At 49.8% G+C, this 71,377-nt stretch overlaps 1 long non-coding RNA gene across 4 annotated transcripts; it reads right to left on the bottom strand.

Moving 5' to 3' along the window:
- Positions 1 to 40,082: 40,082 nt before the first annotated feature.
- Positions 40,083 to 70,429, bottom strand: LOC149123205 (uncharacterized). 4 transcript variants are annotated; one of them, XR_016217663.1, is made up of 4 exons: positions 69,858 to 70,429; positions 56,677 to 56,824; positions 47,737 to 47,871; positions 40,083 to 40,998 (listed from the first exon to the last, which is right to left on the bottom strand). It is a non-coding gene; the product is annotated as an uncharacterized LOC149123205 (long non-coding RNA). The 4 variants fall into 4 exon arrangements; XR_016217661.1 differs by lacking the exons at positions 40,083 to 40,998; positions 47,737 to 47,871 and adding exons at positions 54,115 to 54,458; positions 54,875 to 55,039 and having other exon boundaries at positions 69,858 to 70,426; XR_016217662.1 differs by lacking the exons at positions 40,083 to 40,998; positions 47,737 to 47,871 and adding exons at positions 54,115 to 54,458; positions 54,990 to 55,039 and having other exon boundaries at positions 69,858 to 70,414.
- Between the last annotated feature and the right edge of the window lie 948 nt (positions 70,430 to 71,377).

Here is a 71,377-nt window from a genome sequence, read left to right as displayed (position 1 = left end):
AGCTGCTGCTGTGAGGTCATTCTCCCCAGAATTAGTGTCTGCTGGTCTCTGGATCCTGGAGCAAAGTGGCTCAGAGAACACGCCTGCCCACCCTGACTCAGTTGCTCAGGGGCTGGCCACTCCGGGGAGCTCCCTACCATGGCTGTCTTTGGATCTGGGTTGGGGTGAGCAGTGGGCCCTGATTGGCCCTGATGTTGGCTAGGGCGTCCGCACCCTGCCCGAGTGCTGTCAGTGGGAGCGTCTTGCTGGGGTTGAGCCGAGCTGAGTGGCGGCTTCCAGCGCCTTCATGCAGGATGCAGGATGGCACGCTTTTCTCGGGTGCTGTGCTACGTCTCCTCTTGGGCTCAGGTCTGCAAGTTCATCTCAGAAACTTGGACCCGATGGTTTCATGCAATGTGAATTCAAAGAACATTCTAGAAGCGAGGCAATGCATGCGTCCCTAAGAGAAGAGGTGTGCTCTCTGCCCAGAAGGACCTCCAAGCTGTGGGCCTGCAGGGAAAGACAGGTGCAAAGGTGGGGAACACTTTTTTCTGCTGACAGCCATTTGGATATTTATGACATCATCTGTAGGCCATTCAAAATCATCGACTCAGCCTGCGGTACATTTGCTGAACTTGGAGTCCTGCCTGCAGTTGCCTTGACGTGGCCAGGGTAGAAGATTTTGCAGCCCTTATACGGCCCATGAGCCAGACGCTCCCCAGCAGTGTAGCGACTACTGTGAGTGCAGCAGGGTGCACTCTGCAGAGCCCGAGAAGGGAGGTTCAAAGAAGAGAGGAGCTTGGCAGGCAGGAAGGGAGGTGTGGGGGACATTTTTCAAGTCAATGAAGCCACAAGAACATCAATTCGTTGGAAAGCCTTGGCAGTCTTCACAGCCTTGGGTGGAACAGAGCGAAATGTGATTCCCTTGGATCATTAAACGGAAGTTCATCTTTGAAAAATATTTATTTATTTGGTAGGCAGGGAGAGAAAGAGACCGAGGGAAAGAGAGAGAGAGAGCGAGCGAGCTTGCTCTCATCTCTGCAATGCACTCGCCACTTGCCCACAATGGCAGAGACTGGGCCAGGCTGAAGCCAGGACCTGGGAGTTCACCCAGGGACTCCCACATGGGCACCAGGGATTCGTCCACTTGAGCCATCACTGCTGCCCCCAAGGGCAGGCATCGGCAGGAAGCTGGAATCCAGGACAGAGCCAGGACTCGAACACAGGCCCCTCTAAGATGGGTTGTGGGTGCCCCAAATGGTGTCTTAAGTGCTAGGCCAAAGCCCTACCCCACAAAAGTTCATCTCTATTCTTAAAAAAATGTAGGCTGATAATTTTTAAAAATGCATCTCTATCCCCCTCCCTGCCTTTCATTTCAGAACTTCTCTGTGAGGCTGGCATCCCAGTTTCCACCAGGAACGGAGCTAAGCGTCGTGTGCACATCACGTGTCCAGTTAGGGTCTCCAGACCTTGACCTTGAGCTAAAATGCTGGACACAGTGGAGACCACTGGGCCATGGGGCTTGATAGGATGCTGTGTTCTTCACATACAGATTCCCAGACTTTCAGCAAGTCACAGAAGCGGAGAATTCTGGGGTGCAAGATAGGGGAAATAACAGCTCCTCTACGAGGGTGGCTTGGAGCTGAGATCAGGGAACGAATTTAAGGGACCTCCCAAGAACTTGGTGCTTGGTGGGCCGCCGAGAGATGGCCTCTACAAAGCCGACCTCTTCGTGAAGACCACCAGAGCACAGCCTTGCTCTCAGGCCAAACAAGCTTCCATCCTCAACTCCTTCTCCTGGGGCTCTGCTTCCTCCTATTTCCAACAACCTGCTTCTCCGGCGCTCAAATTAATTAAGCAACTTTTCTTCCAGGATGCGAAAGCCGATGTGCTTCTGACGGGTTGCTAATCACACTTGATATCTCCCTTAATAATAGGAGATTAAAAAGAACCGGGAGTGGGATTGTTGCATCGTTCAAGGCAACCATGGCGACGACAAGTTGATCTGGGTTGGGTGGGCCAACTTGTTTCCTTAGATTCCTCTCCTTGCTGCGTGTCTCTGTGCAGATTTAAAGAAAGAAGCAGAGAAGCCCCTTCACGTGTGACTGGTGCCAGCTGTCTGCCCTACATGGCACGCAGCTGGTGCGAGTGCACCCACGCTGACAGCCTCGAATCCCCTCCCGGGGTTCACGGCCGCCCATCACAGCCTGGTATGGCCCCTCCCCATCTGCGGGGCTTCCATTCAATTTTGTTTATGATTTTTAAAATTTTTATTAATTAGTTAATTTGAGAGGGAGAAAGAAAGAAAGAAGTAAATACAGGTAGAGAGAGAGAGAGAGAGAGACAGAGAGAGAGAGTGAGCTCCCAACCCCTGGCTCACTCTCCAGTGCCCACAGCACCTGGGGCTGGGTTCACAGTCAGCATTCGGGTTCACAGCCAGGAGTCTGGAGCTCAGTGCGGGTCTCGCACACGGACGGTTACTTGAGCTGTGACTTGCTGCCTCCCAGCATCTGCGTGAGCAGGAAGCTGGAGTCGGGAGCCCGAGCCAGGAAACCATGCCAGGTACTCTGATGTGGGTGTCCCGACCGGCCTCTTAAGCACTGGGACCAACACCCGCTCCATTTGCCTGGTCGCTTTCCTCTTCTTCTCCTGTCTATGCACAGGGAACAGCTACAGCTGACTTGGGCACACTGGGTGATGATAGAGAACTGTTCCCCGCCACCCAGAGCGGGGGGCACTGGACCCCATGTCTGCTTCCCCTGCTCAGTCGTGGAAAGAGCACAGACTGCTCAGGTGGACCTGGCTTCAGATCTTTTAAAAATTGATTGATTGATTGATTTTATTGGGAGGGAGGGAGAGAGAGAGAATCTCCCATCCAGTGGTTTATTTCCCCAGATGCCAGGAGCCCAGATCTCAGGGAAGGTCTCCCATGTGGGTGTCAGGGACCTGACGACTCCAGCCATCGCCTGCTGCCTCCCCGGGTGCGTCCTCTCAGGAAGCTGGAATTTGAAGGGGAGCCAGGGCTCAACCCAGACACTGCAGCCTGGGAGGCAGGTGCCCAGCAGAGTCTCAGCCACCGCCCCAGACACCTGCCTCTGGCTTCTGACATCTGGGAGTGAGCCAGTGGATGGATGATCTCTCTCTCTCTCTCTCTCTCTCTCTGTCTGTCTCTGTCTCTCTCTTTGTCAAATAAATACAAATAGACAAAAATTTATAACAATACATGAGTCTCCTTCATCTCCTGTCTACTTATAGGACTGCTGTGCAGACTAAACAATGAAGTGTGTAAGTGCCTGGTACAGGGCTGCCTATAATACAAGTTAAATAAATAGTTCCCCCTTACGTGGTTGCTACCACAAATTTCAGCCGCTGTGTTCAAGTTGAATGGATTTCCATTTTGGCAGAATGCATTATCAAGGTCCATGTTGGCTGAACCTACGGGGCTTCTACCCAGTACTGTCGTGGAGTCGTTGTAAGTTAATTAAATTCGCTCATCGCAGTCTATCACAGGGCTACCGTGTGCCAGGCTCTCCGGTCATTCTCCACGCCTTCAAAGCCACACGGTGGCTCCTGGGTGGATGGCGACCATCGAGGAAGGCAGCTGGCGTTTCCCTGGGGTGAGGCCATGCAAAGTGCGGGCACAACTAGAAGAAACACCACGAGAGAGCCGGTCAGGACTACGGGCATCCCTGGGAGGACCAGAGAGCAGCCCACCTACAGGTGTCTCGTAGGGCTGAGAAAGCAAGATGGGCAGCTCCAGCGCTGGGAAGTTTAGCTCCTTCAATCCAGCTCCATAGCTGTGATGAGAGCCTCATGCCTGAGGCCGCAGGGCGTGGCAGAGGGAGAGGCACGTGGTGAGGGGCCAGAGATCTCCAGTAGTGCTGGCCCAGGGTCCTCAGACCGCCCCAGAGAGCAGAGATCGACAGGAACCTCACTGAGCTGGGAACTTTTTTTTTTTTGCACCATGCGGTTCTGTGCAAGCTCTATAACCAAAGGGAAGACATCTTTGGGGTCTGAGCCACAAGTCAGGACGGGGGTGCGAAAGGAGCCTGCGTGGTCTCTGCAGGTTGCAGTCCGTTCAACAGGTTACATGGAACCCCAGAAAGGCACTAGCAGGCACAGCACAGCCCACGTGGTGTCCTAGACCGAGGCCAGGGCAGACTCCTTGGCAGCAGTTCCCGGAGCCACTGCGCTAACGGCCATCCCTAAGCAGAGTGTCTATGATCGGCACTGCTAGATCTTACCTGCCCATACCAAGGGGATTTTCAATTAATTCATTAGTTGGTGGAGAGACAGAAGGTTTCCATCTACTGGTTCACTCCTCAAACACCCACAGCAGCTGGGGCTGGACCAGCTGGGAGCTGGGAATGCCATCCAGGTCTCCTGGGTGAGTGGCACCTGTGCCATCACCACGGCCTCCCAGGGTTCACATCATCAGGAAGTGGAATCAGGAGCGGAGCCGGGACTCAAAGCCGGGTGCTCTGGCCTAACAGTGGGCACCCCAAGTGAGGCCAGCCCCCCAAAAGGAAATCACACACTAAGTATTTGGAGTGGCTTTCATTCTTCTTTTCGCTAATTTCCTACCCTCCTAAAGGTCCCTTGGAATTAGAAACTTCCAGGCTTTACTGAACTAGAAATATCCCAAACCAGCTGCCCCTAACCAATCCCTCTCGCCTGGAGGTGAGTCTGCCCCCCCCACCCCCCGACTCCCCAGGCCACGAGACAGGAGGAGCTGGCTGAAGGCGTTTGTCACTGGCGTGACTGGGGTCTGGTAAGCTGAAGCCAAGGCCAGTGCTGAGCACCTTGCCAGGCGCGGGACAGCTTCCAACAATTGTACAGAATCATTCAGGCCAGAAAGCCAACACTGCCGAAGAGGAGAAGCCTTCCCCAGGGCATGCCGGCCCCTATCAGCTGCAGGGTCCAGATGGAGCACACACATCGGGGAGGGGGGAGTCTGTGGCTCATGCTCATTCCCTCTCCCCACCCCAGGCTCCCTTTTGCACCGAGACAAGTCCTGTACCCGGTGTGCTTGTGTAGCTCTGTCTGCAACCCCATAAGCTTGGCAGTGCACAAAGTAGGAGGAACTGCACAGACACTGGATGCAAACTTGGGACTCCTTTGGGCAGGGAATTCTTTTTTTTTTTTCTTTTTTTTGACAGGCAGAGTGGACAGTGAGAGAGAGAGACAGAGAGAAAGGTCTTCCTTTGCCGTTGGTTCACCCTCCAATGGCTGCCGTGGCTGGCACACTGCGCTGATCCAAAGCCAGGAGCCAGGTGCTTCTCCTGGTCTCCCATGGGGTGCAGGGCCCAAGGACGTGGGCCACCCTCCACTGCACTCCCTGGCCACAGCAGAGAGCTGGCCTGGAAGAGGGGCAACCGGGACAGAATCCGGCACCCGGACCGGGACTAGAACCCGGTGTGCCAGCACTGCAGGTAGAGGATTAGCCTATTGAGCTGCGCCGCCGGCCTTGGGCAGGGAATTCTAAGAGCTTGCATGTGCTGGGGTTCTGGGACAAGAACAACAGATTGAAAAGGGGCAGTGTGGAAGGAGCCCCGGCCCACCCTGACGGTTTACCAGTTGTCCTGTTTGCTTTGACTCCCACGCTTCTGAGAATTATTGCAAACCCTCTCCTTCATTTGACTCCACTCTTGTGCCTTGGAAAATGACCTTGTGAAAATCACGCTGGAGAGTGGAGCTGGTGCCCCCCCGCTCCCAGCGTGGGATGTCCAGTGTGGACATGGACTTCCTCCTGATGGCCGGCATGCCGGCCCCCTGCTCCTTCCCCTCTCCCTGTCTTAGGCCAGGCACTCATCATCTCTCCTGCAAGCCATGGCAACAGTGTGCTCCTCGCTCCCTGGACGCCACCCTCCTCCATTCCACTTTGCACACAGACTTCCGGGAAACCCTTCTTGGAACGCCTCCATTCACATCACTCCAAGGTGCAAATGCCGTCAGTACGTCCGCCTTGCCCGCAGGTCACTGCAAACTCCCCACCGTGCTGCCCGGCCCCCGCTCCGGGGTGTCTGCTCCAGTTCCGCTATCCCAGTTGTCACGCGTGACCTTGTGCACGGTCAGCCTATGAGCATTGCCAGGTTTTTCTCCATAGAACAAAAAGTCCTGCTCTGTCTGCGATTTCTCCAACTGTGGCTTAGAAACTGTCCACCTCCGAGGCGTTGGACGTTTGGTCCGTTTCCACCCCAGGGATAATTCCAGGAAAACGGCCAACAGAGGCGAAAATCACCTGTCCAGCGTGGCTTGGGCAGCAGCACCAGGGACACAGGCTGGGGGGGGGGGTTTGCGGTAGACACGGAGATGCCTCGCTCAGCCCCCGCCCCCCACAGGAAGGACCCCCCCACCCCGGGGAGAGGGTGGTCGGGCACAGTCTACACCATCAGCTCCATCCGGCTCTGCCCCTGCTGTAGACTCCCTCTCACACAGATGGTCTTCCCAGCGGGGCTCTCATCCGGGGATGAAGTGAGGTGGGGATGTAGGGGCCTGGCCATTTAACCCCAAACGATGCAGGGGGCACCGTCACCTCCTGCCATCAGCCTGGAGCTGGGTTTCGCATCTCTCCTGTGCCGGCTCCGGGTGGGTTGCTACGAAAGAACAGCCCACAGCACACCCTTCTGTTCACTGTACCCTGCCCTCTGAGACAGGAACATTCACCAAAAAAAAAAAAAAAAATAAATAAAAAAAAAAGAGTTGTCTCTTCTAGCCTTGAAGGGTGAATCCATCAATTCAATGAACCATGAAATCAACTAATTTCGCTCTTTTTTAGTGAGGTCTTAAAGCCTACTTAACAGTTCCTGCTTGGTTCCAACCAAGAAGCAATCTAGGAGCTCCCTGTGTCTTTAAGCAAAATTATCCCAACTTTCTGGAAATAATTTACGAAAAGCTGCCTCCGTCACCCAGCCTCAAGCCTGCCACACGTTCCGAGGGTCCCAGGTCCCAGCGCCGTGCTACTCCTAGTGGAAGCTGCTCACTTCTGCACGCTGGTTTGTATTTCACCCCTGTCCTCAGATGTCCCTTTTCCGTCTTCACGACTCTTCAGAGTGTAAGAGAATGCTCCTCTTTTTTTTTTTTTTTTAAACAGGCAGAGTTAGACAGTGAGAGAGAGAGACAGAAAGAAAGGTCTTCCTTTGCCGTTGGTTCACCCCCCAAATGGCCGCTACGGCCAGCACTGCGCCGATCTGAAGCCAGGAGCCAGGTGCTTCTCCTGGTCTCCCATGGGGTGCAGGGCCCAAGCACTGGGGCCATCCTCCACTGCCTTCTTGGGCCACAGCAGAGAGCTGGACTGGAAGAGGGGCAGACGGGACAGAATCTGGCGCCCCAACCGGGGCTAGAACCCGGGGTGCCGGCGCCTCAGGCGGAGGATTAGCCAAGTGAGCCATGGCGCCGGCCCTCCTCTTTTAAAGACCTAGAAGTTGACAGGGCTTAAGTGACCCTCCAGATGGCAAAGCTAAGAGTTACAGAGCACAGCTCGTCTCCCTGAGGCCAGGGCAGGGAGAGTGGAGGAAGTGGAGAAGTCGTCCTCTGAGTCACCAGCCCGTGAGGCCTGCTGGATGTTCACTCTTGCCCCCGTCCCTAAAGTTATCTGGGGTGGGCACTGGTGCATCAGTGAAGATGCCGGCCCAGGTCAGAGTGCGTAGGTTCCAGTCCCAGCTCCGTTTCAGATTCCAGCTTCCTACTGATGGGCACCCTGGGAGATAGCAGGCGACGGCTCAAGTAGTTGGATCTCTGCCACCCATTTGGGAGATGTAGCTTGAGTCCCTAGCTCCTGGCTTCAGCCTGGCCCAGCTCCAACTGTTGCAGGCATTTGGGGAATGAATCAGAAGGATGGGAGATCTCTCTCTCTCTCTCTACCCCTCCCCATCCTTTGCTCTTTCAAATAAATAAACCTTGGGGAAAAAAAAAGTTATCCCCTCAGCACAGTAAGCCAGAAGAGAAAATTAAATAATGCACCATTTTAGTGGTGTACACACTGACTTGGCATACCTGTTAATTGGTTAAACCTATAAATAAACGAGATGCTGTCAGGGCAGGCACGTGCCAGAATGTGAGAAGTCTCACTCCCACGTGTGCGCTCCTCAGCATTGAAAACACATCGCTTGGCATCTCAAGGCATCATGACTTCTTAGCAGCCTAAAGGAAGTTTGCCTGCAGCCCCACAACACGCTGACCGCTGAGCCAGCCCGGACCCCGCTTGGCACAAGCCCCAGCAGTGCAGAGTGGGGAGAGGGAGGCGCTACGATCCACCCTAATCTACGTCATGTAGTGGGCAGCACACAGCTTGTGCTTCTCCATACTTAGCAATCTGTCCAGCAACTCTGCCACCAGGGTCCCATCATTCCCAAATTACGGAAGCTGAACCTTCAGAGGTGAAGGAGGAAGGTCAAGGTCACTGCTAGGGTTTGGATCAAGTTCATCCCCCCCCGGGGTCCAGGCAGTGGGAACTTATTCCCCAGGGTGGTGGCTTTGGGTGGGGGTGGACTCTTGACGTGGTAAGAAGGTGTGGGAGGGAAGGAGGTATTAGGGGGCTCTTTAGGGCACTGGGGGTGGTCCTCGCAAGGGACTGTGGGGCCCCAGTCTCTCTCTGGCTTCCTGTTTAGCAGCAGGACCTCTCCCTCTCACATGCCCTTCTGCACCAAAGCTCCCACCCTGATCAGAAGTGAAACCAAGGCGTCGAACCTGGGTTTTCAGCCCCCAGAGTCGTGAGCTAAATAAAACCCTTTTCTTTACAAGGCTAAGCCTGCCTCCGGTATTTTGTCACAGGGACGGCTGGCACCCAGGCTGGTACCACCGCTGTCACCAGTTCCTCCACCCTGGGCGCAACATGAGCTCCGGGGCCGGTCAGGCACACACGCGAAGGCCGAGCTCTGCTCACTCGGCACAGCGTGGCCTTTGCAGCCAGGAGGCACACTGTGGCCACTGCCTGGTTCCCCGGTCCTCACACCCGAGTGCTGACTCCTGTGAGCCTCTAAGGGTTCCTGCCTCTTTCAACCCCAGCAGGATGCCCCGTCCTGCTCATTTTCACTTGGCTACGGCTTTCTTATCCTTCAAAGCCCACCGCACACGTGGTCCAGTGGGAGCTGCCTGTCCTGTGGCTGCCGCCCTGGGTGCCACTCAACCTCCCCCCACAGGAAAATGCAGATGCTGCTTCCTCTGGGTCCATGTTTCCACTGTGGCACCGTGTAACCTGTCCAGGGAAAGTTCATGCAAACTCACATTCTGAAAAGCTATGCATGGGTTTTAAACGCGTGCATCAAAAATAAATGTATCAGGGCCGGTGCAGGTTAACGCTTTGGCCTGAAGCACCGGCATCCCATATGGGTACCAGTTCGAGTCCTGGCTGCTCCACTTCCAGTCCAGCTCTCTGCTGTGGCCTGGGAAAGCAGTAGAAGATGGCCCAAGTCCTTGGGCCCCTGCACCCACGTGGGAGACCCGGAAGAAGCTCCTGGCCCCTGGCTTCGGAACGGCACAGCTCCAGCCATTGCAGCCATTTGGGGAATGAACCAGCAAATGGAAGACTCTCTCTCTCTCTCCTCTCTCTGTGTAACTCTGACTTTCAAATAAATAAATATTTTTAAAAAATGTATCTCTTTCTTAGTGCTTATTTATTCTCGTAATAATGAAAGAGTGGCATAGAGAGAGAGAGAGATGTTCCATCTGCTAGGTTTGTCCCCAAATGCCCACACAGTGGGGCTGGGTCAGGATGAATCCAGGGGCCCAGAATTCCATCTGGGTCTCCCACATGGGTGGCAGGAACCCTGGGACTGAGGCCATAATCCCAGGTACATTAGCAGGAAGCTGCATCAGAAGCAGAGTAGCTGGGACTCATACCAGGACCCAAACTTCCATGTGGGATGTGGGTATCCCAATCGGTGGCTTACCCAGGTGCACCAAAACATTGTTCCAAAAATAAATGTATCTTTTATGTCATTTTCCCACGATCTTTCTGAAATAATTTCATTAAGTCCTGCCAAGAGTACCCCTTAGCTTGCTTTCTCTACCAAGCACCACAGTTTTAGTCTTATTTTTTTAAAGAAAGATTTATTTATTAATTTATTTATTGAAAGTCTGAGTTACAGAGAAACACGGAGAGATGGGAGGGAGATCTTCCATCCCCTGGTTCAGTTCCCAAACGGCCTCAACATCCAAGGCTGGGCCAGGCCGAAGCCCGGAGCCAGGATCTTCCTCTGCGTCTCCCACACGGGTAGCAGGGGCCCAAGGACTTGGGCCATCTTCTGCTGCTCTCCCAAGCTATCAGCAGGGAGCTGGAGCAGAACTGGAGCAGTTGGGACACAAACCGGTGCCCTTAGGGGATGCTGGCGCAGCAGGCAGTGGCTTTACCTGCTACGCCACAGCGCCGGCCCCCATCATTTTTATTCTAAGTGCGTATCCAGGCAAGGCAAACTTCTACGACATCATTTGAAGCGCCTTTAAAACTAGAACTCTACGAAGATGACAAAATGTTTGCGTGTTCTGCAAAAACAGACGTATGAATGTAAGAAATGAAGCAGAGGAGGCAGCTGCTGGAGGCAGTGTGGCGGGGCGTGCACCACAGTGCAGTGCAGCTACTCCCGCGCGTTACACACAGACATCCAAGCCCTGCGTGACCTAGAGCCTGGCGGGAGCTCAGAGCCAGCTGGGCCAGGGGAGCCCCAGGGCCGGGCCAGACCGCGGCTCTTGTGAGCCCTGCAGTGTTCTCTCCGCTCCCGCACTCTCGTCTGCTGATTCTCTCACACTCCTGATTCTGACCCTAAAGCTCTTGCACTCAAGTCCGAGTCTGTATCCTGCTTTGCTCCAAGTTCATTCGACCCCTCCGTCTTTCTTTATAAATCAGCACGTGTTCCCTATCACCCGATGACTGGGTGCGGCTGTGGCCCTCGGGCCCAGTACCCTGCTGGGCCAGTGAGAGGGGTTTTCAAGCATCTTTGCAGGAAATCAATTTCTTTCTCAAGGCCAGCGCTCACCGTGATCCACAAGCTACTCACGCAGCATCGGGAAACGCCCTAGAGAACAGAGTGGGCTGAACCCTGGGGACCATCATTTCCTGCCCACCACCTCTGGGTTTGCCACAGGAGTCACTGTGTATATTTCAGTCTGTCTACTCAGACGTCTGTCCCCTTAGATGACTTTGTTTTTAAAGATTTATTTTATTTATTTGAAAGACAGAGTTACAGAGAGAGGTAGAGACAGAGAGAGAGAGGTCTCCCATCCGCTGGTTCACTCCCCAGATGGCCACAATGGCCGGAACTGGCCGATCCGAAGCCAGGAGCCAGGAGCTTCTTCCGGGTCTCCCATGCAGGTGCAGGGGTCCAAGGACTTGGGCCATCTTCTACTGCTCTCCCAGGCCATAGCAGAGAGCCGGGACTAGATCCGGAGCCCATATGGGGTGCCGGTGCTTCAGGCCAGGGTGTTAACCCACTGAGCCACAGCGCCAGCCCCAAGATGGCTCTCTCTGTGTTCTCAGCACCAGCACGGAGGCTGAAGCAGAGAGATCCTGATCATTTCGGGAGGGAGGAAGACGATCTGTGTCCAACCCATTCCCAAGGCACTCATCCATGGGTCTCACTCTCTAGCCCAGCGCCTGCCCAGGTAGACCAGAAGGTACAAACTCAGATGCCTGCTGGGACCAGGAAGGTGGCCTCAGGGAATGAAGGCATCTGAGAGTGGCAGTTTGCAGAGAACAGAAGGCGGCCTGGCCTGTCTCAGGAGAAGAGCTGCTCAGGTTTGCTGATGGCTGGCGTGGAAGAATGAGAGTGCAGGCCCGTGCTGGCTCGATTGTCCGATTTATCCCGAGAGCGCTGAAAAGCTGTGATTCACCTCCTCTGACGTTTCCCATACAGGTCGACAAGACTCAGCTACAGCCCAAACCCCGCCTACAGCCCTGTCTGTGCAATGCTCCCCATACAGGCCCAGCCTCTTGCAAGCGGCTAAAGAACAGGTGCCTGGATTAATCCCTTACTGCAGCAGAGTACAACGTGGCCCTGGGAACCCACCCCGCACCAGCACCAGGCACTCCTCCTCCACTGGCTGCCTGCCTTCCCTGTGTTAGTGCAGGTTTCAGAAGCAGGCATTCTGGGAAGGTCTCCCATGCCCGCTTCTCGCTCTCAAGGGCAGTGAATGGTTCCAAGTCACTAATCTAGAGGCTCTGAGATGTCCAAGTCCCGCTGCCTATAGATAGGATTCACTACTGCATTGCAAAGGAGTGAGCTGCGTGGCACGGCTGGTTCCCTGAGTTAAGTGCGTGTGATGTTAGAACCGTTAAATTAGAACACACGTCTCCCTGCTCAGTCGGTGGAGCTTTTGACCCCAGGAACAGCCTTTTGTTCTATCAGCCAATGGCCGGGGTTTTGTGGGAGGCAAGGAAGATGTGCACTCCTGGTGGGTGATGGGATGCCTCCACACCCGCGGTGCTGTGAGACAGGAAGCCTCTCCCCTGTTCAAGCCCGGAGCAGACTTCTTGGGCTCCAGTGTAGTCCCAAGGCATCCCAAGCCATCCGTGTGTGTCAGGACTTTCAATTGTTTTGCTAATGCGCATTAAATCGCACTTATCCGCATAAAGTTCATTAGCCAGCGCACTACCTAATTGTTTGCAGAGATTTGAGAATCCAGGGAGCTTTGTCTAAGCCACGCCCCTGTCTTCACGCCAGCCCTGTTCGGCCGTGGAGTTTCAGGCCCGTGGGAGACTGGATGGGAGACCGCAGCTAAAATAGTGACAGAGATTAAAAACAGAGCAAGCCACTCATGAAGGGAAGGAGGGGAGGAGGAGGAGGGGGAAGACAGAATGATGCTGAGTGCTGTAAGCGCCATGGCGATCACAGTGGGGGTAGCGACCCCCAGGCAGAGACGGGGCAAACGTTGAGATCTGAGAAAGTCAGTGGTTAAGCAGGCAAGGACCCCACATACAGAGGCCCCGGGTAGCCCGTGCTTTCTTTGCGCTCTGAGTGAGTGAGCGGATGCAAGGGGAACAGCGTGAACAAGAATGTTCTGTGCCGCTCACAGAGGCGAAGCTGGAGTCCTCACGAAGGAACCAGAAGCTGAACAGACTCCGATTTCTTAGGAGGCAGTGGCACAGAATGGAAATCAGTAAGATCGGCATTAGTAAGATTGTATTTTAAAACCTAGCTTCGGGCCGGTGCCGCGGCTCAATGGGCTAATCCTCCGCCTGCGGCGCTGGCACACCGGGTTCTAGTCCCGGTCGGGGCGCCGGATTCTGTCCCGGTTGCCCCTCTTCCAGGCCAGCTCTCTGCTGTGGCCAGGGAGTGCAGTGGAGGATGGCCCAGGTGCTTGGGCCCTGCACCCCATGGGAGACCAGGAGAAGCACCTGGTTCCTGCCATCGGATCAGTGCAGTGTGTGGCTGCAGCGCGCCGGCTGTGGCGGCCATTGGAGGGTGAACCAACGGCAAAGGAAGACCTTTCTCTCTGTCTCTCTCTCTCACTGTCCACTCTGCCTGTCAAAAAACAAAAACAAAAAACAAAAATCCTAGCTTTGGAGCTGGTGTTGTGATGTATCAGGTAAAGCCGCTGCCTGCAATGCCAGCATCTCAAGTGGACACCGGTTCGAGTCCTGGCTGCTCCACTTCTGATCCAGCTCCTTGCTTACGGCTTGGGAAAGCAGCAGAGGTTGGCCCAAGTGTTTGGGCCTCTACCACCCACATGGGAGACCTGGATGAAGCTCCTGGCTTCTGGCTTCAGCCTGGACAGGCCCTGGCTGTTGCAGCCATCTGGGGAGTGAACCAGTAGCTGGACAGTCAGTCTCTCTCTCTCTCTCTCTCTCTCTCTCTCTCTCTGTCTCTCCTCTTCTCTCTATAACTCTGACTCTCAGATAAATAAAGTGCCACCTGTAGCTGCTGGGGGACCAACACCTTGTGTCCTTCTGGAGCACTTCTATTGGACTTCTGGGTCCGCCCTCACAAATACCACCGGCCCCGAGTATTCAGGAGCGTCCTTTCTCGTGGTTCTGGAGGCTGGACGTGCACGGTCAAGGTGCTGGCAGGGTTGGTTTCTGGTGACAGCTGCCCTCTCCCTGTGCCCTCGCACAGCCTTCCTGTATCCGAGCTGTCTCCATCTATCTGCCTTTAAAACAAGATTGAATGATTGATTTGAAAGTCAGAGTTACAGAGAAAGAGGAAGAGAGAGAGAGAAAGAGAGAGAGAGAGAGAGAGATCTTCTATCCACTGGTTCACTCCCCAGATGGCCACAATGGCCAGGGCTGGGCCAGGCCAAAACCAGGAGCCAGGAGCTTCATCTGGGTCTTGCATGCAGGTGGCAGGGACCCAAGTACTTGACCCATCCCTGCCTTGACATATCTCACAAAAACCTGCTCTCCAATGAGTACTCTCAAAAATGGAGAGGAAAGGGGAATTTGGAGAATACCAACAGAAGTCTCTATGCCAACCTGCTCATCTTTAAACACCATGAATACTAAATAGTAAAGGTGGGGCCGGCACTGTGGCGCAGCAGGTTAAATCCCCAGCCTGCAGTGCCGGCATCCCATATGGGTGCTGGTTGGTGTCCCGGCTGCTCCTCTCCCGATCCAGCTCTCTGCTATGGCCTGGGAAAGCAGTAGAGGATGACCCAAGTCCTTGGGCCCCTGCACCTGCATGGGAGATCTGGAAGAAGCTCTTGGCTCCCGGCTTCGGATCAGCTCAGCTCTAGCCATTGCAGTCATTTGGGGAGTGACCAGCAGAATGGAAGTCCTCTCGCTCTCTCTGGCTCTACTTCTCTCTGTAACTCCTCTTTCAAGTAAATAAAATAATTCTTTTTTAAAAAATAAAATAAATAGTAAAGGTGTTAAGAAACAGGTAATCACAGAACAGGACAAAGTAGAACTAGCCACTGGGAACTGCTGTTATTCACTGCAGTAAAGTTGTAACTCAAAAAAAGCTCAAAGAATCAGAACTAAAGAAAAAGGAAGAGAGAAGACAAAAGTAGCATCAAAACCCAGCTTCACCACAGAAGAGTGGGATGAGAAATGAGGAAGAAGGGAAGGAGGCAGGCCTGTGATTATTTATTTATGTATTTATTTGACAGAGTTCGTGAGAGAGAGAGACAGAGAGAAAGGTCTTCCTTCCATTGGTTCACCCCCAAAATGGCCGTTACGGCTGGAGCTATGCCGATCCGAATCCAGGAGCCAGGTGCTTCTCCTGGTCTGCCATGGGATGCAGGGCCCAAGCACTTGGGCCATCCTCCACTGCACTCCCTGGCCACAGCAGAGAGCTGGCCTGGAAGAGGGGCAACTGGGACTAGCACCCGACACCCATATGGGATGCCGGCACCGCATGCGGAGGATCAACCAAGTGAGCCACGGCACCGGCCCCAGGCCTGTGATCTTTCAGCAGCTACAGAGGACAGCTGAAGTGGTGTTTGTTTAGAAAATTTGAACATGAGGACTGTAGGGGCTGGCATTGTGGCACAGCAGGTAAAGCTGCTGCCTGAAATGGTGGCATCCCCATGCGGGTGCTAGTTCAAGTCCCAGCTGCTCCACTTCAAATTCAGCTTCCTGCTGGTGACCTGGGAAAAGCAGAGGAAGATGGCCCAGGTACTGGGGCCCCTGCCATCCGCACAGGAGACCCGGATGAAGCTCCTGGCTCCTGGCTTCAGCCTGTCTCAGCCCTGGTCGTTGCAACCACCTGGGGCGTGAACCAGTGGATGGAAGACGGCCCCCCTCACCCAGTCTCTCCCCTCTCTCTCTAATTCAGACTTTCTGCACTGCAACTTCAAGAATGCACGTGGAGTGACTCCTAAATGGATCGCTCTCTCTTTTTTTTTAATTAGAAAGTTGCCTTTTAAGACACTTTGAGAGAGAAAATGAAGTATGACATAATCATCTATCGAACCATACATCAAAATCAAAAGAGAAGATGGAGGGGAAAAAGACATAAAATGAGATGAGCAATGATGAGCGCGGCATGATTACAGAAATGGATGAAGTGTCTGCCTCCACTATTTTAAGACTGTGAGTTTTTTTTTTTAAGTTAGTGTTGCGTTGCCCTTAAGATATGTTTCTTCAGCAAGAAGACACCAAAAGCTTAAAAATAAATTCTTGAGGGCCGGCGCCGTGGCTCACTAGGCTAATCCTCTACCTGCAGTGCCGGCACCCCAGGTTCTAGTCCCGGTCGGGGTGCTGGATTCTGTCTCGGTTGCCCCTCTTCCAGGCCAGCTCTCTGCTGTGGCCAGGGAGGGCAGTGGAGGATGGCCCAAGTGCTTGGGCCCTGCACCCCATGGGAGACCGGGAGGAAGCACCTGGTTCCTGGCTTCGGATTGGTGCAGCGCACTGGCCGTAGTGGCCATTTGAGGGGTGAACCAATGGAAAGGAAGACCTTTCTCTCTCTCTCTCTCTCTCTCTCACTGTCTAACTCTGCCAGTCAAAAAAAAAAAAAAATGACGATAGAGATAGATAGCTGGACAGATAGATAAAAGGGAATAGGAGAATCCGAAGTGAGAATCGACTGCTGATTTTCGAAACAGAAAACCACATCACAGGGAAATAGATGAAATAAATCTAGATGAAATAAATCAGAAAAAAAAAAACAGAGAGGGAGGAAGCAGTGGGATAAGAAGGAGAAAAATAAGACAGGGAAGCGCAGCCCTAATTTCAATCCAATGAGCGCGGTTGGTAGCTCTGCTCCGACCCCCGGACCCCTGCAGATCTCCACGTTGGATTTTCTTCCCCATGCCTTACTTTCTCGTGTTTCTCGTCTGTAAAATGTGCATAATGACACCGCCATCTTAGAGAGCTGTTGGAGATTTTCAGTAACGCCCAGGGCAGGTCAGAGGCCAGCAGAGAGCCAGGTGAATAACTGCTCAGGGCTAATACATCTAAGACGGGAGGAGGGGTGGTCACAGTTGCTGTCCCGGGAGTGTCGGTCAGTGTGGGAGCTCTGAGAGGAAACCAAGGCAGTGGGAACAGGCGAGGCCGCTTTGCGTCACTATAGACTAAGGATGGGGCAAGTGGAGAGCTGTAGGGAGCGCACAGCCTTCGAGGCTCAGGGCCAAACAGCAGAGCACAGCTTCAGCTCCCGCGAGGGGCTTGAGGTGCACAGCGGACGTAGGCAGTGGTGAGTGGACAGAGGTGGCATCCCGTGGTGACCCAGGAAAGACACAGAGAGGGATTGGGCCCAAACTCAGGCTTGGTCGCGACCCGCTGGTGAGAACCACCTGGGGCCACATCCCCAGGGACCTGAGGACCTCCCCCCAGGCTCCACCTGCCTGAGGTTCTTCCCTGTGTCAAGAGTACCACTGCAGGTTTTGAGGGACACCCAAGTAGCAACCAACCACAGCACGGGCCAGCTTTTCCCAGTATATGAAACACAAACAGCCAGAGAAGAGAGGTTTCACACAAGTAGCAATGCCACGTACAGTGATGTGACCAGAAGCCTACACATTTCCAGGGTACTGTCTGCACCCCGGGTTCTAGTCCCGGTCGGGGCGCCGGATTCTGTCCCGGTTGCCCCTCTTCCAGGCCAGCTCTCTGCTGTGGCCAGGGAGTGCAGTGGAGGATGGCCCAAGTGCTTGGGCCTTGCACCCCATGGGAGACCAGGAGAAGCACCTGGCTCCTGGCTTTGGATCAGCGCGGTGCACCGGCCGCAATGCACTGGCCGCAGCGGCCATTGAGGGGTGAACCAATGGTAGAGGAAGACCTTTCTTTTTGTCTCTCTCTCACTGTCTACTCTGCCTGTCAAAAAAAAAAAAAAAAAAAAAAGAGAGAGAAAAAATGCATGTAAAGAAAATGACTAGGAAGTATACGTCCGATACTCACGAAGTTAAAGAATTCTCCAAGTGCGTAAAGAGATCACAAATCTTTGAAGAAAACAGCCAGCAGAATAAAAAATAAGTAACAAACAGAGGAGGAAAGAAAAGAGCAGATGAGGGAGAAAAATCAAAGGTTTATCAATATATGCAAAGATGCTCAAGCTCACTGGTGATCCAGGAAAGGCGGCGGTAACAAGGAGGCCTTCACACCCACTGGGCTGGCCCAACAACTACTTTAAGCCGCCAATCTTGGTCTTACTGGGGCTGTGGGGAAATGGGCACTCCTATGCCGCCCGAAGGGATGTAAATTTGAACAGTAGCTTTCCAGACAAATCGACATTAGCCAAGGACGTTGGAAACCTGCGCCCCCTGACCCAGCCACTCAGTCCCAAGTCCGGACTACGGACAATCCTTGGCACGTGTTTGCAAGGAGACGCGGGCATCGCAGAATTGCTGGAAGCAGCAAGAAGAATGGAAAAACCCTTGAATAACAATGGGGACCCGGATGAATAAAACCCGGTAATAAAAGTCATCTTGCTGGCTGCTCCATGCAGTAGATTACTTTCGATGGAAATTTTAGAAAAACACAGGAGAACACTATAAATCTTTCATGGGTTCATATGTATGTTTTGAAAAACATAAAAGATGGATTGGGAGACACTAAATTTATTGAATTGATTTCCTCTGGATGCTGGAGAGGAAAATGAGATTGGGGATCTGAGAAAGTGGAATTTTTTTTTTTTTCAAAAATGTTTACCTCCGGAGCAGTGGTATTGAGTACGTCCACACTGCGGTGAAGCCATTACAGCCATCGCAAGAACCCTTTCATCTGTCTCTATTAAATACTAACTTCCGGGGGCTGTGGAGCAGTGAGGTAAGCCACCGTCTGCAGCGCCTGCATCCCATTCGGGCACCAGTTCGAATCCTGGCTGCTCCACTTCCGACCCAGCTTTCTGCTAATGCGCCTGGGAAAGCAGTGGAAGATGGACCACTGCACTGCCATTCCACTCTGTCTTGATGCGTTTGACTGCTCTGGGTATTTCGTATCCTCAAATACTATCCAGTGTTTCTTTTTCTGTGACTGGCTTATTTTACTTAACACGAGGTCCCCAAAGTTCACCCACGTTGTCGCATGTCGGAATCTCCTTTTTTTTTTTTTTTTTTTTTTTTTGACAGGCAGAGTGGACAGTGAGAGAGAGAGAGATAGAGAGAAAGGTCTTCCTTTGCCGTTGGTTCACCCTCCAATGGCTGCCTCAGCCGGCACGCTGCGGCCAGCACACTGCGCTGATCCGATGGCAGGAGCCAGGTGTTTCCTCCTGGTTTCCCATGGGGTGCAGGGCCCAAGCACTTGGGCCATCCTCCACTGCACTCCCTGGCCACAGCAGAGAGCTGGCCTGGAAGAGGGGCAACCGGGACAGAATCCGGCGCCCCGACCGGGACTAGTGTAGGACCCCAAAAGCGGTGTCCTCTTGTGACGACCCCAGAAACACAGACTCCGGACCAGACGATGCAATAGAACAGGAGGTAATTTATTTCATTTGTACAAATGGGCCCCCTACTGCTGCAAGCAGCAAGCAAGTGAGAGGAGCCCCGAGCAGCTATCTTCTACAGCTTTTATAAGGCAAAACCACAGAATTAACATATTAAAGAATTTTCAGTAGCGGGCCTTTTATGGCAGTCTGAAGTGCTAATGTCGGTGGAAAAGTACTAGGTCAAAGGGATACATTAGGGGAGGGGGTTTCTAGGAGACAGGAGTAGGTTGCTACATGCCTTGTAACTTTCTTAGTTAACCTTGAGCAAGAGGAAGGAAGGGGGTTTTATCTATAAGGCAGGTGTTCTGCGTATCTCTGGTCAGTAGCTGACTGCTTTCTCTGTGAACCGGTTTACTCCCCATTTTCCAAGGCCGTCTCTGGAGCAGTTTGTCTCAGGAGTCTTATTATTTTATTTCTAAGAGGCTATTTTTATGGTGGCTCACAGCCGCCTCTTTCACTAGAACCCGGTGTGCGGGCGCCGCAAGGTGGAGGATTAGCCTAATGAGCTGCTGCCCTGGCCAGTATTTGTTTTGCAAATGTTTATTTATTTATTTGAGAAGGAGAGAGAGAGAAGGAGAGAGAAAGAGAGAGAGAGAGAGAAGCCTCCCATCTCCCATTGGCTGGTTCATTCTGCAAATGCCTGTAACAATGGGGTGAGGTGGGGCAGAAGCCCGGAGCTGGGAACTCATCAGGAGCCCAGTTACTGAGCCTTCACTGCGGCCTCCCGGGTCTCCATTAGAAGGAAGCTGGAGTCAGGAGCCTGCGCCAGGCACGCGAGTACGGAACATTCGTGTCTTTACTGGGATCTTCTCTGCCGGGCCAGCCACTTGCCAAGGGGACTTTTTTATTTTTTTGAAAGTTTCATATACTTTAAAAAAAAACAAAATGAGCCTTCAAGCAAATAAGCCAAGATGTTTACAACTTTTTCGTTCTGTGAATTACACTATTTTTTTTTTGCAGCTGAATTTCTCAAAATAAACAACTTATAACGGAAAGGGAAGTCTTTCCAAAGAAATCACACAACCAAAAAGACTCTCAACTAAACCAATTACTCCTGTGCCTATTAAAAAAATACTTGAACTACAAACTAAGCAGACCAGTAATAAGTAAGAGGGTATTCCATGGGTCAAGCGACGTTTATCCTATAAAGAGTGAAGACAAAGCCCTGACAGGGAGAAATATATTGAACTTCAATGTTAGACCAACAAGAAAAGTCTTATGGCCATTTTAGTAGATGCCAAAATGTTATTTACTCCAGCTATTTGCTGCAGTCCTAGTAAAATACACTTTATAACGGGGATAAAGTCGTGTCCTTTGGAAGATGTTAAAAGCAAGGGTTTGGAGCCAGTTGTGGGGAGGCATTGACCTGGGCGGTTACTGGCCCCTCGGTGCCCTGTGGCCCCAATCTGCCAAGAGGAAATACAGGGGGATTGGAGGAAGGCACAGCACGTGAAGGAGAACAGTGCGTGGGATATAACCCCACACATTAAGCTCCAAGTGTTTGTGTTGTCAGCGTTGCTACAACAAAAGCAGTATCTCCCGTTCCATATCCTGAATATGACACCCGACAGTGGAGCACACAAATCCCTCCCTCTCAACTCGGGAACCAATGCTCTCGACACTTCCAGTTCAGATGGTCATGAAGCAGCATTCGGGGAAAAAGAGAATCGTAGTGGCGGAGATTAGCCCCAAAGAGACAAAGCGAAGCGTGGCTGCACGTGGTGCTGCGACTGTGCACCTGCAGAATGGAAGGTTTTTATGGAAGGCTCCAGGACTAGTTTTACGTGCAGTAAATTGACCACATACCAGGTACATAAAACAGTGACTTCCTTGCATGTCGGTAATAGGTAACTAAAATAAGGATGAAAAATCCACCTAAATTATAGCAAAACTGCATACATTGTTACAAGAAAGATCAATATTTCATGTGCATGATCCCCAAAACATCAAATTTTGAACTAATTAAGAATTAAAAAGAAAATTGGAGTAGAAATAAAAACATAATATACTTCTAGATGGCTTGCCCAGGTTATATTATAAACAGGTTGGGTTACCAACATAAACACCTACCTAAATAAAACTATAACCTGATCACGTTGTCTGAAATAATTTCTCTGGGTATTTTCTGGGAACTAAAACAAAGCCTTAACACCCAAAAGAAAGCATGAACAGGATAGACAACAAGGGAATTCTGGGATGCGATAGCTGTACCGGATATTAAAATATATTCTAAATCAGCAGTAAGAAAGTGCCCCATATTGGCACTAGAGAAAACAGATATAATCTGTGTGTGTGTGTGTGTGTGTGTGTGTGTGTGAATCATCTGTGTAACAAACAGAAAAGCTGTTAAGGAAAACACGAAAAGGGAGGAATTCATCACATTTGTGGCATCCAAGTACTATAGAAAAAGAAGACTTGTAACTCAGACACAGCACACATGGAAATAATTTCAGCCGGATTTGAGATTTTTGGAAAACTTGACCACAGAAGATGAACCTAAGATAGAAATGAGTATTTATTCCACAAAGCCCAGAGGAACTCACAAATGAAAAGACAGGCAATTCACAGCGATGAAAAATAAAAACACCTCTATGATGTTCTCCAAAAATAACAACAATTAAGAAGGTAGGGATATTTGGGGTATCCTTATCTGTCGTTTTGCAGACAAGAGGCATTTTGCCGTTGCTGCCTCTCTCTCTCTCTCTCTGTCTCTCTCCTTGGTGCTGAACCCTGTGTCCCCCCCCCCCCCCCCCCCAGCACTCCACGCTGCGCCCACTGTAAGGGCAGAGCTGCTGAGCTGAGCCACTCATTCTGTTGGGGGCAGAGGGGAAGTGAGTGTTTACAAACAACGGGATCCAGCTGGAGTACTGTCAGGCTGAAGGATCCCCAGGGATCAAGGACTGGCAAAGTGAGGCAGCCGAGTGCCAGTTCATTAACCGGAGGTCCACCAAGGTCTGGATCTGGCGGTGGCCTTGAGCAGGGAGCAGCTGGGCTGTGGCCCCTCCTGCCTCTCACTGCTCAGGACTTCCCAGGCAGCTTTGGCACTGCTTTGATTTGCATATGTATACATATGTATACGTAAAAGCAGTAAAACCCAAGAGCAAGTGCCATCTTTCTGTAGCAGCAGTCACCGAGGAGCCTGGGGGGCGGGCAGTTTTAATTTCCTCTCCCTGTTGTCTGGGGTCTGGTCTCCCAGGCAGCAGCCAGGTGCTGGGTGAACGCAGGGAAACCCATCCATCAATTGTTGTGGCTGCCACAGCGCGGCGATTGTGAATCTTGCAATAAAACAAGATGAATGGGCTTGACTTCAGTCGCTTTGACATTTCAGCCTCCAAGGCTGTATTCACCAGATTCCTACACCTCGCTCCTTCCTGTCTCTCAGCCGCTTTGTGATGGGGAGCCAAGTCCTTCTGTTCCCTCGGATTCCTGAAGAGAACCGTGCAGCATGGGGGCGGCAGCTCTGACAAGACAGATCGCTCTGCTGTCCCCCGGTCCTCTAGGACAATGGGGATTTCCACGGGAAATGGGCTCTCCCAGCCATGATGGAGGGACGAAGCATGATTGATCTCATCGTCTGGTTAACCATTTTATCACTACCCGTGCACCTGCTACGTGCCCAGCACTGTACAGGCATCTGGGAACAGGGAGGGGCTCTTCCAAAAATTACATGCGCCCACTTCGTTCCATCCACGGTTTGCTGTCTCCACGTTCAGTTACCCACAGTCAAGTACAGTCTGAAAATACTAGATGGAAAATCCCAGAGATAATTCTTACATTTTAGCTTGTTTACTGTTCTGAGTGGGGTGGTGAAATCTGCAGCCATCCTGCCCTGTTCCACGTGGAGCACGAATCAGCCCTTTGTCAGTGTATCCACGCTGTATACCCTACCTCCCCGGGAGTCTCTTACTAGCTGTCTTGATTATCAGCCCGTCTGCCCTGGTATTGGAGAGCCTGTGTTCAGGTCACCTTTATTTTACTTAGTGATGGCCCCACAGGGCAAGTGTCGTGGAGCCAGACTTTCAGATGTGCCAAAGAGGGCTTGTGAGGTGCTTCTGTCGGTGAACTTTCTCAACTCACAGGGAAAGGAAAACATTGCGCGCTGAGGTCGCTAAGACCTCGCTAAGGAAACCATCTAGCTATGAAACCGTGACGGAGGCAGAAAGAAACGTGTGCTCATTTTGCTGTCACACCTGCAGTTCCACAAGTTCTGGCCACGGAGTGCGACGCGTGCGTGATGCAGACGGAAAAGGCCCCGCAGCTGTGGACACGTGCGTGGGGAACATCAGAGCAGATGTCGGTCCTGTCTGCACTTCCAGGCGTGCCCTGGGGTCTCGGCTCGCATGCCTCGGGGCTAACAGGGTGTGCAAGGTCTATCCTAATGCGCGTTCTGGCCGGGCCAGAGCTCCCAAGATGTGGTTCTCCGTGGAAGTAAAGGGAAGAGCGGGGGAACTGGAGTGGCTGGGTCAGGTCTCCCAGGGCACTTGGCTGGACAGAAGAGACTTCTTCAGGGAGGCAGACAGCAGGGGGCGCTGCTCCAGGTCGAGAGTGGCCTGGGAGTGCCTGGGCTGCCCCAGGTCTTGTCCCTTCCTCTGTTCACTTTCCTGGTGCCCCTGTCCAAACCCATGCAGGACCCATCCCTGGGCACCTTCCTCTTCTGGAGCCTTCTTTGACCCCTGCTCCCCGAGAGAAGTCGCCATCCCTTCTCTTACTAATGTTCCCACTGTTATACACTGCCTTATAAATATTATTCTAATATTTTAAAGTTATTTTAAATTACTTTTTATACCATCTTATTGGCATTGTTAGGTCTGTCTCATGCGGGGAGGGGGTATGTGTTAAGGGTTTTAAAAATTCTTTTTAATTGATTTATTTTCATTTTATTTGAAAGGCAGAGAGACCAAAGACTCTTTCAGACGTCAAATTGGAAGATTTCTGTCTGCTGATCCACACCCCAAATGCCCACACGGCCAGCAGGAGTGCAACCCAGGTCTCCCATATGGGTGACGGGGACCAGTCACTTGAGCCGTCGCCTGTGGCCTCCCAGTGTGCACAACAGAGGACGCTGGAGCAGGAAGGGGAGCCAGGACTTGTCCCCGGGTGCTCAGACATGAGATGTGGGTGTCCCCAGTGCCCAGCCACGACACCGAGTTGTGGACAAGGAGTGGCCTGGTGTCTGGAACATAGTAGTTCTGAAAATGTTTCGTGCCCTTGACCAAGTGATTAAGATACATTTTGCAATGGCCAGCGCTGTGTCTCAGTGGGTTAAAGCCCTGGGCTGAGGCATCGGCATCCCATATGGGTGCCAGTTCTAGTCCCGGCTGCTCCTCTTCCAATCCAGCTCTCTGGCCTGGGAAAGCAGTGGAAGATGGCCCAAGTCCTTGGGCCCCTGCACCCATGTGGGAGACTGGGAAGAAGCTCCTGGCTCCTGGCTTCGGATCGGCGCAGCTCAAGTCATTGTGGCCATCTAGGGAGTGAACCAGTGGATGGAAGACCTCTCTCTCTGCCTCTCTCTCTCTACCTCTGCCTCTGTAACTCTGACTTTCAAGTAAATAAATAAAATCTTAAAAAAAAAAAAGACGGTGACTGTGCCTCAGCATCAGGGAAAGGAGAGGTCAAAGGTGAAACACCACAGGGCAAAGGGTAACTAGTTTTGGTTGTGAAGTCCAATTCATAAAGGATGAGCCCTGACAAATTAGCAAATAAAATAAAAATAAAATAATATATAATAACTATAAATAAATAATAAATCCATAATAAATAAAATACAAATTAACAAACAACACTGCATCCAAATATATTTTTAAAGAGAGAAAGAAATGAAGGACTACATTGAAAGTGATTGACAGAGTTAGATGGCGGAATAGTGAGGGCGCGCACCGATAGTCCGGGAAAATTTAGTTTAATAAAAGGGGAGTTACGGTAGCCGCAGAAAAAAGAACCAGGAAAATATTGCAGGGGAAACCCTTCTGGATGGAGCGGCCGTAAATCGGAGGACCTACTGGGAGAACAAGGTCGCCCACCGCGCAGAAGCCAAGTCGCGGGACCGAGCCGCGGAAGCCCCAGGGTCTGCGCGCCAGTGCTCCAAGGGGAGTGCATGCCACACAGACAACAGCGGGGAGACTTGGGACGTCCAGGGCTCCGAGTCCACACATCGGCGCTGGAAGGGGAGGTGAGCTCAATAACCCAAGACATTGGTGGGGAAACGGGGGTCAGAATCTAGAGGGGGGCCGGAAAGTGCAGCAAACTCACTACCGGAAAGAAGGAAAAAAAAAGCTTCGGGGTTTCTCTTCCCCCTAACCTTGCAAAGGTTACAAGGCTGCAAGGCTTGAAGAATTCCCAAGAGACAAAGAGCAGGCCTCCTCTCTGGATTTACATACCAATGGGGGAGAGTTAAGGAACTGAGTCACTACAATTCAGTAGCCTAGGCAACCCAGTGGGAGTCCAGAGGAGCCAAAGACTGGAAGCTAAATACCATCAATTCTGCACAGCCGTGCCCTGCGGTGTTACTTACCCCCTGAATAAATAAAATAAATAAATAAATAAATAAAAAGAGAGAGATTTACCACGCATAACCTGAGGGTGTCACCTTTGCACACCCTTAACCAGGAAGAACCAGGCAGAGCTCTCAGGCCGCACCCATCTCAAGCCTCCAAGGCTCCTCCAACAGCAGGCAGTCCACTTAACACGGACACAGTATAAAAAAAAAAAAACGCACAGTGACTCAAGAAGAATTAACTATGCCGAGTAACAAACACAGAAATAGAGGGAGCAAGATCAACGATGACACTATGATGCCTCCAAATAAGCAAAACACCCCAAGCCAAGAGTATGAAGATGATGAGATAGAAGAAATGCAAGATACGGATTTCAAAAAATTTATGATAAGAACATTTAGAAGTTTTCAAAAGCAAATCCTTGAACTACAGAAATCCTTAATGGACAAGATTGAAAATCTCTCTCGTGAAAACGAAATTTTAAGGAAGAGTCAAAATGAAACTCAGAAACTAGTAGAACAGGAAAGTGTTATAGTGAAGAGAAATCAAATGAAATGAAGAGCTCAATAGATCAAATGACAAACACATTAGAAAGCCTTAAAAACAGAATGGGTGAAGCAGAAGAGAGAATATCGGACTTAGAAGATAGAGCACAGGAAAACATACAGTCAAACCAAAGAAAAGAAGAGGAAATTAGAAATCTAAAAAATATTGTTGGGAATCTACAGGATACTATTAAAAAAACCAACATTCGAGTTCTAGGAGTTCCTGAAGGCATGGAGAGAGAGAAAGGATTGGAAGGCCTTTTTAGTGAGATACTAGCAGAGAACTTTCCAGGTTTGGAGAAGGACAGAGATATCCTAGTACAGGAAGCTCATAGAACCCCCAATAAACATGACCAAAAGAGATCCTCACCACGACACGTGGTAATTAAACTTACCACAGTGAAACATAAAGAAAAGATCCTAAAATGTGCAAGAGAGAAACGTCAGATTACTCTCAGAGGATCTCCAATCAGACTCACAGCTGACTTCTCATCAGAAACCCTACAAGCTAGGAGGGAATGGCGAGACATAGCACAGGTGCTAAGAGAGAAAAATTGCCAGCCCAGAATATTATATCCTGCCAAGCTCTCATTTGTGAATGAAGGTAAAATAAAGACCTTTCATAGCAAACAGAAATTGAAAGACTTTGTGGCCACTCGTCCGGCCCTGCAAAAGATACTTAAAGATGTGCTACACTCAGAAACACAGAAACACGTTCATCAATATGAAAGAAGGGAAAGGAAGAACACCTACCAGTAAAAGAGCATGGGAAGCTCAAAGCATATACTAGAAAATATTTCCGGGAAAATGGCAGGGCAAAGTCACTACGTATCAATAGTCACATTGAACATTAATGGTCTGAATTCTTCAGTTAAAAGACACCGTTTGGCTGACTGGCTCACAGAACACAACCCAACTATTTGTTGCCTACAAGAAACACATCTCTCTAACAAAGAGGCATGCAGACTGAAAGTGAAAGGTTGGAAAAAGATATTCCATTCCAACAGAAACCAAAAAAAAGCAGGTGTAGCCATATTAATATCAGACAAAATAAACTTTAATACAAAAACTGTTAAGAGAGACAAAGAGGGACACTATATAATGATTAAGGGTTCAATTCAACAGGAAGATGTAACTATTATAAATGTATATGCACCTAATTACAGGGCACTGGTCTATTTAAAAGATATGTGAAGGGACTTAAAGGGAGATTTAGATTCCAATACAATAGTACTGGGGGACTTCAATACTCCACTCTCAGAAATAGACAGATCATCCGGACAGAAGATCAACAAGGAAACAGCAGATTTAATCGACACTATTGCCCAAATGGATCTAACAGATATCTACAGAACTTTCAACCCTACATCTACAGACTTCACATTCTTCTCAGCAGTGCATGGAACCTTCTCTAGGATTGATCACATACTAGGCCATAAAGCAAGTCTCAGCAAATTTAAAAGAATTAGAATCATACCATGCAGCTTCTCAGACCACAGCGGGATGAAGCTGGAAATTAGCAACTCAGGAAACCCCAGAAAGTTTGCAAACACATGGAGACTGAACAACATGCTCCTGAATGAACACTGGGTCATTCAAGAAATCAAAAGAGAAATCAGAAACTTTCTGGAAGTAAATGAAGACAACAACACAACATATCAAAACTTATGGGATACAGCAAAAGCAGTATTGAGAGGCAAATTTATAGCAATAGGGGCCTATATCAAGAAATTGGAAAGGTACCAAATAAATGAGCTTTCAGCGCACCTCAAGGACCTAGAAAAACTGCAGCAAACCAAACCCAAATCTAGTAGGAGAAGAGAAATAATTAAAACCAGAGAAGAAATTAACAGGATTGAATCAAGAAAAACATTACAAAAAATCAGCCAAGCGAGAAGCTGGTTTTTTGAAAAAATAAACAAAATTGACACCCCATTGGCCCAACTAACTAAAAAAAGAAGAGAAAAGACCCAAATCAATAAAATCAGAGATGAAAAAGGAAACGTAACAACAGACACCACAGAAATAAAAAGAATCATCAGAAATTACTACAAGGACCTGTATGCCAGCAAACAGGAAAACCTATCAGAAATGGATAGATTCCTGGACACACGCAATCTACCAAAATTGAACCATGAAGACATAGAAAACCTAAATAGACCCATAACTGAAACAGAAATTGAAACAGTAATAAAGGCCCTCCCAACAAAGAAAAGCCCAGGACCAGATGGACTCACTGCTGAATTCTACCAGACATTTAAAGAAGAACTAATCCCATTTCTTCTCAAACTATTCAGAACAATCGAAAAAGAGGGAATCCTCCCAAATTCTTTCTATGAAGCCAGCATCACCTTAATCCCTAAGCCAGAGAAAGATGCAGCACTGAAAGAAAATTACAGACCAATATCCCTGATGAACATAGACGCAAAAATCCTCAATAAAATTCTGGCCAATAGAATACAACAACACATCAGGAAAATCATCCACCCAGACCAAGTGGGATTCATCCCTGGTATGCAGGGATGGTTCAACATTCGCAAATCAATCAATGTGATTCACCACATTAACAGACTGCAGAAGAAAAACCATATGATTATCTCAATTGATGCAGAGAAAGCATTTGATAAAATTCAACACCCTTTCATGATGAAAACTCTAAGCAAATTGGGTATAGAAGGAACATTCCTCAATATAATCAAAGCAATTTATAAAAAACCCACAGCCAGCATCCTATTGAATGGGGAAAAGTTGGAAGCATTTCCACTGAAATCTGGCACCAGGCAGGGATGCCCACTCTCACCACTGCTATTTAACATAGTTCTGGAAGTTTTAGCCAGAGCCATCAGACAAGAAAAAGAAATCAAAGGAATACAAATCAAGAAGGAAGAAGTCAAACTATCCCTCTTTGCAGACGATATGATTCTGTACTTAGATGATCCAAAGAACTCTACTAAGAGACTATTGGAACTCATAGAGGAGTTTGGCAAAGTGGCAGGATATAAAATCAATGCACAAAAATCAACAGCCTTTGTATACACAAGCAATGCCATGACTGAGAAAGAACTGCTAAGATCAATCCCATTCACAATAGCTACAAAAACAATCAAATACCTTGGAATAAACTTAACCAAGGACATTAAAGATCTCTACGATGAAAATTACAAAACCTTAAAGAAAGAAATAGAAGAGGATACCAAAAAATGGAAAAATCTTCCATGCTCATGGATTGGAAGAATCAACATCATCAAAATGTCCATTCTCCCAAAAGCAATTTATAGATTCAATGCAATCCCAATCAAGATACCAAAGACATTCTTCGCAGATCTAGAAAAAATGATGCTGAAATTCATATGGAGGCACAAGAGACCTCGAATAGCTAAAGCAATCTTGTACAACAAAAACAAAGCCAGAGGCATCACAATACCAGACTTCAGGACATACTACAGGGCAGTTGTAATCAAAACAGCATGGTACTGGTACAGAAACAGATGGATAGACCAATGGAACAGAATTGAAACACCAGAAATCAATCCAAACATCTACAGCCAACTTATATTTGATCAAGGATCTAAAACTAATTCCTGGAGCAAGGACAGTCTATTCAATAAATGGTGCTGGGAAAACTGGATTTCCACGTGCAGAAGCATGAAGCAAGACCCCTACCTTACACCTTACACAAAAATCCACTCAACGTGGATTAAAGACCTAAATCTACGTCCTGACACCATTAAGTTATTAGAGAACATTGGAGAAACCCTTCAAGATATTGGCACAGGCAAAGAATTTCTGGAAAAGACCCGGGAGGCACAGACAGTCAAAGCCAAAATCAACTATTGGGATTGCATCAAATTGAGAAGTTTCTGTACTGCAAAAGAAACAGTCAGGAGAGTGAAGAGACAACCGACAGAATGGGAAAAAATATTTGCAAACTATGCAACAGATAAAGGGTTAATAACCAGAATCTACAAAGAGATCAAGAAACTCCACAAAAACAAAACCAACAACCCACTTAAGAGATGGGCCAAGGACCTCAATAGACATTTTTCAAAAGAGGAAATCCAAATGGCCAACAGGCACATGAAAAAATGTTCAAGGTCACTAGCAATCAGGGAAATGCAAATCAAAAGCACAATGAGGTTTCACCTCACCCCGGTTAGAATGGCTCACATACAGAAATCTACCAACAACAGATGCTGGCGAGGATGTGGGGAAAAAGGGACACTAACCCACTGTTGGTGGGAATGCAAACTGGTCAAGCCACTATGGAAATCAGTCTGGAGATTCCTCAGAAACCTGAATATAACCCTACCGTTCGACCCAGCCATCCCACTCCTTGGAATTTACCCAAAGGAGTTTAAATTGATAAACAAAAAAGCGGTCTGCACCCTAATGTTTATTGCAGCACAATTCACAATAGCCAAGACCTGGAACCAACCTAAATGCCCATCAATGGTAGACTGGATAAAGAAATTATGGGATATGTATTCTTTAGAATACTATACCGCAGTAAGAAACAACGAAATCCAGTCATTTGCAACAAAATGGAGGAATCTGGAACACATCATGCTGAGTGAAGTAAGCCAGTCCCAAAGGGACAAATACCATATGTTCTCCCTGATCGGTGACAACTGACTGAACACCAAAAAGGAAACCTCCTGAAGTGAAATGGACACTATGAGAAATGGTGACTTGATCAGCATAGCCCTGACTGTTAATGAACAACTTAATACATTATCCCTCTTAGTATTTTTTTTTGTCTGTTCTACTTAATATGACTGGTTTAATTCTGTAATTATCACACAGTTATTCTTAAGTGTTGAAAATTAACTGAAATGTGATCCCTGTTAAACATAAGAGTGGGAATAAGAGAGGGAAGAGATGTATAATTTGGGGCATGCTCGGGCTGACTTGCCCCAATTGGTAGAGTTGGAAACATACCAGGGGATTCCAGTTCAATCCCATCAAGGTGGCATGTGCCAATGCCATCTCACTATTCCAAGTGATAAATTTCAGTTCACAATTGATCATAATGAAAGGACTAAGAGTCAAAGGGAGCACATAAACAAGTCTAGTATCTGCTAACACTAACCGATGGAATAAATAAAGGGGAGAGTGATCCAACATGGGAAGTGAGATACTCAGCAGACTCATAGAATGGCAGATGTCCTAAATAGCACTCTGGCCTCGGAATCAGCCCTAAAGGCACTCGGATCTGGCTGAAAAGCCCATGAGAGTATTTCAGGCATGGAAAGCCAAGACACTCTGGCAAAAAGATCTCTGTGAGTGAGATCCCAGTGGAAAGAACAGGTCTTCAAAGAGGGAGGTGCCTTTCTCTGAAGGGAGGAGAGAACCTCCACTTTGACTATGACCTTGTCTAAACAAGATAAGAGTCGGAGAACTCAGGGGGCTTCCATAGCCTTGGAAACTCATGACTGGTGCATAGGGAGATTACTGATGCCATAAACAGGAGTGTCAATTTGTAAAGTCAACAACAGGAGTCACTGTGCACTTACTCCTCATGTAGGATCTCTGTCCTTAATGTGCTGTACACTGAGGCTTAATGCTATAACGAGTACTCAAACAGTATATTTCACTTTGTGTTTCTATGGGGGTGCAAACGATTGAAATCTTTACTTAATGTACACTAAACTGATCTTCTGTAAAAAAAAAAAAAAAGAAATTATCAATTCCCAACTTGACTCTCACTGGGATTAAACATGACAATAGGTCTGATCTGATTTCATCATCATTTAAAAAAAATCATTTATTATTTTTCACTTTATGTTTCTGTGTGGGAGCAAACTGTTGAAATCCTTACTTAAGGTATACTAAGCTGATCTTCTGTATATTAAGATAATTGAAAATGAATCTTGATGTGAATGGAAGGGGAGAGGGAGTGGGAAGGGGGAGGGTTGTGGGTGGGAGGGACGGTATGGGGGGGGAAGCCATTGTAACCCATGAATCGTACTTTGGAAATTTATATTCATTAAATAAAAGATAAAAAAAAATAAAGAAATTCTCAAATTATTAAAAAAAAAAGTGATTGACAGAGTTCAAAGCTTCCAGATGTCATATAGTAAACAGGAACATAACGGACCCAAATAATAAAGTCCATGAAAGTAAGAATTAACACACTTACATTATAATCCATTATAATCCAGGCCCTGTAAACTCTGTGCCTTTTTTCTTTTAGTGCTCACAGACACAGTGTGTCTTGGACAACAACAAAAATTTTGGCAATAGTCTCTCCAACAAAAAAACCACATGGACTCACTTTCCAAGCCTATAAAATATTTATTTTTAAAATCCAATAACTTGGCTACTTTCAAAGGCAGTGTCCTAAATCAGTATCCAGGGAAAAAGACAAAGAAATCAGAACAGCAATGACAAAATGCTTAGAAAATTAGAAATGAGAACTGCAATATATCAATGGCTTACCAGTGATCAAAACCAAAGTTATTGCACTGAGTGTGTTTATTATTAAAGAAGGAAGATATAAATTAAGTGTTTAATTCCACATATTAAAGGCAGGGGGAAAAACTAAACAAGAGGAGGAAAAACTAATGATGCAAACAGAAATTAATCATTAGGAGAAACAAAATGCAAACATGATAAATTCATCCAGAGGCTGCTTTGCTCATTAAACCCAGAAACTATGTAAAACCAGTGTAACCAAAAAAAGCAAAAACTATTCAAAATTAGGACTGCATACACAAGAAAAAGAGAGACTTCAGTTCTGAGACGCCATGCCCTCACCCCCGTGCCGTCTCTCAGCCTGTGGGATCCTGGGTCTTCAGCCAGGGCTCCACGGAGCTTCAGCAAGATGGAAATGGCAAGAGAGCCTTCCTCAGAGGCTTGTCCTGGCAAGCAAAGCACTGACGGCCCCTGTCGGACTCGCCCTAGAGAAGGCTCACTCTTTTTTCCCTCAATTTTAACAACACTTTAGAAGCTTGCATCCACTGGTTCACTCCCCGAATGCCTGCAATGGCTCGGGTGGGGCCACCCAAAGCCAGGGACTAGGAACTCAACCGGGGTGGCATCTCCCACGCCGGGGGCAGGGTCACAAGTACTTGAGGCGCCACCTGCTGCCTCCCAGGGTGTGCGGGAAGCCAGAATCAGGAACAGCCGGGACTGGAACCACACCCTCTGGTGTGCAAGGCAGGAGTCCTGACTTCCGGCCTCGCTGCTAGTCCATACACCTGCTGCAAGTCGGCAATTCTGACTCATAAAGATCGCAAGCAAACTGCAGGATCGGGGAATACAAGTAGGAGATTTAATCCCAGGATAGAGGATTAGATTGGAGTAAGCGGAGAAAGAATTCCGTTTTCCAGATGTTATGATACAACACTTAAAAGATGTCAATTTCTCCACTTTTACTTATACATTCTTTTCATCCCAAAGATTTTTGGGAATTTTATACCGTAATTACAAGATGTGATTAAATAAATAATTACAAATTAAATCATTATAAGATGTGTTTTTTCAAAAATGTGGAAATGACTCCCTCCCCACAAATAGGAAGAAAGTATAAAGCCAGATCTTAAAATGTCGTTTAAAGTTTTTCAGGAAATAAAACAATTAAAACAGGAAGCAGTTAGCTCATGAAAGAGAAAAAAAAAATCCAGAAACAAATGCATGTTTCTGAGCGTGCATAATGATGAATTTCAAATCAGTGAGGAAAAGGTACTTTATTCAAGAAGTGGTACTTGAACAATTAGGAGCTGCTTGGGAGAAAAAATACGTGAGATGCTACTTAACAACAGGTATTAAATACCAGGTGACGTACTTAAAGCAAAATTATTAAATTATTTTTCAAAACTTAGAAAATGGCCTAAGGTGAACTTTAATAGAATTCTAAGGTGGGACAGAATGTTCTAGACATAACTCAAGCTTAGGTACTCTGAAGGCAGCGGAAGTGTCAGATTTGACCATGCGGCACAGCAGAGCCACCATAATAAAAGACACCTGGCTGGAAGCAGTCGCCGGCCCGGTGCTGTGGCACAGCCGTGCACACAGCCTCCTCACCTGCCTGCACCCCACCCCCACTTCCTAGCCGGCTTCCAGCCAATGCACCTGGGCAGCGGCAGCTGATGGCCCAAGCACTGGGGCCCCTGCCACACACAGAGGAGACCAGGAGGGAGTTCCTGGCTCCTGGCTTCCCCCTGGCCTAGCCCCACTCTTACAGGCAAATGGGAAGTGAACCAGCAAACGAAAAATCTCTCTCTCTTTCTACCTTTCAAATAAAAAATGATTAAAAAAATAATATGGTAAAAAAAAAACCCCTAACATTTGGAATAGAGTAAAACAAAACCCTAGAACCAAACTTTAGAAGAAATATGCAGGAGCTACGAAAGAAAACTTTCAATGCTACTAAGAGACACAAAAGGCAACTTCAACAAATGGGAAGATTTAACATAACCCCAAATAGGACGTTCAGTGTCACAAAACCTGCATTAGTCTCCATAAAACACTTATTGCTATAAAGGTACTCAGTTTAGTTTATGCATATGGATAAATGACAATTGCTTAAAGTGATTCTAAGTTTCATTGGGAAAAATAAACACACACGATAGCCAGAGAAAATCTGAAGTGGAATTGTAATGAGATAAACCTTGCCAGCTATGAGAGCGCTTCAGTTTGTGGAAAATAGGAATTAAGAGAGAAGGTTATCTGGGGGCAAGACAACATCGCAATCTTTGCATAGCTTTTCATAGTAATCATTTTCCACCAACATTTGGATTATCAAGCTCTAGCAAATAAAAACCTGTGATACTGAGGCACGAATCCGCAGACAGATCAAAGGAACAGAACACATGGAAACTGACACACAATCACTCAAGCATTTAGCATTTAAAGGATGTCAGGAGGGGTGACTATCTAGCACAGTGGTTAAGGCACCCACATCCAGTATGAGAGTCTGGGTTGAATTCCTGGCTCCGGCTCCTGGCTCCAGCTTCCCACTAAAGCCGACCAGAGAGGCAACAGTGATGGTTCCAGCCACCCATGTGGGAGATCTGGACTGAGGTCTCAGCTCCTGGCTTTGGCTCAGTCCTGTCCCTGCTCTTGCAAGCATCCGAGGGGTGAAGCAGCAAATGAGAATGCGCTCGCTCAGTCTCTCTCTCCCTCCCTCCCTCCCTCCCTCCCTCCCTCCTTCTGCCTTGCAAATAAATAAATACAAATTTATAAAAATAAAATAACTGGAGAGAAGAGGCATTATTTGAGAAGCAGTTGGGACCAGTGCCAGCCATTTGGAAGGAGAACAGAATTGCAGCAATAACTCACCCCTTTACAGGAAACACATTTAAAATGGACCAAAAATTTACATAAAAAGTGCCAAATCATTAAACACCACGGAAAAATAGGAATTTCTTAAAAAAGGCGGGGGGGCTTCAGAGAGCAGAAGCTGGCTTTTTTTTTTTTTTTTCGACAGGCAGAGTTAGAGAGAGAGAGAGAGACAGAGACAGAGAGAAAGGTCTTCCTTTCTCCGTTGGTTCACCCCCCAAATGGCTGCCATGGCCGGTGCGCTGTGCCAATCCGAAGCCAGGAGCCAGGTGCTTCCTCCTGGTCTCCCATGCGGGTACAGGGCCCAAGCACTTGGGCCATCCTCCACTGCACTCCCTGGCCGCAGCAGAGAGCTGGACTGGAAGAGGGGCAACCGGGACAGAACCGGCACCCCAACCCGGACTAAAACCTAGTGTGCCGGTGCTGCAGGCAGAGGATTAGCCTACTGAGCCACGGTGCTGGCCTCTTATTTATTTATTTTTTAAAAGATTTGTTTATTTATTTGAAAGGCAGAGTTACAGAGAGGCAGAGGCAGAGAGAGAGAGAGAGAGAGAGGTCTTCCATCCGCTGGTTCACTTCCTATTTCACTCCCCATTTTCATTCCATTTGGCTGCAATGGCCAGGGCTGGGCTGATCCAAAGCCAGGAGCCAGGAGCTTCTTCCTGGTCTCCCACGTGGGTGCAGGGCCCAAGCACTTGGACCATCCTCTACTACTTTCCCAGGCCACAGCAGAGAGCTGGATCGGAAGTGGAGCAGCTGGGACTCAAACTGGCCCCCACATGGGATGCCGGCACTACAGGAGGTGGTTTTATCTGCTACGCCACAGTGCTGGCCCAGAAGCTGAGTTTCTAACTGTAACACAAAACCCAAAAGGCATCCAGGAAAAATACAGACAGATTCATTTAGAAAACATTTTCTGAATGATACAAGCACCAATTAAAAAAATGCAGAACAGAGCTACAGGGCTTGGGTTCAAGTCCCAGCTCCACTTCAGAGTCCAGCTTCCTGCTAACACTCACCGTGGAAGGCAGCAGTGACAGCTCAGGTCTGCACACGTGGGAGTCCGGATGGAGTTCCCAGTCCCCTGGGTCCCTGCTACCCACAAGGGAGTCCAGACAGAGGAGTTCCCAGTTCCCAGTTTGGGCTTCATTGCAAGCATTTAGGGTGTGAACCAGCGAACAAGAGATATGTATCTCTCTTTCTCCTGTTTTTCTTTCAAATTAATTAATTTTAAAAACTTTTTTCCTAAAAAAGACAAACAACAAACCGTGAAAAAAATTTTTGATTTACATCACAAGTGAGTATATTAATTCATATACCAGGGTACTGCAAACAGTTCATGAAAATTGAATTAAAAGCTAAGATTAGGGGTCGCCACTGTGGTACAGTGGGTTAAAGCCATAGCCTACAGCACTGGCATCCCATATGGGATTCAAGCAGGGTTCGAGTCCTGGCTGTTCCACTTCCGATCCAGCTCTCTGCCATGGCCTGGGAAAGCAGTGGAAGATGGCCCAAGTCCTTGAGCCATCCCCATGGAAGACCTGGATGAAGCTCCTGGCTCCTGGCTTTGGGTCAGCTCAGCTCTGGCCATTGTGGTCATTTGGGGAATGAACCAGCAGATGGAAGACCTCTCTTTCTTTCTGGCTCTACCTCTCTCTGTAACTGTGTCTTTCAAATAAATAAAGTAAGTCTTTAAAAATGAAGCTAAGATTAAACCATTTAAAGCCATGCGTAGCGTTTTCATAACTTGTATTTTCCCTGAAGATTTGGAAGACTGTCATATGCCTGAACTTTAACATTTTTTCCAGCAGGCTAAACTTATCTTTTCATTCCACTTTGCACACGTTACGAAGAACCTTCAAAAGTGAAGAACTGTACAAGAAGAAGCTAAAGCTTGAATAGGAACACGGCCAAAATATATGAAGATGCCCTTCCGCAAACAGGAAAACAAGTATCTTTTTTACATATGAAAAACATATCAACCTGCTTCCTAATAAGAACAATGGAATAAGAATGATGCCGACGGTATTTTTTTGTTACCTCCCGGGTTGATAAGCATCACGAAGACTGATCAAATTCTGCACTGTTCAGGTACTCTCCAATGCTTCCCTAGAAAGTACAAATCCGTGCCACCTCTCTGGCAGGTGCTGTGATGGCATCCATCAAACGGTGACCTCATTAGTGCCCATCTACCTCATGTATCCCCCAGATAGCACTCATGTATTATCCATGTGGTCATGGAGCAGTGTTGGGACAGACAAGTATCAGACACCATCCCTCGGTCTGCAACTGGTTAAGTACATTGTGGTCCACTGCGTGATACAAAGTGTACAGTTGTGATACACAATGAAGCATGGACGCATGGATGCAATGTCTCAGGGGTGTGCAAGATTCTGCTGCGAAGCAGCCGTGCAGAGAGGGGCAGGGGGTGCAGGGGCCGGAGGATGGAGGAAGCCTTTCCTATCACCACGGATCCCAGTTAGAAGCAAACAGGGATACATTTTGAAAATTAGGCCACAAAATATCCTTAATAAATTAACAGCAACAACCACCCTACTCCAAAGTAAAAAAACAAACAAACTAAAAACAAACAAACAAACAAAAAAAACCACACTCCCAATAAAAAGCACACATTGGGCAAAAGATGAGACCAACAAGGCAGAGGAATGGTGGGCCATCAGCTGTTGAGTTTTGACAAGAAAAGAGAAGGAAAAAACCATCACAGCGTTTGTCAGTGCAAAGTGGAGGATGGGCGGGGCGATCCTGGCAGGGGGCGGAGAGGAAGGGAGGAAGCAAAACCAGGATCCCCGGGTGGCTGAGAGCAAGGAGCCAGCAACTGCCCGCCCGTGAGCAGGAAACAGCACCCCAGGCTGCACGGTCCGTTTTAGGGCCTGTGGGAAGCTCATTATCCCTCGCAGGATTTACAGTCAGAGCCCCATGCAAATGCATGCAGGTTGCCTTCCCTCCCACGGGTTGTAAAGTAAAAGGAAAATAAAAACCTTAACAGGAACCAGGAGCCGCAGGAAGAGACTGAAGGAGGTGTCTGTAGGGAGCAGGTGCAGCCTGGCTGTGGAGGGGCCCCACTCCCCCAGGGGAGGGCTGGGGGTGTGCTCCTGGCTCCAGCGCCGGCCGCCAGCCTCCTGCCACTGTGGGCCCTGGGGGGGCAGCCACGGTGGGCTGAGCTCCCACTCTTGCTCTCTCCCCAGCCAGCCCCGCCATTGGGGAATGAACCAGCAGACGGAAACTCTCTCTCTCTCTCTCTCTCTCTCTCTCTCTCATTGTCTCTCTGCCTCTCAAATAAATTCTTTAACAACTTCCAAGTGAACACCTTGGCACGGTGACAGTGACAATCCCAGCAATTCCAAGTTTCTGACGGCTGTCCTGCTTCCAATACCTCCCTCCCACTCGATGCCTGTGGCAGCCTTGTGAGTGAGGGCTTCTCCCCATTTTATGGATGGAGATGTGGAGGCTCGGAGCACCCAAACAGCTTTGCAAACATCTCACAGGCCCAAGGTGGGGAGGCCAGGGTTGCAGCCAGGTAGCAGTGCCTTCCTAGACGACTTCCAGACAGAGCTCACTCCCCCTCCACCCCACGAAGCCACCCGCACGGTGTAGGAGACACGGACGCCTTCTCCAGGGAGGAGGTCGGGCTGGAGAAGTCCCGCCCATCACTAGGCACCCCACAGAGATCAGGGGCACAGTCGCAGGTGGTCACTTGCCAACATCGGCAAGAAGGGGAATGACTCAGGAATCGATGAGGTTGGTTTCCTTGGAAACCACCCACCTGAAGGAACGCCAGTGTGTCCCTGGGCGGATGAAGGAGCCCCTGAAGTCTAAGTCAGGGGCCTGAAGGGACACATGTGCTGTCAGGCGGGAGCTGTAAGATTGCGCTGATCAACCTTGGTTCCAGCACCTGCTGGGCCAGGTCAAGGAGCCGAACTTGAGCTTGTAGGACAGGCAACACCTCTTCTGCCGGCCGCTAAGGGATTTTAGGAAAGTGCTGTTGGTGAGCCCCTAGCGCTTGCCCATAGCTCCCCAGCCTCGGGGCGTGTCTGAGAAACCAAACCCACTCCTAGACCTGGTTGCCTCTTTCTGCTCTTGGTGCACCTGGGCGCGGATTCTCACATAGTTGGCACCTGTCTTCCCCGACTGCCTCTCCTAACCTGGGCTCTCCTCTTCACTGAACACCCCTGCGGTTTCTCCACTTCCTTCCCCAGGGCCCAGTGAGCTGCACTTGGCGGCGGCCCTGTGGACGAACCCCAGGGAAGCACCTGCTGTCCTCCCTGCACCTGGCTATACGGCAGGCAGCCTGGGCTAAAGGAGACTTGCTTTCCCAAGGGCTGGCTCCTCTAAGTGGCCAAACAAAGCCAGGCTTCCAAGAACCCAGTGCAGGATCCAGGTCTTTCCCGTGCAGCCCCTGGGGCGGTAGCAACCTCACCTGTCCTCCCCCACTCCCCACAACACCCAGGATACACCTGAAAGTTTCCTGCGCCTGCTCCTATGCACTGCCTCTCACACCACCTTCACTCCCACAAGTGGTGAGGGCCCAAGACTCACAGAGCTGAATCTTCCCACAGTACAGCATCCGGGAAGCTGGCTCCTGAGCAGATGGGGGGTGTCTCCCAGGCGCCCCAGCCCACCATGCACCTGTGGCAGGACAGAGGAGTGTGCTGATGGTGACACCCACTCTATTGGCCTCTGGGGCTGAAATATCAGAGCGAGACAGGAAGAAGGCCATGAAGAGATCCGTCTCCCTGAGCCCGGCTGCACAGAAATGGGTTTTGTGGCGTGTTGTGCCCGAGAAAGTGCCATTCCTTGCTTAACGCACGCCAGTCCGTGCCTTGTTCTTCACTGAAGATGTCACTTGACAAATGTCACTTGACAGTCCGGGGGCGGCGGCTGCGAGGCAGCCTGTCTGGAAATGGTCATTTTGGAATCCAAGGGGAAAAGCGAAGGATTTCAAGGCTGGGGCAGGGAGGAAGCCAGAGGCATTGCAGCACTGCTGGTAGGGGCCAGGGTCAGGCCCAGTCTTGTCGCACGTCCCCGCGGAGGCTGGGGCCTGTGATCAGACCAAGAACACAGGCGACTGTGTTTTATTCCGGTCCTGCCTCTCAGGGGCGTAGCTGTTTTTCTCAGATAAAGTGCAGGGGAACAGAATGAGGTCAGCACTTATGAAGCACTTACTGTGTGCTACAGTGGACTGTGTGTTCTATGTGTTTTCTCTCTGGTCCTCACCCCAGTCTGTTCGCCAGGCTGTGCCCACTTCACGGTTGAGGAAATTCAAGCTCAGAGAAGGTAATTGCTTTGCCCAAAGCCACACAGCTTAAAATGAACACAGGCTTTACTGGGACTCGAGGTCAGTTTCCTTCGGCACCAAAGCCCATTTGCTGTTTTCCTGGATAATTCCTTAAAAAAAAAAAAAAGATTGATTTATTTATTTGAAAGGCAGAGTCACAGAGAGGCAGAGGCAGAGAGAGAGAGAGAGGTCTTCCATCTTCTGGGTCACTCCCCAGATGGCCGTAATGGCTGGAGCTGCGCCGATCAGAAGTCAGGAGCCAAGGTTGGGGCACAGAGGGGAGGCTCCGTGTCATCTCCTGCATGTTCCCCCACCCCGCACCACCGCCACAACCGGCCAGAGAAATCCTCAGTTTATAGGAAGCCGGGCAGGGCTTGGCTTTGCATTTCGTCCCCTGAAAGCTCTTTTGGCCAATCTACAAATTCCTCCAGCTCCTCTATGAAGATTTTTTTTTTCAATTAAGAAAATCCAATACAGAATAATTCAAACTTATTAAAAAGTATGGGAAATAAAATTACACTCAGATTCATCACCTAGATTCAATCGACAGTTCTCTATTGTCAGACTGACTCTGATTGTTTGGGGAAAGAAATAAAAGCCACAGCAACCATCATTCCTCTCTCTCCCTTCTCCCTCTATCCAGGAGCAATCACCTCATTTAATCCCAGAGTTGGTACGGAGCGTTCTATTATGTGAGAGACAATGAGTTTCGGAGCAAGGCTCTGAGACCACACTCCCAGCTCCTCTAATCACTAATTAAATTTCATCATCTGTAAAATAAAGTTGGGTGAATTAAATGAGGGGGAATATTTAGGTCCCTTAAACCATGCTTGGCACATACAGGTGCTCTACGTTTCTTGGCCATGTAGTACTATAATGTAATATGTTTATGTACTTTCTTTTTTTAAAAAAAAGATTTATTTATTTATTTGAAAGAGTTATGCAGAGAGAGGAGAGGCAGAGAGAGAGAGAGAGAGAGAGGTCTTCCATCCACTGGTTCACTCCCCAATTGGCTGCAACAGCCAGAACTGTGCTGATCTAAAGCCAGGAGCCAGGAGCTTCTTCTGGGTCTCCCACGTGGGTGCAGGGGCCCAAGCACTTGGGCCATCTTCCACTGCTTTCCCAGGTCATAGCAGAAAGCTGGATTGGAAGTGGAGCAGCCAGGACTGGAACCGGCACCCATATGGGATGCTGGTGCTTCAGGCAGGGCGTTAACCCGATGTGCCACAGCGCCAGCCCTTATGTACTTTCTTTTTAAATGTTTAAAAAGCTATTTGTGAGAGGGAGAGAGAGCGGGCTCCCTTCCACTGGTTCACTTCCCCAAGGGTCTACAACAGAAGCGAGGAGCCAGGATCTCAATCAGGGTCTCCTACAGTGTAGCAGGAACCCAACTACTTAACCATCCCCGCTGCCTCCCAGGGTCTGCCTTAACAGGAGGCCAAATCAGGAACTGACACCAGGACTTGAACCCAGGCTCTCCACCATGAGATGCATGCATTTTTTAAAAGTTTTTATTTTAATTTGAAAGGCAGAGAGACAGAGAGAGACACAGAGAGAGAGACACACACACACAGAGATCTTCCACCCACCGATTCACTCCCCAGATGCCTGCGACAGCCAGAGCTGGGCCAGGCTGAAGTCAGCAGCCAGGAACTATAGCTGGATCTCCCACACGGGTGGCCGGGACTCATGTACCTGAGACTCACATCTCTCTCTAACGTTGCCTTTCAAATAAATAAAATAAATCATAAATAGGGGGTGTCAGAGAAGAAAGTCTCAAATGGAAAGATGTTTCATGAATGAAAAGGCTCAATATTTAATGCCTGTTGGCTTACGCATTTATAGATCTATAGAAATGTCAATGGCAGCCACTGAACTTGAGGAGCTGATTTGGAAAGTAGAGGAAGAGGCCAAGATTAGCTAAGAAAACTTGGAAAAGCGATAGGAGAGGTCCTATCAGGACCTAGAGGTCCTATTGTCCTATTAGGCATCAAAAATCTTTCTAAAGACACGGCAGTTAAAACAAGTTGGTGGTGTTGCCAGGGAAGCACACAGGAAGGATCAGGAGCCCATGGCATATTTGACAGACTCGTCACTCAGATCAGAAGGGAAGGGCGGGGCAATGCTCAAACAGCAGCTCCTCCACACAGGATAACACTCCTGCTCGGACAAAGACTGCGGATGGGCTACATTGTGACGAGCTCAAGTTCAAGAGCTTTAGAAGCAAATACAGGAGAATATCTCCATTGCATCCGAGGAGGACAGGCTGTCTCAAAATGCGCACAAAAGCACAAATCATGCAAGAAAAGGCTGAAGAATTGGACTACATGAAAAATGGCGAGTTTATACAACCAAAGGCACTATAAACACAGTATAAAGCGAGTCATGGATTGGGAAAACATTTACAATGCATTTGCCTGAAAAAAGATCAATATCCGGAATACATAAGGAATTAACTTATAGAAATCAATGTGAAGCAGATGAACAACCCAATATAAAAATGGGCAGTAGGCCGGCGCCGCGGCTCACTAGGCTGATCCTCTGCCTTGTGGCGCTGGCACCCTGGGTTCTAGTCCCGGTCAGGGCACCGGATTCTGTCCCAGTTGCCCCTCTTCCAGGCCAGCTCTCTGCTGTGGCCAGGGAGTGCAGTGGAGGATGGCCCAAGTGCTTGGGCCCTGCACCCCATGGGAGACCAGGAGAAGCACCTGGCTCCTGCCATCGGATCAGCGCGGTGCGCCGGCCGCAGCACACCAGCCGTGGCAGCCATTGGAGGGTGAACCAACGGCAAAGGAAGACCTTTCTCTCTGTCTCTCTCTCTCTCACTGTCCACTCTGCCTGTCGAAAAAAAAAATGGGCAAAGCAGTGGGTAGGAAATTTACAAAAGACATCCAAGGTGCCAATGCATGAACAGACGCGCAATCCCAGTCGTAATCAGAGAAAAGTAAAACTAAACTGTGAGATACACATCTGTACCATTAGGTTATTGAAGATGTTAGAAGATTAATAACAGCTTTGGTCCCTGCAAGAAGGAATTTAGCATCATCGTTTTGGCCAAGATGGCATCGTACTGACGGGATTTACGTCTTGTTGGGAGCAGTAGCTGAAAAAAATCAGTGAGTGCCATCACAAGGAGTTCAAGACTGGCAAGTGTGTGTCCCCAGTCAGAGGGCAACGCCGTGTCACCCAAGGACCGACAGCCACCCTGTTCCCACCGAACCAGGCTTCAAAGCGAGCCTCAGAGCTTGGAATGTTTCCATTGTGCTCCAGGATAGAGCTCAAGAATACGCAGAGGAAGCAAACAGTATCTGGGGCGTGGGAAGTTGTAGTGGACTCCCAGCTCCTCTGGGCATGGCCTGTGCCTGAGTTTCATCATCGGCAGGTAAAGTTGGGTGAATGAAATGGGCTAATACAGCAAAGCCCCTTGAACGGCGGTTGGCACACGTAGGTTTCCAAGTGTCTTATTGCTGTGATGGATGTGTTACGACACGTGTGGTGGTTGTAATCTGTGTGTATCATAAGAAGTCTTTCCTCCAGGCGTCTAATTCTCGCATGTGTACGTGGGGATATGGGTTCTGACTTAATGCAGTCGTTGTGAAAGAGCTAGGGGGAGCTCCGGGGTCCATCATTAGATGGAAGTCTATTCCCACAGAGGGGTAATATGCCTTGTTAACAACGAACTGGATCCGTATACACCAACATACTCAACTCTCACAGCATGCCCTTGAGTGTTAAAAGCCATCTTCAAATCAGGAATGCAGCATTTTATTTATGTGTAGTCATAAAATACCCCAGAACAGCCATGCACATTACTGATAGATATGCATGTATGTTCAAGAAGCTGTAAACAGAGGCGGGTGTTTGGTGTAGCGGCTACGATGCCAGTTTGGGGGTGGGTGCTATCGCAGGAGGGTTTAACCTGCTGCTGGGTGCTCGCATTCCACGCAGGACTGTCTGGACTTTCAGCCTGACCTTTACTTCCTACTAGCTCCCTGCTAATGCGCACACATTATTACACCTGCTATGCCACAATGCCTGCCCCGCTCTGACAGCCTTAACTAAAACTCTCTAATTTCCTTCATAAGTCTTGGAAGCCTTTTGTATTTACCCCCAAAAATAAATAATCCACGTGTGACTCTTGTTCACCTTCGGCATGCATGTGTTAATAGATTGTCCATCAATGTTGTGTTTCCCGCATCTCCCAAAACTGTGCAGGAGCCCTCTGTTTTGAGGCCGGCGTGGTCAGCTTTCTGAGCTCTGTCTGAGCAGGTAGCATCCTGGGTCCTGGGTTCATCCCAGGTCTCTGACCTCCAATGGCTGCAGGGAGGAGGCGAGCGGGGGACGGGCACAGGGCAGGGCAGCCCTGAGCGTGGCAGCAGAGCAGTGGGTGGAGCACTTTCTGGTGTCTGAGCGAGACCTTCCCAGGCCTGTTCTGCACAGGATTTTTCGGGGATTGCCAACATGATGAAGTGGGATGCTCCTTGCTGCTGAGTGCCGAGCTGGAGTCTCCGGCTTCCTGTAGGTTCCCTGGGCAAATACCCTCCAGTAAACATGGTTTTGTAGAAACGCTTGGAGAGCAGAGGCTCCCCTTGCTCACGGCTGAGGCCTTTCACAGAGGAACACTGTTGGATCAGCTTTCGTTTGGTGAGTGTTTGTCTAGAAAATTATATTGGGGCGCGTGCTGTGGTGCAGCGGGTAAAGCTGCTGCCTGCAGTGCCGGCATCCCATATGGGCGCTGGTTCAAGTCCTGGCTGCTCCTCTTCCCATCCAGCTCTCTGCTATGACCTGGGAAAGCAGTAGAAGATGGCCCAAGTGCTTGGACCCCTGCACCCGCGTGGGAGACCTGGAAGAAGCTCCTGGCTCCTGGCTTTGCATAGGTGCAGCTTCAGCAGTTGGGGAGTGAACCCGCAGATGGAAGACCTCTCTCTCTCTCTCTCTCTCTCTCTCTCTCTGCCTCTCCTTCTCTAACTCTTTCAAATAAATAAATAAATAAATAAATATTTTTAAAAAATTATATTGACTTGTCTCTCTGCTTGTGTATTTTAGATGCGTCTTAAAAAAAAAAGCATCTGGCTACCCTTCAAATGCATTTTTTTAGCCAAAAGTGGGAATTTATATCTTTTGACAGATAAAAATAATACTGCTGTATTTATTAAGTTTAATAACATTTTTGGAATTGTGTGTTTCCCTATTTTGTAGTTTCTTTTTATTGGGCTTTTTTGTTTGCTGTTGTTTTAAATCTGTATTTATTTATTTATTTGAAAACTAGAGGGACAGAGACAGAACAAGATCTTCCATCTGCTGTTTCACTCCCCTCATGGCTGCAATGGCCAGGGCTGGGCCAGGCAGAGGCCAGGAGCCAGGAGCTTCTTCCCGGTCTCCCATGTGGGTGGAAGGGGCCCAAGGACTTGGGCCATCATCTGCTTCCTTCCCAGGGGCATTAGTAGGAAACTGGATTGGAAGTGGAGCAGCCGGGACTCAAAACGGTGCTCATGCGGGATGCTGGCCTCGCGGGTGGCAGCGTCACCCACTGAGCCACAAGGCGGGCCCCTCTTACTTTGATTTGTTTTCAATATTTTCCAATGGACTGTTTAAGTTTTCTTTGTTTTTCCTTCTCATGTATCTTGAGTTGGGTTCATGAAATTTTCTTTATTCTACTTGAGTTCTCTCTGCTAATTTTGAAATTAGCTACTCAGCTTTTATGAGAGAGAGAGAATTAAGAAAAATCTAAAGCTAACCAATACCTCTGCCTTCCTCTCAAACAATGCAAAGTCTCAGGACACATTACCTTTAATCACGTTCCTCCCTTCTTCCAGGTGATTGCTCTTAGGAATTATCTGACAGATATGCATTTTTAAAGTTTTTGATAGTCACATATAAAAATTAAATGAAACAGTTAAAATTATTTTTATAATGTGATTTATATAGCCAATATATACAAAATATCACTTCAACATGTAATCAATATAAAAATATGAGTCATACATTGTTAAATACTGTTTTTGAGATTTGATGTGTATATTTACAATATAACTTCATTCAGACAATAAATATTTTATCAGAAATAATGGATTTCTATTTAGATTTTATAAACTTTGCGATTGAAAAATTATTTTCCACATATCAAGTTGTTCCAAAGACATTTGGACATTTTTAAAATTATTGAGTTGGGCCGGCTCCGTGGCTCACTAGGCTAATCCTCCACCTGCGGTGCCGGCACACCGGGTTCTAGTCCCGGTTGGGGCGCCGGATTCTGTCCTGGTTGCCCCTCTTCCAGGCCAGCTCTCTGCTGTGGCCAGGGAGTACAGTGGAGGATGGCCCAAGTGCTTGAGCCCTGCACCCCATGGGAGACCAGGAGACGCACCTGGCTCCTGCCATCGGATCAGCGCGGTGCGCCGGCCGTGGCGGCCACTGGAGGGTGGACCAACGGCAAAGGAAGACCTTTCTCTCTGTCTCTCTCTCACTGTCCACTCTGCCTGTCAAAAAAAAAAAACAAAAAACAAACAAAAATTATTGAGTTGACTGGTGAAAAATATTAAAATTTTCAAAAAGTTTTAACCATGGTAAAATATTTTAAGTGTATAGTTCAGCAGCATGGGGAATATTCGCACTGTGTGTGTAATGATCTTGAGAACTTCCTGATTTTCCAGAACTGAGACCCTATAGCTCACAACCAGCTATGGTCTGAAAAAATTAAATGGGAAATCTCAGAAATAAATAATTGATAGGTTTCAATTGTGTGCCATGCTAAGTAGCAGGTGAAATCTTACACTGTGCCCCAAGAGGTCAGTCCTCGCTTCGCACCCTGTGTGCACCCTGTCCTTGCAGCTTGCAAATCACTCAGTCGTTACCTGAGCCATCCGGCCAGCCGCAGCAGGATGACGGTGCTCGTGCCCAGGAACCTCTGTGCCGTGGCCCACCTGCTACGTGGCAAAGCCAGCGTCTGTCTCACCGTCCTGTGGGCGTTACAGCAGCTCACATTGTTGCTAGAGGAATGGTGAACACAGTAGATTCAGAGAGAGAGAGTGGATGAGAGTGGGACCACATTCATGTAACTCTTACTACAGTCAATTGTTGTAATTATTCTGTTAGTTATTCTTGTTAAATCTCTGATTGGGTTCTTCTTTTTATAGTTCCTTAAGGTATAAAGTTAAATTGTTGGCTTGGAATCTTTTATTTTTCCATGTAAATGCTACTACTATAAATGTTCCCCAGAACCATTATTTGCTGCTTGATATACGTTTGGGTATGTCACGTCTGCTTCCATTAATCTCACACTATTTTCTAATTTCTCTTGGGAGTTCTTTTTGGATCCATTGTTTACTCCAAAACACAAGTTGCAACATTTGCATCCACAGTGACAAGAGTGATTCAACTTTCTAGAAGAATTTGTGAGGCAAAAGCATGCTGATTTCAAAACTACATTTTCCAAATTGAGTAAACTCACTAACTCTTGTATAAACCATTATTAGCATCTAATTCAAAGACGGTATTGCATAAATTGAAAGTAACTATAAATTTATCAAATAGTAACAAATCATCAAATAGTAACAAAACATTCTTAAAATTTATCTTACAGTTTTATATCCAATTTATATAATGCTGTAAGGTAGGAAAATGTGTAAGATCATTGTTACTGATTTGTATTATTAAAAGGTTCAATTTCCGTATGGATTCTTATAGCTGTTTAGTTAGTAGAAACTTTATTTTCCAATGCATCTCATTTACATACAGTGTGAGGTCAGTGGAGAAGTGTCTTGAGTATTTATAAAGCACTTCTTCTATTTTAAGAAAATCTTGAATTTGGGTTACATATTTGTTAAAACTCTCTCATAACTCAGCCAATGAAAATTGACAACGTGTAAGTGATCCCTAACTGTTTTGTTTTCTGTTTCAACAGTCTGATAGACTAAATTCACAGCATTCAAATGTCCAGACTGAACGATTTTGAAAGCTTCATGAAGAACGCTGTTTGTAGAGCCTGCGTCCTGAAAACAAGCACAGATATTTTCCAACAATGTATCCACAGTGGGATGATGCAGGAAGCAAAGCATCGGTGTTCTACTTTTAATATTGATTATATTTTACATAGCTTGAGCGATCTCTTGGCTAAGTGATTTTTTGGACAAATTTAAAATATTCAAAAATATTTATTTTGCAAGTTTGATTTTTTCAGGCCAGTACTTGACCTTTCTTTAAAAATTTGGGAATTCTTTGATATCAAATATACAGAAAGCATTAACTAGACAAGGTTTTCCATTGCACAACTCTTACACAGCCAAAGAAAAATGATTTACAATTTTTCATCTTTGAGTCAATTGATTTTTGCTATTGCTTTATATTGCTGTAAAGGTCTCTGCCCTATCAGGAGCTTTTGGTGGCTTAATTAAGGATTTTTCACTTTTAGTAAAATATTATTTTTAGATTTTCCTTATGATTTTCTACCAATGTAACCATAACTGAAATCAACAAAAATTTCTTCCGTCATCATTCCATGTGGAATGGCCTTGTATTTAGTACAAGAATCCAAGACTGTGGAGCCACAGCTGGGCAAAAAAAAGTTACAAATTCAAATTCTGTGACTTGTGCTACTGCCACAAAATAACCCAATTCATTACAAGACTGCATCCATACGTAAGAAGAAATGTTTTCAAACTGAGGGTCCATTGATTCTAAATAAATATGTGATGAGTTTTTGTGATTGGTACCTACAAGTTCAATTTGTGTATTCGTGTTTATGTTGGAAACAAGACATTAAGGCTGGCGCCGTGGCTCAATAGGCTAATCCTCTGCTTGTGGCGCCAGCACACCAGGTTCTAGTCCTGGTCGGGGCACTGGATTCTGACCCTGTTGCCCCTCTTCCTGTCCAGCTCTCTGCCATGGCCTGGGAGTGCAGTGGAGGATGGCCCAAGTCCTTGGGCCCTTCACCTGCATGGGAGACCAGGAGAGGCACCTGGCTCCTGGCTTCGGATCAGTGCGGTACGCCAGCTGCAGTGGCCATTGGGGGGGGGGGGGTGAACCAATGGAAAAGGAAGACCTTTCTCCCTGTCTCTCTCTCTCTCTCTCTCTCTCTCACTGTCCACTCTGCTTGTCAAAAAAAGAAAAAGAATAAAAGAAAAATAAGAAACAAGACATTTGGCCAACAAGTGTGTTACGATACGTTGATGCCTTCCATGTTGTAGCCGTGAATGCAAAACATACTCTTACTGAAACAAAACCCTATTTAATAGAAATATAGTTTACATTGCTGTAATGTGTACATTGAAAGTTGAATTGGTTAAAAGTAAGTAAAACTTAAAATTCAGGGGTAGGGGTGGGTGTTTGGCACAGGTGGGTAAGCCACCACCTGCAGTCCTCACATCTCATGTTGAAGTGCCTGAGCTCCAGACCTGGCTCTGCTCCCCACTTTGACTTCCTGCCAATGCTCCCCCAGGAAGCAGCAGGGGAGGGTCCCTGCCACTCACATGGGAGACCCAGATGGACTCCCTGACTCCCAGCTTCTGGCTGCATCCCCCCCCCCCCCGGCTGTTGCAGGCATTTCGGAGTGGACCAGCGGATAGGTAGGTAGGTAGGTAGGTAGATAGATAGACAGACAGACAGGCAGGCAGATCCTTAACCCTCCTATTTTCCGACTCTCGGCTCAAACTCCCAAGGGCATGACAGCTTGAAGAAAGAGGCATGTGCATGAGTTCCAGAAAGGACTCACAGGGATGCCCTGGGGTGCTCCCGTCTGGTCTTAGCGGAGGGCGGAGAGCTGCCCGCGCGGCCTGGCCTGTTGACAGGAGCAGGAAATGATGGGTGCACCTTTGTAAGCAGAGTCTAGACACGCACTGCAGCTGTCTGGCTCTGGGACACAGATTTGAGCTACGTCTTTTCACGCTGCCCACAGTACATTAAGATAGAGGAGTGTGGAAAATCCACTCCCTGCTTCTGCAGGAAGTAAGCTTGAGAATGCCTGCACCACGGGGCTGTGTGCTCGTCTGGCGGGGTTTTTTTCTGGCCTCCAGAGACAGAAACTGCTTCTAGCTTAGGGAAGCAAAAGGACTTTCTGCAGGGAAACTTGCTTTCCTGTGTTCATCTCCAGATTCCAGGCGAGACTCTTGAAGGCATTGCTTGGGTCACCTGTCTGCCCCTTGGTGATGGCCAGGAGTGCAGTGGGGTTAGGGAGATGGGGCATCGTGACTGACAGATTCAACGGTTGCACGGAAAGGATGTGGCAAGACAAAACTCAGCAGATATCCAAGTCTGTGGGCACCAGATGCAGGTGATGGAACGGGACACTTCCCTGACTTCGCACGGGGCCTGGAAGATAGTACTCAACTTTTTCAGCTTCCTTTTTTTAAAACTCTAGTTCAGGGGCTGGCATTTTTGGCACAACAGGTTTGGCTGCCACCTACATTGCCAGCATCCTATAGCTGAGTGCCGGTTCAAGTCCTGGCTGCTCCTCTTCCCATCCAACTCCCTGTCGATGCACCTGGGAAGGCAGCAGATGATGGCCCGAGGACTTGGGTCTCTGCCACTCATGTGGGAGACCAGACTGGAGTTCCAGGCTCCTGGCTTCAGCCCAGGGCAGCCCCAGCTGTTGCAGCCATTTGAGGAGGGAACCAACAGATGCGGGCAGGAGGAAAAGGTGGAAAAGTCGAAGCTGTGTGGGTTCCTGCAGCAGGAGAGGCAGAGAGGTGCCTGGTCGCCCCACCCCCAGAGAGCAAATGCGTGCGTCTCAGCAGATAGAACCTCAGCCATGTTCCCCATCCCCGCCTGTGGCTTGTGACTCGGGAGGAGTAACCTGTGTGGTCCCTTCACCCACATACATGTGTGAACCTCGGCTGCACCCTCAGCTGCACCAGCACAACACGTCGGAAACGGGAACTGAGTCATGACACACAGGCATGTTTCTTGCACACCTGAGTTTGCCCGTGCAAGATGAGCTGCCTCTCTATGCCCCTCACCTAACCAGACGGGGGCTAGGTCCCGTTCTGCACATCTCCAGAGTCTCCCGTGGTACTGGGCACGTGCAAATGCCCCGTGAATGCGCACCCAATAACAATCTGAAGTTTACAGTTATGCCCAGGTGTCTTAGCAGGTGGAGCCGACCCTCTCAGGAGCCTGCTTGGGACATCCTTGAGGGCAGGCCCTGTGTTTTGTGGTGTGTTAGACGGCAGCTGGACGCAGAAGATGCTGGCTGAGTGAGTGAAGACGGGAGCCCTAGAGCGTGCTGTCTACAAGAGGGACGGGCGGCGCAGCACAGCCTGAGAGCTGGGTCTGAACCCTGTTTCTGGAACTCACTAACTGCACGCTGTGCGTTACACACTCTGATTTCTCTATCCACAGAACGGAGGTGATGATGTCTACATATCTATTACTCAGGAATGTGCTGGCGATGGGACTGCCGGAGATAGCATTTTTGGAAAGGACCCTGCAAGTCAAGGTATGCGAGAGGCATTTTAAAACCGTGAAAAACAAACAATCAAAAACCTTTCTCACCGATTACCTGTGAAGGCGCCGTTTGAAATATTCATTTCTCCCAGCTCCAAAGCAAGACTAATGGGCCCTGTCTCTGCGGAATGACACCTGCTTGGAATGGCTCTGTGTGCACAGATTAAAGCTGCAGTCTTGGTTTAAAAAAGCCCAGAAGGGGTGGGCATTTAGCCTCACCGCTAAGGGGCCCTTAACCCTGCGTCAGAGAGCCTGGGTTCCATTTCAGCTTCTGCTCCCGACTCCAGCTTCCTGCTAATGAAGCAACAGTGATGGTTCAACTGGTTGGGCTCATGCCACCCACATGGGAGACCTGGATTGAGCTCATGGCTCTAAGCTTTGGCCTCAGCTCATTTCTGGGTGTTGCGGACATTTGGAGAGTGAACCAGCAGGTGGGAGCCCTCTCTCTCTCTGCCCTTCAAATAATGTTTTTTTTTTTTTTTTAGAAAAGGGACAAATTCTCTAATATTATGCCCTAATATGCATGTGGCACATTGTCCCTAATAGTATCTCCCGATATTATCTTTTAAATAGAAACCCAAAGCCAGCAGCCAAAATGTTTATTTTTTAAACAAATTGAAAATGTAGAGTCCTATTGCAGACACACTGCCATTAGATTATCTGACATTTTGATTAATCAGATATCACCAGGCTGCTCAAGCGCGTATGATAAATCATGTCCGAGACACCTGGATGGGCAGCGTCTCTGACAGCTGTTCCCACAGCCAGGAGCGGTGTCGGGGTGGGTGGGTGCTTCACCTCGCGAGAGATGACTCACGGGGACACACTGAGCGAGGCAATAATTAGAAGCAGTGCACTCGGGCTGCAAAATGCCAGGGCAGGGGGCCTCCTGGAAGGTTTCCTCCACAGCCCAGGAGGGGGCGAAGTGCATCCTGTGACATTTGAGGGGACACTGGCCAGGTCGGGGGCAGTGCAGATGGCCTCCCAGCCTGCTCCCCTCCCCTCCTCCCCTCCCTACAGTCTCCAGGGAGGGACCGATTACCCAGGTCAAAGTACAGCCTCAGCAGATATTACCGATAGGGACTGAGATGGGACTGGAATGCTGTACTGTGCGTACACACAAGGACTTTTGGCTTTTTTTTTTTCCCCAAAGCCAAAGCATTAGTGAAGGCTTCAGAAATAAACCGCAAGTTCCCGTTCTAATGGATTCGGTGTGGGGTCATGCGCAGGATCTGTTATTCAAAATGTGTGTTTACAGCCCATGGTTGAAAATAGCTGCTTTTAAGATCCTTGGGGTTCAGACGCACTGCCTGGGGCAAGGCTGGGTGGCTTCTGTCGGCATCCGTCCCCCCTCCTCAGCTGGACACCGTCCCCCTACTGCAGCCATCTCTTCTGGGGCAAGGGAAAGGACACCGGACACATTTTTGTCCCTGACAGTGGCCGAGAGAGCAAGAGAGAATACTGGACACTGGTGAGTGACAGCGCAGATATTGGGAAAAGAATAAGGCAATAAGCAGTAGCTCCCAACTTCTTTTCTCTGAGCCCTCTGTCCCCCAAGAGTGTGCCCGAATCCCATGACCTTCCTGTTTGACCAGCCAGCTTAACACCCATGGTCCACCTCTGTGGGAGTCTTGAGCTCCCCCTAGGGGTTAGAGTGTGTTCCACCAGGAATCACAGCTCTGCCTGCCACACTTAGACTTGTGTGTCCTAGGAGGGCACTGGGTAGCCCATGTGTCCATCAGCTATCTCTCTTTTTTTAAAAAGATTTTTATTTATTTATTTGACAGGTAGAATTACACACTGTGAGAGAGAGACAGAGAGAAAGGTCTTCCTTCCGTTGGTTCACTCCCCAAATGGCCTCCATGGCCAGAGCTACGCTGATCCGAAGGCAGGAGCCAGGTGCTTCTTCCTGGTCTCCCACGTGAGTGCAGGGCCCAAGCACTTGGGCCATTCTCCACTGCCCTCCCGGGCCACAGCAGAGAGCTGGACTGGAAGAGGAGCAACCGGGACTAGAACCAGGCGCCCATATGAGATGCCAGTGCCGCAGGTGGAGGATTAACCAAGTGAGCCACGGTGCCGGCTCCCGTCCGCTGTCTCTTGAGAGAGCAAAGGAGGCTGTGGGGGTGGAGTCAAGAGGCTGGTGGAGTTGCTAAGGATAGAAAGACCTGGCTATTGCAGGTGTTTGGGGAGCAAACTAGTGGATGGAAGATCCCACCCTGTCCATCCCTTCCTTTCCCTCTAACACTCTGCCTTTCAAATAAAAGAAATAAATCTTTTAAATTTGACTCTAGACATGCAACTCATCCAACCCCTACCGTGAGTAGGACCTGTGCCCGGACCGAGTGCCTGAAATGAACGGGATTCCTGCCTGCACAAGTTCACTGTCAGGGATGGGAGATGCCTCAGTGTCTGGAGGAAAGCAGATCGCCACCTGTTAGAGGCTGGCACCAGGCCCCATGGATGCATTATCCAGGCCCATGTGGGTGCAGGAGGTTTCCCAAGAGGCAGACTGTGCAGACAGGAAGGCAGGACATAAAGGACAGTGAGTGATACAGAAGTGTCTCGCGTGCCCCTGGAGAGGGGCCGCTGCCCGCTGCCAGCGCCTGGCTCTGTGCCTTCGGGACAGCCCAGTGCTCCTCAGGTCATTCCGAGACTGCAGTCTGGATACGTCGGCAGAAAATGAAGACGCAGGCGCTGCACGTGCAGCCTGAACTGGAGCTGTAGAAGAAGAGCTTGGCCTAGCAAACACACAGGCTCTGTGTCATTCCTGCCCGAGCGAGGCCCTTCCCTGGGACTCTAGGGGCACCACGGCCCCGGGTTACAATCCCCCCTCCTTTGGTTCTGCTCTCTTTCTGCTCAGCTGTGCATTTCAGATGGGCTTTAAAAGGACCCCTTTTCCCCCTGACTGCTTGCCTGCTACCTTGTACCATACAGAACTGTCGCAGTCGAAATGCAAGAGACTGGCTCATTGGTAAACAACAGAGGTTCAAGGGGTTGACGATTCTGGAGGCTGGCAAATCTGAGAGCAGGCACCTGCTCCTTCTCGTGGCTGGCGAGGGCCCTCTTGCTGTGGCGCAACAGGTGCGGAGCACCCCATGGCGAGACGGCCAGAGCACAAGGCCAGCTCCCGTCTTCTCAGACAGCCGTGGATCCCACCATGAGGGGCCCGCCCTCATGACCCCCATCTCACCCTAGCTATTCCCCAAAGGCCCCTGCCAAATACCCTGAACACCGACTAACACCGAAACAATGGCAATCCAACCCCAGCACATGGATTTGGGGAGGGCACACTCAATTTATAGCAAGACCCTGGTTGGCCGGGTTGTTGGTACTCTCGGCTCTGCCTGGCTCCTCCCTCCTTTCTGCCTCCCTGTTAAATGCCAAGCTGGCAGAGGGCAGGTGCACCCCACTCCATCCTGGCTACTCAGCACACCCTGCAGAGAGGGCGCTGAATAAAATCTCCCCAAATTGGATTACGGGACATGAAGATTCACTTCCTGGATTTAAACACATCAGAAATTGGAATTTACACGCTTTGGCAGTTTTGCCTGCCTTGGGCTACCGCCGTGAACCCCTCCGGCAGAAGCGGAACAAGGCGGTAAAGTGTGCGTGAGTCTGGGAGCTGTTTAAGGAGTTGGAAGGCTAGAGGGTCTGCAGCCTGTGACTCGGGAGCCGTAGGCATCATGTAAGAGCACGTGCGCTGGTTTAATCCAGCGAGGAGCCGCGGGAGGGTCGCAGGCGTACGAGGGACTCTGTTTTCACAGCGATCGTCACCATCCAAGGATGGCAAAGAGGTTGGAGAAGGGTAGGTCTGCGGTCAGGAAGTCCACGTAGGAAGCCACCAGGAGCTGCGCAGGTGAGAGGCAGCAGGCAAGACAACACAACAGAACTGACGCATTCACCCAGACGCACAGAGAGGAAACACAATTGAAAGTACCTCATCAGACCGAATTAGTGAAGCCAGGGATCGGATTAGACACGGGCCGGGGAGGAGAGGAGTGGGGCAGAGGGCTAAGGGTGATGGTTGAGTCAGTCTGTGCTCGGAGATGGGAAGGGCTGTGCGATGAGCAGGCAGACAGGAGAAGACCAGTTTGGTTTTCAACAGACCTCCCCTGGAACCGTCTGGGGGAGACACAGCGCATACTGCAGGAGAAGATAATCACGTTGGTCTGAGAACTTTCCACTTTCCCAGCTGTGTTCATGAAGTAACAGTTTCTCACAATCAGAGGGAGGCCTCTGACACATGAGATTGGGAAACCCGGATCCTGTATACCCTCAAACGACTCCCCCATCCCAGAGACTCTCAACGCACTACAGCATAGTCAGAGCTCCAAGGAATCCTGCCATCAACACACCTGTTTGATCTTGTGTGGTCCAGACTCATTCAACGGGAGAACACTTTGGATGACGGCCAAACATGGAAGCCACCGTCTGAGAAATGCTAGTCACCGATGACGGGTCACGCCACAAGAGTGGATGTTTATACTGGTCCAGGTGTGTGTCCTGGTGAGGAAGATAAGGATAGAATCCTGGATTAATCACCCTTATTTTTTGAGGGAGGGAGAGGGAGAGAGAGAGAGAGAGAGAGAGAGAGAGAGTTCATCCACTGGTTTACTTCCCAAATGCCCTCAATGACTGGGGCTGGGCTTGGGGCAGAAGCTGGGAGTTGGAAACTCAATCCAAGTCTCCCATGTGGGTAACAGAAACCCAGTCCTTGCTGCCTCCCAGAGTCTACACTAGCAGGAAGCTGGGTTCAGGAAAAGTATTGAACCCAGGCACTCTGACAAGGGATGCACGTGTCGTAACCACTAGGCTAAATACCCATCCCGGGTAATACTCACTCGTAACATCCCTGGAGCCTGGCCCTACACCATGCTGCCAACAGCCACCAAGGAACACTGTGGCCATTTTTGTGTCAGTGCTGGTCATCGCCGTGGACTGCCTCCCCTTCCTGCCGGCCTTGTTTAGTGAGCAACGTGAACTGCTTGCACAATCACTTAGTGAATGACACCGAAGGAGAGACAGAGGAATCAGTGACCACACGACCTTGGAGTTGGACAGTCCCACCCCGCTCCTGGTCCACGGCTCTCCTCTGTGGCCTGATGCCTGCCCCTGGACTGTTTTCTAAGCACTCAGAAAACTTGAGTTTGCTTCACTGTTCTTTTCCTGCCCTGGCTGTCTTGGTCCAGAGCCTGACTGTGATCCACAGCCCCAGCATCCAAAGTTGTCATTTGTTCTGCCTTGCCTTTGGAGGACATTTAGAGAGATCATAAAATGTATTGATTTTTGTGAGTGGAGGAAGAGAAACAGTGAAAAGTCGCAAATAAAACAAGAGCATGATACTCTGAGAGGTAAGAAGAAAGCCAAGAGCTCGTGGAAGTCAAACAAAAAAGTCGCTTCAAGGAGATGGATTCCCAAGCCCCAGTGTTCCGTGAGATCCGTGAAGGCCACCGTGGACCTGGCTGTCCGAGCGCTTTTCCCAGAAGAGCTTGGGAGAAGCGATGTGTCACAAACACTGTGCACAAGTGGTTCGAGAAGCATCATTCTGAAACAAAAGGTGGAAGAGGGGCCTGGGCAAATTCAAGAGGGCCGAAGAGATGCCAGGTGGGCAGGGGAGAGCCCATTTGCCAGGGGAGACGAAAGTGGAAAACACAGCCGACTGGAGAGAGACAGAGGCCCCCTAGAAGGTGGGAGCAAGGGAATCCGGAGCTCGGACGAGGGGCGCCAGGGCTGGGAGGGCTGGAGGGGGAGTGGCACGCTCCCTTCCTGCCTGTACAAGGTGCCACACAGCAGGGGGCTTCAAACAACAGAAGTGCATGGCCATGGCCATGGGGACTGCGAGCCTGGAGTCAGGGTGTGGGCAATGTCTCCTCTTCCCCCGGGGGAAGGGTCTGTCCCAGGCCTTTCTCTTAGCTTCCAGTTTCACTGACAACCCTTGGTGCTGCCTCCGCCTTCGCTCCCACACGGCATTCTCCCCTTGTGTGGCCTTGTCCGTGAGTTGGGGGTTAAGGACCCACCCTCGTCCCCGGCTTCAGTGTGGCTCCATTGTAGCTGATTAGGTCAGTGCCAGCCCTGCTCCAGATAACTCCCATTCTGCTGCATTGGGGGTTAGGACTCCAACACCTCTTCTTTCTGGAGGGGAGGTGGAGCTGGGGGGGACACAGCTCAACCTCTAACCGATAGTAGCTTTACTTGGTATCTCTGCTTTTCAGGGAGATCTGTGGCTGCGGTTGTGTGGGGGACAAGTGATACAGAGGTGATCTCATTGCAAGGGCAAAAGCTGTTTCCTTATCCTTTTTGTCCCCCCAAGATTTATTTCATTTATTTGAAAGGCAGACTTAGAGAGGGGGAGAGAGACGGATCTTCTGTCTGCTGGTTCCTTCCCCAAATGGCCTCGAGATCAGGACTGCACAGGAGCCAGGAACTCTGGCTGGACTCCCTCAGGGGTGGCAGGGCCCGTGCACCTGGCCCGTCTTCCATCGCCTTCCCAGCATCATCAGCAGGGAGCTGGATCAGAAGCTGAGCAGCCAGACTGCAAGGAGAGCTGTAATGCGGCACAACGGCTTAACCCACTGTGCCACAACTCCAGCCCCTAAAGCCTCTTCTTTGTGACTCTCTTCCCAGGCGCTGGCTGGTGGGCATAGGCTGGAATAGGACACCTGCTTGCCATTCCTTATGATCCCCCCTTACCTCGCGACTCCCGGCAGAGCCGAGCCGTCTGCTCTCGCTGTATCCGGAGAGGCAGACGGAAGCTGAGCAACAGAGAGGTGGAGACCCTAGCTCTTGACTTCCCAGTGAGATTTCTGGAATTCCCAGCAGAGGCCGTGTTGGTGAGAAAGGAACTGAGAGTCCAAGAGGCTGGCTAAGGGCTATGCCATAAACAAGAAGATGCATGATTTATTGATCGAAGAACCCATGCCCACACCCTAGACTTGACAGAGACTCCGCAGGCTGGAGGGGAGGAGGATGAAGAGAGACAGCCAGCTGTGCACCTGCTCCCAGCACCGACCCAGTCTGTGCACTCTGGAGCACCCGCCTCCACCAGGCCACCCCCTACTTCCATCCCATTCACAGATTGGGCTGCCACATACAATTAGGCTGCAGACAACCCCTCTTGCTGCAAGTAATGACTCTGATAATAATGAGGACTGAAAACCACCGACCGAAGCCAGAATCTTCATGTTTCTAACGGGGCTTCCAAGGCCCATGGAGAACAGCCAGGCAGGTCTGATTCCCGATCACGGTGACTGCCTGCTTAGCATTGGCAGCCAGGATGGAGAATATTGGCTTAGAACATGATCCACATCAGACATGCAATTTGTTCTTTTGTGCCCGGATGGCAAATATTTGAACAAAGTGCTGAGGATGCCAAAATTTCAAGCTAAATCTCGTTCCTTTGACTTGGTCTACTGACCAAAGGCCACGAAGGAACTCCACTGGGAAGGCCGATGTTGATCTTTCACTGCAGGTAACACAGAGTTGAACGCACCATGTGGGACATGCGCTGTGCTAAGCACTTTCCACACATCAGTGCCTGCACTGCTATACAGAATCAGCCCAGGGAAAAAACTCGCACACAAGCTGCATGGCTGCATTCAAACCCAGGAACCTTCCAGAAACCCAAGTGCTTCTCCTAACCACGACGCTCTCCTGTCTCTATACATGACACCTGTTGGGTTTCCTCGAAAAGCTTCCTTGTGACAACTGGGAAGAAACGTGAAGATATGGATGTCCATCAGGTACCTATGTGTGCCAAGCCCCGTGCATTTGCACATTTATCTAATTTCTATTACTCAGAGATTCTACCCATCGCTAATTTTAATCTTCCAGGACGAGAGCTGAGCTTCCAGAAAAAGCCCCAGATTGGTGTATGGATCAGTGACTTCACTCAATTTACACCTAATGAGGCTCATCTAACTAATTCTGCCACTCTGGCGCTCAGAAAATCACATTGCTTCTCCCTTTAAATTTATAAAATAAAGTCCAAGTTCTTAATCCAGCTCTCAAAGCCCCCATCGTACCGTGCTCCTGACCCCCTACAACCCGAGTTAACCTCTCTTCTGACCCGCACACGTGGATCTCTGCCCTGTGGCATTATCAGGGCCAAACCTGCCCAGAATTAGCTCTGTGCAGGAGTCACCTTCGCTCCAGGTGTGGGACCCCTGGGGGACCAGTGAATCCGTGTGTCCTAAAGCAGCTTGCACAGACTGGCAATCGGTAAGGGCTCAATGACCAGTAGCCAAATGGATTTAAAAAGTTAAAGATGCCATTTTTTTTTTTGACAGGCAGAGTGAACAGTGAGAGAGAGAGAGAAAGGTCTTCCTTTGCCGTTGGTTCACCCTCCAATGGCTGCCGCGGCCGGTGCGCTGCGACAGGCGCACCGCGCTGATCCGATGGCAGGAGCCAGGTGCTTCTCCTGGTCTCCCATGGGGTGCAGGGCCCAAGCACTTGGGACATCCTCCACTGCACTCCCGGGCCACAGCAGAGAGCTGGCCTGGAAGAGGGCCAACCGGGACAGAATCTGGCGCCCCAACTGGGACTAGAACCCGGTGTGCCGGCGCCACAGGTGGAGGATTAGCCTATTGAGCCGCGGCGCCGGCCTAAAGATGCCATTCTTAACAAGATACAGCACAAAGGCCCTGCCTAGGGCCTTTGATAAGCAGAGGATAAGCAGGACTCCTGGAGAGACCACGCAACCCTGCCTGAAGCCAGATAAAGACAGCACAGCAAAGATTGGATGTGGAGGAGCTCAGCTGTCGTAAGTAACGGACACAACCCTGTGGGTGTGAGCCAAGAAGGAACTTGGTGGAAGGATACTCCCACACTCAGGGAATTGTCTGGAAGACTGACCATGGGGGACATATCCACTTGACCACCGGGGCCTGGACGGAATGAACTCCTGACTATTCTTTCTTGGCTGCCTCCTTTCAAGGGTCAGTTTTAGGCAGAGTGCAGTTAGCTCAACCCAGGTCAACGCTCGGCCCTCGGCTGAGACACACGTTTGATATAATGAGGCGTCAGGAACCCCCTCGGCTCCCGTAATGGTGGCCTGGACAGCTGAGTGTAGGCTGCAGAGCGATCTGGAGGTTCTGAGTGCTTTTGCAACTCTAAATCCACCCAGACATCCCGGGGTCAATGATCGGCCCCCGACCCTTTTCCTGACAATTGTTCAATTTTCACACGAGCCCTGGCACAGCCGTCTATTCCACAAACAATGTCATTCAGCAGCCCAGGGGGTCGAACTCTGAGTTTGGTCTTCAGCCATTTCGGTTCTGAGATTACAAGAATTAAGAGAGTACCTTGGCGATGTCCCAAAACCTCCCAGAGTTTCTTTCTGGCTCTTGAAGCTATGCTGCAGGGACTGGACCTGTTGGATGTTGAACTTGAAGTTATCTGCCGCTGCTAGAGACACGGACCTTAGTCTGCTGTCTCAGGCAGCGTTTCTGGTCACAAGCAGTAGAAACTGTCTACGACTCGCTTAACACACTTACGGAGATGCTGTTAAGGAGCTCACAGAGTTAACTGGGAAGCTGGACTGTGAGACGTGGAGACAGGGTAAAACGAGGTCGGAAATAACTCGACCCTCAAGGTCCCACGACACAGGAAGAAAAGCCTGCAGGGCCGAGCTCAGTGCGAGTTACCCTTTGGCTGCACAGGGTTGGGGAGGGGGGTGGGGTGCGGGATCTGGCAGAAGGGACACCCAGGGACCCTCCGGGGTCAACTCCCAGTTTCCCTTGTGGGGAAGCTGGACACCTGGATCTCCCCCAAGGAACTGGAGCGTGGTAGGCGAGAGAAGGGGATGCCAAGTGGTGCTGTCTGTTACCGGCTCCTCAGTCAGGAGTGTCACGCAGAGATGTCATCCCCATCGGACCCTGCCTTGGCCAAGGCCTCAGAAACTCCACGCCAAGCCCTCCCGTGCCCCATGGGGGAGGGACAGCAGAGTGTGTGCCGGCGTTCACCTTCCTAGGGTTCATCTTGCCTGGAGTCAGGTCCCCAGGACTCTGCAGGCTGGGCTGGGCTCCTGCGGCTCCTTCTAAAACCACTCTGACCTTGCTGTCATTTCACTACCTGCACCTGCTTTTGCAAAACTGCTTTGGAGACATCATCTCCTCTGTGGTCTGAGGTTTCCTAAGGCAAAGAATGATATAATTTCTCAGCGTTCAGAACTGGGAAACGATTCTGAAAATTAATTTCTCATTCGTTCCCAAGTCTGGCGTTGACAACCTCCTAACTCACCCCCACTTCTCTACTGCTGTAGATCTGCAATTGTTTGTTGGGTTCTGGGCTCCTGGCATCCGTTTCCCCTTCCAAACCACACCCAAACACCTTCAGGACAATTAATTCCCCAACTGCTTGGGCTATAATCCCAGCAGGCTCACACGTGTGCACATCCACACACATGTGTGCACACACACACACATGGCCAGGAGAAGGGCTGGATGCTCTCTCTCTCTGGTGAATTTTAAGAAGAACGACCAAGAGGCTGAAAACGGTTGGACAGTCCCTCGGCCCAGGGCTGGGTCCTTAGCCACTCTGCGTCTGCGATTACCCCGCTGCATCTCTAACTCCGTGGCTGCCCCCCTTCTCTGCTCATTTCCACATCTGCTCCTACAGCTTGCCCTCTGTCTTCTGGGTCTCCCGTGTCTTCCCAACACCTTCCCTCTTGCTTCTGTTTGCCTGAGTTAATGTCTGTTGCCGACAATCAAATACAACCAACCCATCAAAGGTCAGCTCCCAGGGTGACCTGTGCCATCCCTTAGGGGGCCCAGCAGGACAGAACAAGAGCTGCCCCCCATGGTGACCAGCACAGGGCCCTGTGCCACTCCCTTCCCCAGGCTCCCACCACTGTTCCCGGGATGACCCCCAAGTAATCTCCCTGTGTTCCCATCCTTGTCTCGAGGCCGGCCCCTGGGGGAACCCAGCCTAGGGCCCTCAGCCCAGTTTCCGCCCGCTCACCCCACCCAGGGATCACTCTCTCATCAGACTGAGATAAGAACATTGAATGCGTGGGGGCATCTCCACGGCAGGTGTTTGGGGCAGTGGGGAAGATACCCACACCATTCCACGTTGGAGCACCTGGGTTTGAGCCTGGATCCACTCCCGCTCCAGCTTCTTGCTAATGCACACCCTGGGAGGAAGCAGATGATGGCTTAAGCACCTGGGTCCCTGCCATCGTGTGGGAGACCTGGATGGAGTTCTGAGCTCCTGGCTTTGACCTGGCCCAGCCCCTGCTGTTGTGGGCATCTGGGGAGAGAACCAGCAGACGGGCGGTCTCCTTGTGTCTCTATCTGCTCTCGCTGCATCTGTTTCCATCTCTCTTTCTCTGCCTTTCAAATAAAGATGAAAAAGAAACCAAAATGTAAACAATAAAAAAATCAGTGAAAGTGGGTTTCTCACGAATCAGACGAGGCCACATCTTACGTGATTCCGTGCACACAGAATGTCCTGAATAAGCAGGTCCACAGAGACGGGAAGCCGGTGCACTTCTCAGGGCTGCAGAGGAGGGGCGAGGCGGAAGGAAGGACTGCATAGCAGACACAGAGCTTTTGTTCAGGGCACTGGAAGAGCTTTGGAAATTGCGGCGATGCCTACACACACTGCAAATATGAGGGGTACCAAAACGTCACGGAGAACATGCATGGAATTCAAGATTCCTCTAGGCTTATTTATTTTATTTGAAAGAATGAGAGAGAGAGAGGGAGAGAGAGAAAACTTCCAGCTGCTGGTCATTCCCCCAAATGGCCACACAGCCTGGGATGCACCAGGCTGAAGCCAGGAGCCAGGGATACTGCTTGGGTCTCCCCCATGAGTGCCAAGTACTTGAACTATCATTGCTGCCCCCCCAGGAGGTACTCAGCAGGGAGCTGGATGGGAGGGGGAGGAGCAGGCACTCACACCAGCATCCAGATACAGGATGTAGGCATCGCAAACAGGGGCTTCCACCACATCCTCTCCTCGAAATGTTTTTGCACCAAAATGAACTTACTTTCTAAAAAAAAAAGTTATTTTATGTATCTGAAAGGCGGAGCTATAGAGAGAGAGGGAGAGGCAGAGAGGAAGATCTTTCATCCGCTAGTTCACGCCACAACAGCCGAGGCTGGGCCAGCCAAAGCCAGGAGCTTCTTCCAGGTCTCCCACACAGGTGTAGGGGCCTAAACATATGGACTATTTTCCGCTGCTTTCCCAGAATAAGAGCAGGGAGCTGGATCAGAGGTGGAGCAGCTGGGACTCGAACCATTGCCCATAAGGGATGCTGGCAGTGCAGGTGGAAGCTTTACCCACCAGGCCACTGTGCCAGCCCCTAAACTTGTCTTTTAATGCCATTTCTCCAGAAGCTTTCTAAAGTACGCTTGTGGGGCCGGCGCCATGGCTCACTTGGTTAATCCTCCGCCTGCGGCGCCAGCATCCTATATGGGTGCTGCGTTCTAGTCCCGGCTGCTCCTCTTCCAGTCATCTCTCTGCGGGGCTTGGGAAGGCAGTGGAGGATGGGCCAGGTGCTTGGGCCTCTGCACCCACATGGAAGACTGGGAGGAGGCACCTGGCTCCTGGTTTCGGATTGGCATAGCTCCGGTCATAGCGGCCATTTGGGGAGTGAACCAACAGAAGGAGGACCTTTCTCTCTGTCTCTCTCTCTCTCACTGTCTAACTCTATCTGTCAAAAAAGAAAAAAAAAGTCGGTAAAGTACACTAGTATAATTAATGGAACTAAATCATACACTTATTCAAATGGTGACTTTTATGTTGTGTATACTTTACAATTGAAAAATAACAATCAGTGATGAAGAAAGACGGCAGATCTCGCCTCATTTCACGTACGCGAGCTTTGACGTGTGTTGGGTTTGGCCCAGGCCGTCACCCACAACAGGCTCTGGGGTCCCTTCTGCTCCTGGTGGCGACTTCCCGGTCTGGGGTCTCACGGTCCTGCACGTTTGCTGGGTCTGTGGACACTCAGCCCACACCTGAGGAGTTCAGCTTTTCTGCCTGCCCCATTCTCAGAGCCGGGCCCACGGTGCAGTGGCCGCGGGTGCCCGTGAGCCTCCCACAGATGGGACGCACGCTGCTCGGCAGGCCTCTCACACAGCCAGGGCCCCGAGGGTCAGGTTAGAGGCTAATGATGCCCGGGTGGGGGAGGCGCGCACAGAAGCTGTGCAGCTGCTGGTGCAGCCAGAGCCAGATGTTGGGCCGCTGAACTTTTCTGGCTGACGGTGAACTTGTCTGAAGGGTTGCTCCCAGGAGACAGTCGGCTGTGTCTTAGAAAACAGCTAAAAGGGACTGCCTGGGTGTTAAGGAATCAGGACCAGAGATTGGCTATGGTTTTAGAAACCAGAGGATGCCCAGTAGTGTGGCTTGCAGATTTTTTTTTTTTTTTGGCCTTTGAAGCATTTTTTAAAGAATCGGTTGCCATCGGTTACACATTGCCCACCGGCCGCCACCTCCTACCCCTTCCTCCTGGCTGGCGTGCCCTCTTCCCTGTCACCAGCCCGGCCAGAGCGAGCATGCATGCTTTCTTGTCCCAGTGCAACCACTCAGAGGCGCGATGCGATTACACAGCCTGTCCTGAGCCGCTCTTCTTGGGCAGGGACTAGAGAGCGGGCACACACACAGCAGTCCTGTCTGCCCTGTGTCTCTCCAACAAAGCTTCCACGCAAAGCACGCACTGGTTCTTTGGACCAAAAGGGAGTTTGGACACCTTCCCGCAGCACCATGCGGTGCAAAGGCAGAGACCCCAAATTCTGACAGGTGCACCCGGCGGGGAGGGAGCCTGGGACCTAGGACCGCAGCTGTGATTGGTGGCAAGAACCTTGTCTCCCAAGAAGGTCCTTTGAGTGGACCCAGGCTTCACCTAGCCCCGCCCAGCCCGCATTTCCCAGCCTCCCTTGCACGTGGGTAGACCTGCGTTCCCGCTAGCAGGGTACAGTTTCCCACACAGAATGTCCCACCCTCTTTCCTTTCCCGTGGGTGGAAGGGGGAGGAGCCGAGCCTCTATTGGAGGGCAGAGTCCCCCACGGAAGAAGGACCCTGGGTCCCTGGGCCATATTCATCAGACTGTTGAGAACGAGTGATAGACAAACATGAAGTGGGCTACGTCGCTGAAATTCTGAGGTCATGAATGACAGAAATGAGCCTTCCCGACCAATAGTATAAAAAGACGTCTAAAGTAAGAGAGAATACATTTGCATAAGTTAAATTTCAGGGAACAAGAAAAATGTTGGGAAAAGAGAAGAGCTTCCAGATGGGGTTGGAGCCAGCCCCGGCCCTCATGCATCACCAGTTCTCACTAGGTCCCCACCGAACCTTGTCAGGGACTCCACACAGCCACCAGCCCACCTCAGGTTCCTCAGGCACCTCTGGACCTGGGGACAGGGCGGCGGCTCAGGCACGAGGCAGCTTCCGCACAGCCAGCTGCACGTTCCAGAAAACAAGCATGGCAGGGAACTGTTAATGCTTTCTCTTTTCTCATGCAATTGACCAGATCTAGGAGGGCAGGAGTGAAGCTGCTGTGGGTCCCTGGGCTGACTCATACTCCCCAGAAGGTGGCTGAAGCTCCAGCCATCACGCCTGTGACCCAAGCAGGAGAAAGGCAACACGTGTCACACGCTTCACCCGATGACTTCCTTTTAGAACTGTGTCACGTGGAGGTTCTGAGCCAGGCGGATGAACATCTTGCCACAAGGGTTATCCTGCCAGTGCCGCATGTCACTGGGAAATACTCTTGTTCATTGGCTCCCTGGGGCTCTCCTCCCCTCCTCCCCTTGATCCTGCGTGCAGAGCCAACTAGTCCAAGAGAAGGAATCAGGATCTCAAGACGTGTTCTACAGGCGTCCCACCTCGGATGCAGCAATCTCTCTCAAACCTACAGGGCAGCCTTGCTTTCAACCTCACTCCTATCACCAGCGAATTCTTTCAAAGATTCTGATGCCGTCTCAGAAGTGCTATAAATTGCAAATGCATTCAGGTGCAATGTTTCATCTAGCGCCAAGAGAAAGTGCCGTCCCTCAGACTCCCCTGGCTTGTGACTCTTTCGTTGGACATTTAAGACCCTAAGAGGGGAAAAAAAAAAAAAAAAAAGATCCTCATGCTCCAAGAATCCCTGGACTAGAGGGGAGGGAAAAAGGTCTGGCTACATCCCACGACATGTGACGTCACATTCAGCCTGCTCACTGCTACACATTTGGAAGTTCTAACTGTCAGTGGGCTGGGCTTGGGGGACGCCAAGAGCCCATTGCACACACAGAACTGTACCTCCTTGATGACAGTGAGGGCCTTGCGTTGCTTCGCGACCACGTTAGCGCTCATCTCAGTGGGAGAGAGGACCAAGCCTCTCCATCCTCTGCGGCTCCCCCGCTGCCCCTCTGGCCACGCTGATTCTAGATTCTACTGTGGGCGGATCTGCTCACCAGCCCTTCTCCCAGCTCTCTCGTCCTCCACGGTACCCCAGGCCCACATGGACACGTGGCACATATCTGCCCAGGGAATTTATGAACAGTTACATCCGGCATAGCAAACGTGTCTCCCCGAGCCGTCCAGCTTTTACTGACAGGGTCTGCTTGCCGCGCTGGGTTGAGAAGGTGCCTGGGGCTGCGGGCTGACGGAGCTGGCACTTATTAGTGGAGACTCTTTGGGACCTGAGAGTCGGAAAAGGTAGCACAGATGCTGGGGAGCTGCCAGCTCCGTGTCAGATTACATGAATGGGATCACGAAGCCCACGCATTGTGCTGCTTCTGTATTAATAAGAATATGGCCAGTGCTGACCAGCTGGTTAAAAACACTTGCTGTGAGCTAATTGGCTTTTGCAGGTAGCTAATGGTTACGCTTAACTATGCCAAAAGCTGGCTGGGTTCAAGCAAGTTCATCTGACAAATGCACCCATACTAAATTAAAAAATCCTTTGATAAGGTCCCCTTGCAACTTAACTATCTTTTTTTTCTTTTCTTTTTTATGACAGGCAGAGTGGACAGTGAGAGAGAGAGAGAAAGGTCTTCCTTTACCGTTGGTTCACCCTCCAATGGCTGCTGTGGCCAGCGCACTGCGCTGATCTGAAGCCAGGAGCCAGGTGCTTCTCCTGGTCTCCCATGGGGTGCAGGGCCCAAGCACTTGGGCCATCCTCCACTGCACTCCCTGGCCACAGCAGAGGGCTGGCCTGGAAGAGGGGCAACCGGGACAGAATCCGGCGCCCCGACCGGGACTAGAACCTGGTGTGCCAGCGCTGCACGCGGAGGATTAGCCTAGTGAGCTGCGGTGCCGGCCGCAACTTAACTATCTTATGAGCCAAGGTGGGGCTCACAGATGAGACTCACAGACCACCCCCCCAAAGTCTCAGAGGAAATCCATCGGGGTCTGGCCAGTGATGTTTGCCAGTGTTTTGTTTATCTGTTCATCTTCCAGCGGAAAACAGGTGCCTCTCCCAGCCTCCTGGGGCAAATTATGAAGAATAAACACACGTGTGTGAGGCCGTCGACGTGAGTTGAAGGTCTTGTGGGCCGTCAGTGGGGAGAATGCATAAATCCCCCTCCCGTCGTCCCATCCATCTTGGAGTCTCCATGTCCGTTTACTTTACCATCATTTATTTTTAAGCGGAAAATAAGTCACCTCGGCTCAGGGGTTTTTTAAAAATCTCATAGAAAATCTGACTCAAAGATGCTGGGTACGGACTATGAAAAATGCATTTGCTGCCAGCCAGCAAGGCATCCGGATTGCTCAAGCCCAAGCTATTTTCCGTTATCCTTGGCTCCTGATCCTCGCTACCTGTATTCAATCAAGGCACTTGAGGGCAAATTGATGATACTCTTTCGTCTCAAGGCCTTGGCTACGGCTGCAGTCAGCCCCTGAGGGAAGCAAGACAATCAAAGACATAGAAGTAGAGAGAAGAAGGAGGCAATCAATAAGTGAAATGAAGACAGAACTCGGCAGCTTGGTCTATAAGGACGTCCACGTGTGCACCCGCGTGCAGGCGACTTTTGTGTGGTACCCACGGTTGATCTGACCCACTGCAGACACTCTGAAGAATGGCTCCTGTGCCGAATAGATCTGGGTTGGTGCCTGGCACTGAGTAGGACTTCAGTAAACCAAAAATGCACGTGGAATTTGCTTCAAGGCGAGCAATGGTTGAAGCCGAATCTTTAGCCGGCACGGACACGCGGCAAATGATCACCCTTCGACCCAATCCCTGACTTTTGTATTCATTTAAAAACAGTAAAAGCCTGTGCTGCCAACATCCTGCACAAACCTGTCCTAAAGCTTGTCGGTTCCCAAGTAGGCACGGAGCAGGGGAGGGGAACAGAGGCTGCGATGGCCTGAGGAGGGGCTTCTGCCTTATTCTGGAGTCCCCGATGGACCATCAGATGGTTTGAACATGAAAGCAAAGAGACCGGGTCTACAGCGGACTGAAAATGATATTGAGGGAGGCACTGAGGAAGAATTAAAGAAGAGAAGCCAGACACGGGGACGCAAGTTAGAAAGGAGGTGGCGGGGGCCCGTGCTGTGGCACAGCAGGACACCCAGAACCTGTATCAGGGTGCCTGGGATCAAGTCTCACCTCCGCTTCTGATCCAACTTCCTGCTGATGCACCGGGAGGCAGCAGATGCTGGTCCAACAACCTGCGTTCCAGCCACTCACATGGAAGACCACGAATGGAGTTCCTGGTTCCTGGTTTCACCTGGCCTGGCCCTGTTGAGCACTGGCGGAATGAACCAGAGGATGGAAGTCTCTCTCTCTCTCTCTCTCTGCCTTTCAAATAAATAAATCTTTCAAAACTAAAGGAGGTGGTGGCAGAGGCTGATCTGGCTGAAGTGAGGTTGGCAGAACAGAGGCTGTGGGGGATGGAATGGAGGTTGATAGAGTTGCTAAGGAAAGAAAGACAAAAGTGAAAGACTTGGAGGGCGGGCGGAGTGTGAACCTCTCAGCAGGAAGAGGAAGGAGATCTGGCAAATACTGGCCACGTGAGGGAGCCAATGGGAAATCTGCTTTTGTGTAAGGACCACCCAACTTGGAGCCACACAGCGCCCCCAGAGCCCAAGCGTCAAGCAGGAGCCCATCTTTGATTTGATTGCACACCGGAGGAAGCACACACAGGGAGAAACTGCGCACTGCACCTGCGTGCCCTCGGTTGATCTTCTGACCCCACGCGGCCTTGCTGAAAACAGACCTCAGGTCACCAGAGCCAGGGTCTCCACTCAGACCCTGCAGAGCATTTGCAACCGGCAAGCAAGAAAGTCTGCAAACAGCGAAATGCTTTATAAAGCAAATTTCACAGCACACAGGTGGTTCCAAGAGAGGTAAAAGGGGGAAACTAAAGCTCACTGTATCTTGAACTTTCAATCCATTTATCTGCACATAGAGACCATCGTAGAACTCGTTATGACTCTAATAGAATTTTCTCCTAAAATAGTTAACCACAACTGTTAAAAAATGTATTAAATTTTCAATTTTTATCTTACAGATTTGAAATTTGATCATTGTCATGCATGAAATTTCATAGAATTAGTCTGTGTCTCCACTCTCCCTAACTTGTCTAGTGCCTGTCAGAGGGCTTGAGGGTTAAATTTTTTTAAAATATACTTTCAGGCCAGCGCCGTGGCTCACTAGGCTAATCCTCCGCCTTGTGGCGCCAGCACACCAGGTTCTAGTCCCGGTCGGGGCACCGGATTCTGTCCCGGTTGCCCCTCTTCCAGGCCAGCTCTCTGCTGTGGCCTGGGAGTGCAGTGGAGGATGGCCCAAGTGCTTGGGCCCTGCACCCCATGGGAGACCAGGAGAAGCACCTGGCTCCTGCCATCGGATCAGCGCGGTGCGCCAGACGCGACGGCCATTGGAGGTTGAACCAACGGCAAAAGGAAGACCTTTCTCTCTGTCTCTCTCTCTCTCACTATCCACTCTGCCTGACAAAAAAAAAAAAAGAAAAGAAAAGAAAATATACTTTCAAGTGAATGCATTTCTACAGTACCTTCAACAGGCGCCAATCTTCATGGACGTAGTAATAATATTTTCTTGAAAAAATGACTGTTTCTAGAGCCAGTAGACTCAGTATTTGATTTTTCTGCAGTAGATAATACATCTCC

Source organism: Oryctolagus cuniculus, chromosome 12, assembly GCF_051225735.1.
Source record: "Oryctolagus cuniculus isolate XC-2025 breed Fujian yellow rabbit chromosome 12, ASM5122573v1, whole genome shotgun sequence".
Lineage (NCBI taxonomy): Eukaryota > Metazoa > Chordata > Mammalia > Lagomorpha > Leporidae > Oryctolagus > Oryctolagus cuniculus.
This window is presented reverse-complemented; position numbering and strand designations above follow the sequence as displayed.